Source organism: Triticum urartu, chromosome 6A, assembly GCF_056163025.1.
Source record: "Triticum urartu cultivar PI428250 chromosome 6A, HENAU_Tu73, whole genome shotgun sequence".
Lineage (NCBI taxonomy): Eukaryota > Viridiplantae > Streptophyta > Magnoliopsida > Poales > Poaceae > Triticum > Triticum urartu.
The window spans coordinates 3268530-3339820 of record NC_141878.1 but is presented as its reverse complement, the minus strand read 5'-3'; the positions used below and the strand labels follow the sequence as shown (position 1 = coordinate 3339820).

The following is a 71291-nucleotide window of genomic DNA, read 5'->3' as shown; positions in this document are numbered from 1 at the left end:
AGTATTTTTTTCTATAGTTTAGGAATATGCCTTTTTATGCATTTTTATTAGTGTGTTTATTATCATGCCTTTTCCTTCATTTCATTAATTTACTAATTGCTTTTTCTCTTTTCAATACAGGTTCGTGGAACATGGCCAAGGGGAAGGCCGACGGCGTGGGTTTCCTACGCAAAGTCGTCAGCCTGCCTAGTCGGAGTGGTCGAGCACGTAATCCTCCCCCTCGGCTACTTGACGATGACTCCTCACAGGTAGGTCGACGGAGAGATGCCCCTAGAGGAGGAGGGGGCGGGGGGAGAGCCTCTAGAGGACGAGGTGCTGGGGGGAGAGCCACTACAGGGGGTCGCGGCCAGAAACAGCGCACCCTCACCGACTTAAGGGTGTTGTCTTCGAGGCCCTCCTCTAGTGAGGTACCCTCCTCTAGTGAGGTACACTCTAGGGAGGAGGAGGAGGAGGAGGAGGTGGAGGAGGAGGCAGGCGAGAAGGAGGAGGAGGAGGAGGTTGGGGAGGGGGAGGAGGTTGGGGAGGGGGAGGCAGGCGAGGAGGAGGGTGGTGGCGGGGATGATGGTGGTGACGGGAAGGGGGTTGACACGAAGGGGTGGCTGCGTGGCAACGCAAAGCTACCAAAGCAGGTTCCTGCTACTGAGGAGCAGAAGTGGCTCATTGAGCCCACGGGAAAAGAGTAAGTGGTTCATTATGTTGCTTGTCACATGCTTATTCCGGTTGTTATTTATTTTTCTTGTCACATGCTAATAGTTCATTCTTTTGCAGCAACTGGATATATTCTAAAGGGGTCCGTATTCCCAACGGCCTCATCACCGTCTTGCTGAAGTTATATTGGCCGGGGTTGTACTGTCCTGATCCAGTCAGGCAGCCGGACCGTCGGGTTTTGGCCACGAGCTGGGACCACTGGGAAGCGGCCCGCCACGCGGACCATGAGACCCATGCCAAGGCCGTGATCACTACTTTCTGGGTGAGTTCTCTTCAGAAGCACAAGTCCATTCTAGTTTCATGAATGATTTAACTCATGGCTTCTCCCATTCTTGTTTCATGCATGATTGTAGAAATTCTATCGAGTTCTTCCGGAGCACAGGGCTAGAGCGGACCAGATCGTGCTGCGCCAATGCAAGAAGAAGGCCCGCCAGATGCAGTACGAGGTGCGCTATGTGGCCATCTCCACATACTACCACGACTATCTTGGTGTGAAGATGACCAAGGAAGAAGCGCGGAGGATGGGCATTACCTTGGAGAGGCCCGAGTTCTTGGCGGTAAGTATAAAAGATTTTTCATTATGCTTTCATTACCTTGTGGTACATTATGCTTTATGCTTCCATAACACCAATTTGGACACACCTACATGCCATTATGCTTTTATTATGTAGGTGTGTCCAAATTGGTGTTATGGAAAAGACGAGTCCTGGGCGGCATTGGTGGATCTTTGGTGTGATGAGGCTGGAGCCTGGGAGGCTATGAGAACCCAAAAATAAGGCTAACCGAGGGACGGAGGGAGTACATGCTCAGGGAAACCGAAACCACTATCTCCACAAGGAAGTTAATGTATGACTAACCCCATTAAACATTCTTCTTCTTCTATTTACCATCACTTTCTTATGTATGACTAACCTCTGTTTGGTGGTGCAGGAGGAGAAACTGAAGCGGCCGCTCTCACACATGCAGGCGTGGGAGATCGCCCATACGCGGAAGGACCCCAAGCCTGGCGAGCCCAAGTACTACGGCAAGAAGACCGCAGGTAGGAAGAACGCCTACTCCGAAGCATATGTGGAGTTACATCCTGACACACCTGACCCCATTGCGGCGCCTCTGGACGACATGGCGGTGGTGAGGATGGGGCCCAAGGAGCACGGTCGGGACGCGGTTCTCGATGCTGTGATCACTCCTAGTATCTCCTACACACAGCTTCGTCGGATCGACCCGAGCCTGAGCCAGCGCACGAGCCAGCCAGTGACTAGTACAGTCCCTCTTTCAGGAGCAACAATCTGTAAGTATTTTCCCTCTTATCTTCATTTCTCACTTCATTTTCCGCATTTAGTAGTTTTATGAGTTCCATCATGTCATACCGTAGGCCTACATGGAGTACACACGCCAGGAGACCATGGCGTGGCATCAGAGGCTTTATGAACACCAAGTGCAGAGGGATAGCCAGATGCAGCAGGCTTTTCAGGATATGGCGGCCGACAGGTGTCCTCAGTTCCCTACAGCACAATGCCCTCCAGCACAACCAGTGCTGATGAGCTTTGAGGAGTTTGTGGCACAGAACGCTGGCCCCTCGCCGGTTAGTTCATCCCCAATCTATTCACCCAAAGCATGTCATGCCTTTCAACACAGTCATAGATCCCGTGCATATGTCGTTTCAACATGCAGGGAACAGGTGGATCTACCGTTGGCGGTCGTCTTCACAGCACTCCGGAGACATGGAGCCCGACCACTCCGATCCACGGAGGCGGAGGAGGAGGTGGAGGCGGAGTGCTGTGAAGACCTCCGCGGTGCTCGATGATCCTTGTGTGGTGATGATGCTTGAGATGACTTGTGTGTGGTGATGATCATTTAGATGACTTGTGTGCTTCTCTATATGCTTATGCTTATGTTGGTTGTGATGATGTTCATTTAGAGACTTGTGTGTGATGATGCTTATGCATATATTGTTGTGATGGTGCCGGATGATATCCCGTTGTGTTCTATATGTCTATCCCATCATATATATCTGCTGATATGTGCTGCTATTTGAATTGAATTGATCAGAAAACAAACAGAAAAAAGAAAAAAAAAAGCAAAAGCAAACTATTCCGACGGCTAGGCCGTCGGCATAGGGCCAGCGTGAGCTCCCAGTTGCTGACACGTGGGCACCTATGCCGACGGCCTAGCAGTCGGCTTAGTTTAAAACTGTGCCGACGGCCAGGCCGTCGGCATAGGTGCCCACGTGTCAGCAACTGGGATCTCTGTTTGAAGGACTATGCCGACGGACTGGCCGTCGGCTTAGTTTCAAACTATGCCGACGGCTGGGCCGTCGGCATAGCCCTGGCCCATAAGCAGCGACTGGTCGGCACGTGGCACATCTATGCCGACGGTCTAGCCGTCGGCACAGTTTTCGACTAAGCCGACGGCTTGGCCGTCAGCATAGGGGTGCCACGTGGAGACAAGTCGTTGGGCAGACTTGACGGCGGCCGCCGTTAGGCGATAACGTTGCCGACGGCCGTGGCCGTCGGCATAGATGTACGGACACCGTCGGGATAGGTCTTATGCCGACGGCCTTTCTATGCCGACGACGTTCCTGGCTACGCCGACGGATATTTTGCCGACGGCCCTATGCCGACGGGGGCCGTCGGCATAGGCCTGTCCCGACGGCCATTCAGGGCTATGCCGACGGCCCTGGCCGTCGGCATAGGGTGCGATTCCGGTAGTGTTTGAGGTTGAATGTGAGGCCATGAGAAGAATACGACACCGTTATCTCATTAAGAACATTACTTCTTGTTCAAGCGTCAACCACCGAGGTCAAGAGTTCAAGGCATTGATTTATGAGTTCATGCCCAATGGTAACTTGGATGGTTGGCTTCATCAGTCTCAAGAGCCCACTGCAAACAACACGCTAAGCCTTGCCCAGAGGCTAGATATGGCTGTGAATGTTGTGGATGCAGTAGAATATCTGCACAACCACTGTCAACCATTGGTAATACATTGTGATCTTAAGCCAAGCAACATTCTTCTTGCTGAAGATATGAGCGCACGAGTTGGAGACTTTGGCATATCAAAGATCCTTCAAGAAAATACAGGAGAAGGGGTGCAAACTTCATATAGCTCAACTGGAATTAGAGGTTCCATAGGCTATGTTGCTCCAGGTGACGGAAACTTTTCTAACTTTCTATTTTACTTTTCAGTCGAATATGGCATGTTAACCACAAGACATTGCATAATTGCAGAGTACGGAGAATGTTCTACAGTCTCAACAGCTGGTGACATTTATAGTGTTGGCATATTGCTGCTCGAGATGTTTACAGGAAGGAGCCCAACAGAAGACACATTTAGAGATTCATTGGATCTGCACAGGTTTGTTGAGGATGCTCTTCCAGACAGAACCTTGGAGATAGCTGACCCCACAATGTGGCTGCACAATGGACGACATGATAGCACTACAAGTATTAGGATCCAGCAGTGCTTGGTCTCGGTCTTGAGGCTTGGTATATCCTGCTCAAAGCAACAACCTCGAGAACGAGCATTGATGAGAGATGCAGTGGTGGAGATGCACACAATCAGAGATGCATACCTTCAATTTACAAGGGAGCATGGAGCAGAAAGAGAAGCCTCGACCGAGCATTGACATGATCCTGCATAATAATAAAATTACCCATCGTTTCACTTAGTAATTGTTCTCGATGCTATGTTGCCCTACAATTTTATTTAGAAAATGCACAACCATGGGGTTCTGTAATAATAGCATTAGAGCAGGTTGTAGGGAGTTCAGAAATCAAGCAGTGTAATTGTTCTTCCACTATTTCAGAATTGTACACATGCAGGCTATATTATTACTTCATGCTTCAGACTGTAGAGAGTTTGAGAAGTTCCTTTTTGTCTATTTTCTTATTCTAATTTTTTTCCAAGCAATGATCCGAATTTATTGTTTGTATTACTATAAGGATAGCGATGCCTGAAAATGTAGACACAATATTTGACAAGTTTTAGATGCGCACCTCCTGTTTGTCTGTGAGCATATAGAAGTGTAGACGAGGAGAGGAATGAGAGAATGCACCTTGGGTGCTCTCGAGTGTATTAGTCACGCTAATATAGCCGGGTTACAGAGGGGGCGCCGAGCGTAGTTACGTGAGGCGCGAGGTGCGCGAGGTGGTGCTACAACGTGGGCATGCACGAGTACGGGCAGGAGTGCTAGACTACAGATGTTACAGTCAACACCCCGCCGTACTCTGAGCATCGGGTGACCGGATGCACAGGATGGAACAGAATTCTTGGAACGCCAGCGTCAGGAGGCCCTTCGTAAGGATGTCGGCGAACTGCTGCGTGGTCGAGACATGGAGAACGCGCAGTTGGCCCACAACAACCTTCTCGCGGGACAAAATGGATGTCGAGCTCGATGTGTTTGGTGCGCCGGTGATGCACTGGGTTGTCAGCCATGTAAACAGAGGAGATATTGTCGCAGTAGGTGACCGTGGCTGTGGGCAGAGGCACGCACAGTTCACCGAGAAGCTGGCGCAGCCAGCAGCATTCTGCAACGGCGTTGGCAACGGCGCGGTACTCCGCCTCCGCACTAGAGCGGGAGACGGTCGGTTGGCACTTCGACGACCAGGAGACGAGCGAGTTGTCGAGGAAGACGGCATAGCCAGACGTGGAGCGGCGCGTATCGGGGCACCCGGCCTAGTCGGCGTCAGTGTAGGCCACCAGGTCGAGTGAAGTAGAGCGGTGTAGATGGAGCCCGTGCGTCGACGTGCCGCGCAGGTACTGGAGCGCGCCCACCAGGCTACGGTACTCCGAGGCGTCGCGGACGGGCGCGCCCATGGCGGCGGACATCTTCGAGTGTGTGTCCACTGGAGTTGACACGGGCTTGCAAGCGGTCATGTTGGCATGATCCAATAGCTCGTCAGGATACTTCTGTTGGGAGAGGAAGAAGCTGGCGCGGCTCCACATCAAAAATTCTGTTTTTATCATTTACCTACTCGAGGACGAGCAGGAATTAAGCTTGGGGATCCTTGATACGTCTCCAACGTATCTATAATTTTTTATTGTTCCATGCTATTATATTATTTGTTTTGGATGTTAATGCTCTTTATTTTACACTTATATTATTTTTGGGACTAACCTATTAACCCAAGGCACAGTGCAAATTGCTATTTTTTTTGCCTATTTCAGTGTCTCGTAGAAAAAGAATATCAAATGGAGTCCAAACGGAATGAAACTTTCGGGAGTGTGATTTTTGGAACAAACATGATCCATAGGACTTGGAGTGGACGTCCATGCGCGGCTACCCCCCTGTGCGCGCCCTCCCCTCTCGTGGGCCCCTCATGGCTCAACCAAACTACTTCTTCCTCCTATATATGTTCACATACTCCGAAAACATCCAGGAGCACCACGAAACCCTATTTCCACCGCCGCAACCTTCTGTAACCAAGAGATCCCATATTGGGGTCTTTTTCGGAGCTTCGCCGGAGGGGGCATTGATCACAGAGGTCCTCTACATCAACTCCATGGCCCCTCCATTGATGTGTGACTAGTTTACTTCAGACCTTCAGGTCCATAGTTAGTAGCTAGATGGCTTCTTCTCTCTCTTTGAATCTCAATACAAAGTTCTCCTCGATCTTGTTGGAGATCTATTCGATGTAACTCTTTTTGGGGTGTGTTTATCGATATCCGATGAATTGTGGGTTTATGATCCTGTCTATCTATGAACAATATTTGATTCTTCTCTGAAATCTTTTGGTGCATGGGCCAGTCACGCGCGGCGGCGACGGTGACGACAGCACGGATGGTAGCTGCTTTGACCACTGGTGAGAATGTCTTATCAAAGTCCAGACCAGGGCGTTGCGAGAACCCGCGGACTACCCATCTTGCCTTGTAGCGATCCAGGGATCCATCAGCTTTCAGCTTATGCCTGGAGAACCATTTTCCCGTGACAATGTTGGCACCCCTGGGCCGAGGCACGAGCGTCCATGTCCTGTTCGCCATGAGCGCAGTGTATTCATCCTGCATAGCGGTTAGCCAATGGATATCACGAAGCGCGGCGGACACGGACTTGGGCACGGGTGAGATGGTGGAGACGGCAGAAGCAGTGTTTGTTTCAGCATATTTGGGGTTGGGAAGGAACTTGCCGGCGCGCCCACGGGTGATCATAGCGTGCGTGGGCACGTGGGAGGCGCGAGCAGGCAACAGTGTGCTGGGGTTGCTGTTGGAGCGTTGGCGGGACTGGAGTTCATGGTAGGTGCGGAGTCCGGCGACGCGGTGAACGTAGGAGAGTCAGCAGCTACCAGAGAGCTGGGTGGTGTGTGTGGGTCATGGTGACGATCGGAGTGCTGGGCAGGTGTGTGACCGTGATAGGAGGTGGGGAAGTGGTAGGGCATGGTCGGGATCGCTGCGAGCTAGGCCGGCGTGGGACGACTGGCAGGGGTAGCTGATCAGTTTCATCGTTAGGAGGTGTGGGTTCAGTGGTAGCGTGGGAGAAGGGGAGGTGGGTCTCGTCGAAGACGACATGGCGAGAGACGAGAACGCGGTTGTTTGTGCGATCGAGGCAGCGGTATCCCTTGTGCTCGGAGGAATAGCCGGGGAAGACACAAGCTGCAGAGCGCAGAGCGAGTTTGTGCGGGGTAGTGGCTGTGATGTTGGGGTAGCAGAGACACCGAAACACGCGCAGCGACGCGTTGTCAGGGTGTATGTCGTGGAGAAGGAAGAAGGGGGTGTGGTCGTGGCGAGTGCGGCACGAGCGACGGTTGAGGAGGAATGTGGCCGTGTTAAGAGCTTCGGCCCAGTACGTGAACGGCATGGATGTGTGCGTGAGGAGCGAGCGAACAGTGTCGTTCAGGGTGCGGAGTAGTCGCTCAGGTCGCCCGTTTTGTGGTGATTTGTATGGGCAAGAAAAACGGAGAGAGATGCCCTCGTTGGAGAGGAAGGCGCGAGCAATATAGTTGTCGAACTCTCGTCCGTTGTCGCACTGGAGAGCGAGCAAGTTTAGGTTGAACTGTCGACGAGCGAAGCGGGCAAATCATCGTATAAGAGGAAAAACTTCAGATTTGCGATGAAGGGGATATGTCCACACAAAGTGACTATAATCATCGAGAAGAACAAAATAGTACTGCTTGCCCGATACACTGGGCACGGGCGAGGTCCAAACATCACAGTGCACTAACTGAAAAGGAAAGTACGACACATGTTCTGAAGAAGAAAACGGGAGCCTAACGCTCTTTCCTAACTGACAGTCATGGCACGTGAGCAGACGGGGACGGGGCAAGCGGGCGCGGCGCTGGCACGTTGTTGCTGCTATTGCCGATCTCCAGCGGCGCTTTCCCTTTTCCCTTGTTGCGGCCACCACCGCCACCGCGACGGTTCGGGCCACCGCCGCTGCCTGCGGCACCCCCGCCGGAGTTGGTGCTGGCAGGAATGCGGGCGGCGTGAACGGCGATGTCGCTGGATGGCTCCGCGGACTGGCGGCTCTCCTCGAGGAGGAGGAAAGCGCAGTAGCGAAGGAAGGAGGGGAAGGGTGTCTGCATTGTCAGGATGGGCACGGCATAGCGCGGGCGTGGATGAAGACCGCGAAACATGTTGAGGACCTGCTCGCGGTCACCGACGGGCTCACCAGGGTCGGAGAGACGATCAGCGCAGTCCTTAAGGCGCGTGAAGTAGGAGAGGACCGAGCCAGATCCTTGCTCGATACGGCGGAAGTTGGTGGTGAGGAAGACCGCCTGATGCTCCCTGTTCTCCAAGAAGATGGAGGTGATCGCCGCCCAGAGTTCCGTGGCCGTGGCGCCGCGGAAGTGCACAAGCCCAAAGATCTCTGGGCTGATGCGGTTGTAGAGCCAGGAGACAATGTGGGCATCGTCTTGTAGCCAAAGAGGATCATTGGGCCGCGGCGCCCCATTGATGTGGGCGACGACACCGCTCTTCTGGAAGGTGACCTCGAACAGGGTGCGCCACTGGGAGAAGTTGGGTGGCTGCAAGGAAAGGACGATGGGGACATGCTGGTTGATGTAGATGGCAGCTAGGTGGGAGGACGACTGCGCAGGGTGCAGGTCGGGGGCGCCGGCGCCCGGGATGATGGTGCCGGTGCGCGAGGCCGCTGCGAGAGCTGAGGGGGTGAGGAGGGCGTTACGGCTCGGTGTGGCAGCGGCGGCGGCAGCAAAGGTGCCGTGAAGACCATGGTTGGGAGGGGGTGGGGGTGGTGGAGGAGGCCGCGGCGATGGGGCAACTATGTCGCCGGCAAGACGGAGCAGCGGAAGGCAGTTAGCGACGTTGGTGAGGCCTAGCGTCTGATACCATGTAGACGAGGAGAGGAATGAGAGAATGCACCTTGGGTGCTCTCGAGTGTATGACTCAGCATAATATAGCCGGGTTACAGAGGAGGCGCCGAGCGCAATTACATGAGGCGCGAGGTGCGCGAGGTGGTGCTACAACGTGGGCATGCACACGAGTACGTGCATGAGTGTTAGACTAGAGAAGTTACAGTCAACAAGAAAAGCATGGAGGATGGAGCAAAAGAGGAGCCTCGGCTTGAGTCATTTGAGCTGGAATGGTATGATCGTGCAATACATACAAGCCACTACAGATAGCAAGCCTTTGTGAGCATACCACAAAGTATATATTGTCCATGCCTATGTAAGCACCGATCACACACACACACATGAGAGTGCTCAGAAGATAGTGGTTTTGCGTTGCCAACACTTGCAACTTTTCTGCATTTCTTCTTCTCCTCTTATTCTGTTACAGAAGGGAAACGAGGCCACTAACGGCCCGAGAAAACAGCCACGCCGAGCCACAACGATCACGCCATCCCACGATCCAGCTCGTGCGGGGTGTGGACTAATTCTAAGGAAAAAACTTTCTAACAAACTTATCTACTCAGCTGACTAAGCAGCGTTTACTTTCTGCTAAGACTAAACTGACAAATACAGAAGGTTTAAGTCCACAATCACTCCCTAAGCCTGGTGTGCTTCGTCGAGCTCCACCATCCCGATCTTCATGCTCTGCTCCTGAGCTCGAGTACCTTCGAATCTTCGCCGGTAGCTGTGAACCCCGGCGGCTGCACCACGTAAACCTCCTCTTCTAGCTCGCCGTTGAGGAAGGCGGACTTTACGTCCATGTGGTGCACAGTCCAGCTCGCGCGCGCAGCCAGAGCGAGCAGGAGGCGGACGGACTCCAGCCTGGCCACCGGCGCGAACACCTCGTCGTAGTCGACGCCATGCTTCTATACATATCCCTTCGCCACCAACCTCGCTTGTGCTTCACTACCGCGCCGTGGGCATCTTTCTTGGTCTTGTATACCCATTTGAGGCCGATCGGACGATGACCAGCGGGCAGGTCCACGAGCTCCCAGGTTTGGTTGGCTTCAATGGAGTTCATCTCCTCCATCATCGCATGGTGCCAGCACGTCTCACCTTTTGCTTTCTCAAAGGAGACGGGCTCCTCGCCCAGCGCGAGGTGCAGCTCGTCGACGAGTTCGTCGTCATCGATCTCGCCGTCAGGGTCGTCGAACTCCTCCAGCCCTGGAGGAGGCGCGTTCCATGCCGCCTTCTCAGGCGTGTCCATGTAGCGAGGGTTGGGGAGGAAGATGCCGTCCTTGCCGCGCGTCGTCATCGGGTGCACCGGCGCAAGGTTGCCGGTCGTGTGCGCAGGAGCCGGGGGAGCCGTGGGCGCGGTAGTGGTCGTCGCTGGGGTGTCGTCGTAGCCCCCGGTCGATGCTGTTGTCGTGGATGGCGTGCTTGACAGGGACGCGGACTGAGCGGATGATCGCGGGGCTCCAGGCGATGAGGAGGAGCATGCCGTAGATGACGGACCGCCTGTGAGGATTGACATGGGATCAATTGTAAAGCTCATACATGCCCGGTCCGTGCCACTCTTCTCCCAGTCCCATGCTCGCGTCTCGTCGAAGCCGACATCACGGGAGACATGGACTCGCTTGCCCACCGGGTCGTAGAGCCAGTACGCCTTGCTCCCCGGCTCGTACCCAATCATCACCATGGCTTTGCTCCGGTCCTCAAGCTTGGAGAGGTGTGGGCGCGTGTTCTTGACGTGCGCCACACTACCGAACACGTGCAAGAAGTCGACGGTGGGCTTCCTGCCATGCCAAGCCTCGAATGGCGTCTTGCCCGGTACGCTTCTAGAGTACGCCATATTGAGCACGAAAGCGGCTGTGGACACGGCCTCGCCCCAAAATTGCGGCGGCACTCCCATCGCCTTGAGCATGCACCGGGTCGTCCCGATAACGGTTTGGTTGCGCCTCTCCACCACGCCATTCTGTTGGGGCGAGTATGGCGCGGTGAGGTGCCTCTGGACCCCAAGATCAGCAAGATGTGCGCTGAACTCGCCGGAGTTGAACTCTCCGCCTCGGTCAGAGCGGAAAGTGCGCAGCTTCCGCCTCGTCTCGCGCTTTGCGTGTGCCTGGAAGCGCTGGATCGCCTCCGCTGCCTCGTCCTTGCTTTGGAGCAGGTACAACCACATGAACCTGCTGTGATCATCCACAAGCCACAGAAAGTAACGCTTGCCGCCCGGAGTGGGTGGCGAGATAGGCCCGCAAAGATCACCATGCACAAGCTCAAGCGGCTCGGTGGCGCGGTAGTTAGCCTGCTGAGGGAAAGGCGCTCGCCGCTGCTTGCCCACTAGGCAAGCATCGCAAACCTGCTCGGAGTGGTGGACGAGGGGCACGCCCTTGACCATGTTCTGACGTGCCAGCCGCTCGAGGCCGTCGAAGTGTTGGTCCCCGAAGCACCCGTGCCAGCGCCACGCCTCATCCCCGGAGTGCGCAGCGAGGCAGACGGGGTTGGCGAGCTGTAGACGGGCGATGTAGAGCCTGTTGCGGGTGCGCGGCACTCTGGCCAGGATGCGGTGCTGGCGATCGCGCACTGTCATGATGCCGGCTTCGACGTGCGTGCGGCCGCCGTTCTCGTAGAGCTGCCCGATGGACACGATGTTGCTCTTGAGCCGTGGGATCCAGTACACGTTGGTGAGTGCACGGTGCCCGTCATCAGCCGCGGCGAACAGGACGGTGCCCTGCCCTTGGATTGACACGAGCATGTGGTTCGATGCACCCGTGTCGATGTACCAGGCCGCGTCCTGATCTCCGGGAGCGCGGCGGGGTTCCATGCGGGCGCGCGACTCGTTGAGGAAGAAGACCTCCTCGCCCGCTCCAGCACGCGGCGTGACGGCCGCAGCTGTAAGGGAGGCCTCCTCGATCATCAGTAGACCCGGATCGTCGTCCTCGCCTGCTTGGCCTTGTGCAAGGAGGGCATGTTCCTCCTCGCGTTTCTTCTTGTGGCAGTCCCGGGCCCAGTGGCCTGCGATGCCACAGTAGTGACACTTGTCACGATCCGCGTCGCCGCCGCCGTTCTTCCCACCACCGGCGTCAGTGCCGGCAGGGGACTTGCCTTTTTCGCCGCGTCCACCGTCGTGGCCACGTCCGCGGCCACGCCCTAGTCCGCGCGCCTGTGAACCTGACGAGTTGCTGCCGCTTGCGCCTTTGTTCACCGTACGCTTCTCGTACGCGCGCTAGTCCTCCAGGGTCATCAGAAGGCGACCGGCATCCTCGCCTCCGCCGTCTTGGTCGAGGCGTTCCTGCGCCACCTTGAGCCGTCCGGTGAGCTCCTCCACCGTCAGGGGGTGTCGAGGTCGGCCAACGTCTCGATGGAGAGTGCCACCTGAGCGTATTTGCGGGGCACAACACGAAGGAACTTACGTACCACACGTGCGTCCCCGACGGGACCACCATGGATGGAGAGGTTGTTGATGAGCCTGGTGAGCCTCATCGCAAAGTCGTCGACGTTCTCGCCAGGCTTGAAACAGATATCCTCGAATTCTCGACGGGGGCCCTGGGCCTTGGCCTCGCGCATGGCGGCCGAGCCCATCCGCATGGTCTTGGCGGCGTCCCAGGCCTGCTTCGCCGTCTCCTTCGTGGAGAGGACCGCGAGCATCTCCTCTGGCACCGCCCGGAGGACGGCCTCCAGGGTGGTGCGGTCGTCGTGGTAGTCGGTGATTCCAGTGGTGACGGCGTCCCATAGCCCGCGAGTCTGCAGGATGGCTCTCATCAGGAGAGACCAGCTGCCGTAGTTGCTTCGGGTCAGTGTTGGGAACACCGTTGGGAGGGCCACCTCGCGTCTCTGCACCACCGGCGCGGCGACCTCGCGCCCGCGCACGGTGCGGCTATGCCTAGCCCTGGGAGACCGCGAGAGCGTGCGCCCACACGTCGGCGATGGAGTTCGGGACCCGCCATCGGAGTCCTTTCGCGACCCCTCGCCGGAGCCCTTCCGGGGCTCCTTGCTTCCCGCCGTGACCGCCGGGTCGTACTAACGGCTCTGTTGCCGATTGTAAGCACCGATCACACACACACACACACACACACGAGAGTGCATAGAAGACAGTGGTTTTGTGTTGCGAACACTTGCAACTTTTCTGCATTTCTTCTTCTCCTCTTATTGTGTTACAGAAGGGAAACGAGGCCACTAACGGCCCGAGAAAACAGCCAAGCTGAGCCACAACGATCGCGCCATCCCACGATCCAGCTCGTGCGGGGTGTGGACTACTTCTAAGGAAAAAAAACTTTCTAACAAACTTATCTACTCAGCTGAATAAGCAGCGTTTATTTTCTGCTAAGACTAAACTGACGAATACACAAGGTTTAAGTCCACAGTCTACAGGAAAAAAAACATAGGGGACAGTAGGCAATAGCACCAGTAGAAATTGACCCTTATATTCGAAAGCATAAGCAGTATATCACAAATCTGATTGTCCAAAAATTAAACAGAGATCACAGACTAGAAAGCATAAGGGGGGCAGTAGGCAGCAGCAGTAGTAGAAATATTTCACATAGAGCACAAGCAATTTGCACATGGTCTTATTTTTTCCCTCCCCTCCCGCGCCGCTCCCGCACGGCGACCGGGAGGGCAAACCCCAGCGCCGCCAAGCGAGCTCTCCCTTCTCCTGCCCTCTCCTCGCCGCCGCCGGGCTGTGCCGCCGGGCTGTGCCGCCGGGCAAAGCCCGGTCGGTGTCGGCGGCGGCGGGGCATCTCCTCCCCACGCGCGGTGTCGGCAGGCGCGGGCGTCTGCATCGAGCGGTGGCGGTGCGCTGGCGGCAGGGCGTGACGGCGCGATGGTGGGCGGCGCGGCCTGCTGCTCCCGCTGGCACCTGGCCGAGGCGTGGAGGCTGCGCGGGGCCGCCGGGCTGGCTCGGTCTGGCTTGGCCAGATCTGGCCGCCTGGGCTGCGCGGGCACCGCCGGGACTGCCGCCGGCGGGTGGTCCGGTGCTGGTATGCTGGGGCGGCGGCCCCAGGCTGAGGCGGATTCGATGTCTTCTCCCTGGAGCGGAGTCCCGTCATGGTGGCTGGTTGGGAGTTGCGGCGGATGTGCGGCGGCGTCCCGGCGAAGGCGATGATGTCCCTGGCCGTGGAGACTTTACCCTGGTCAAGGTGATGCAGGTCATGCTGATTCGCCGAATATTTCCCGGCAAACGTCGCCCCCTTCGCCTATGGGAATTTAATCCAGAGGGACCGCGAGCTCTCCAGAACTTCATGGGCGCAACGCCCACGGAGATGTATAAACTGTTCTTCGTATCACAAGAGATGTGTCCGGATTCGACCGAGGACGCATGCCTAAGCCGCAATCGCCTGGATACTCAAGTAAGAAACCTTGTGCCCGGACCTTCTATCCATATAATTGTCATAAACTTGCCCCTAAAAGAGCCGTCCTTTTAAACAGGAGTGGATAGCGAAGGCAAATCTGATCAGGTGTCCGGCTCCCCTTCCTGAAACCAGGCCGGATCCCGTGCTAGTCAGGATGCTGGAGATAATGCCTTTGGAGGGGGAGGACAAGGAAGCTATGGCCTCCTCGAAGGAGGCTGCTCCGAAGGGAGGAACCGACGATTCCTCTCCTAAGGGGAAGAAGAGAGCCGCCTCTGATGACCCGGAAACCATGGCCGCGAAGCGGGGTAGAAAATCCTCGTCAGAGGGTCTGACGCCGGGGAGTTCCTCGGCCGGACTACGCCCTCAAGGGGATCAGCCCTCCAGCGAGACGTAAGTAGAGAAAGATTTTCCTTTTGAGGGACGAGGGAAATCCTTGATTTATGTCCGAGAAGATTAACCAAACTTTTACCTTGTAGCTCGGAGCTCAGCCCTTCTCAGGAGAGCTCGTCTTCGGGGGATCTTCTTCCGGATATGATGGAGAGCGGGACGCCTCCCCCTGCCATGCCGCCTAGCGAGGCGGGCGAACTTGAGGTGTCGTCGCGGAGAGTTTCTCCGGATCCGGTAGGGGCGGAAGATGTCTATGTGGCCCCCCGAGGTTCTCCGCGTCCGGCCTTCGAAAGAGGTCATGGGACAAGTACGGCACCGTCAGGTGCTCGGTCGGAGGAGCTAAAGATTCTGCTGGGGCGAGCTTGTATCTCAGAGGAGCACCGTGCATTGATGGGCATGGTGATTGAAAGGATTTCATCCGTAGAGAGTGGATTGCATGAGGCCGTCAAAAGTTTACTGACGGGTTTCGAGGTACGCTAAATAATGTACACTTTTGGCAGTTGCGCATGAATAAAATGCGCCCTCTGTGGATAGTAGCCCCTGAGACTCTGCGCATCGTCAAGAAATGACGGCCCGCGGAGGATCATAATCCCAGGTCTAAGATGTCGCCTTTGAATGTAGGCGGCAGGGTGTCCGGAATCGAGCCGAACTGACGATTTTGCCGAACTGAAGCGGCAACTGGACGTGGCAGAAGCCGACATCACGCTTGTCAACAAGCGGCTTGAGGAGTCTCAAGGTACGCAATTCCCCGGGCTGCATGAGGTAAGAAAAGTTTGAGGCCTTTGTCTTACAATGTGTGTGTTTGACGCAGATGGTGCGGCCGCCGTGGAGAGTCTTAGGGCAGAACTTGCCCGAGCTAAAGAACAAACCAGAGAAAGTGATGCGGCCGCCAAGAAAGCCCTTGAAGAGCTGAGAGCCGAACAGGCTGCCCATTGACTTAGAGAAGGCCGCTGCCAATGCCAAGGACGCGCACTCTGCGATGAGAGCTGCGAAGGAGGAGCTGCGTCAGGACGAACAGATTGCGGCTGGAAAGCCCTTTATGCTGCGAAGGAAACTTTGCGATCCAAAGTTTACTCCGTTGGACCGAATGTGGAGTGTGGAGGATACCTATCTGGACTTGGCAGCGAGTGCTGCTGATGCGACCGAACACTTTCGAGATCAGAAGGATCGCGAAGTGGAAAAGCTTTTCTGGTCGCAGTTTCACAATGCAGAGCGTCCACTGGCATGGATGATCGTTTGGCTCAATGGGCCGAACTGAATAGGTTGTCCGGACTCGCCATGAAGTACATCATGGGTTATCTATGGCCGGGGAGATCGGAGCCGAAGAGTTATTTCAGCTTGGTGCAGCAATTCCTTGACGCGGTGCCGCGTATAAATGCAATGAAGAGGTCAGCATGCATAGAGGGCGCAAGGATGGCTCTTGCCCGTGTTAAAACATACTATGCGGAGATGGAGACCACTGTTGTTGCGTCCCGAGATTCGGACAAAAGCCGAGTACCCTCCGAGCACTATTTTCAGGAAGTCCTTGAAGGCGCTCGTGCAATAGAGACATAGTGCTCGAAAGATGCTATGTTATGATAGCATATGTAATTATAAAGTAATATTTTGATAAATTGTAGTGGCCTTTTTATACTTGTGCCTTCAAGTATTGGGAACACCTCCTGTGCGGCCGTTTTAATATATATATATAAAATCCGAAAGATGGCAGCCGTTGGCTTCAGCCCCCACGCACATAGTGCGGGGGTGCTCGCAGAAGACGCATTTTCACACTTAACCCAACGTCTTGGTCCTACAAAGGAGGTGATAGCGCAGCGGGCCAGGCAACCGGACTATAATGCTTTAACACTTTCACTTAGCCATAGGAGCTTGACAGTGAGACTATTTAGGTAGCTCCTTGGTGGCGACTGCGCTCATCCGAGTTCGGGGCGCGTATGTGCCTGACCGGGAAGCGGCCCTTCATTAAAACGGAGGAATCCGATAGATTCCGATAAGTCATCGAGTGGCTGACCAGTCTCATGCTACATCATGACAGTCAGTTTTCGGCTTTCTCTACTGAGGTGCTCGCCCGGCCGAACCGGGGCACAATCGCAGTAGTTCTCCCGGTGCTACCTTAGCCGATAGAGCGGAACGTAAGGTAGCCGAACTCAGGAGCCGGGCAAACCCAACATTTGACCAAAGACATGATTCAGAGCTGATGCATATAATGCCAAAACTCGTGACGCTGAACACTCCCTAAGGTATTCGGTCTTTATGAGTGCGGGCGAAACAACACTCTTTATTAAAAAAGCCCCTAGTGTCCAGGTATGTGCAAAAATTCTGACGTGGCCACATGCCAAGACGCCAGCCTCCTCCTTGGTTATATCAGAAAAAACCAGGGGATGTGTAGCAACAAGAGATAGTAAAAAAGTTTTACGCAGGGTCTTAATCTAAAAAGAATCCTTTAGGACGGGTCCCTACTGCACGTCTGTGCCTGTGTCTCCGTTGTGCCGTATCCTGGACGGGCGCCGCACGACGTTCATCTGTAAAAGAGAGGAACTGAGTTGAAAATGGGTCGTGCCGAAAAAGTTTAAAATAAACAAGGTGTAAAGTAAAATATATAAAATTGAGCTTTATTGTCTCTTATTATATATGCATGGAGCCCCTAGTGCGGGGTTATATGGCCACTAAGGCTGCATCGATGATGATTTTGTACCGAACTCGTCTATCCGCGTTCGTGGTCTTTAATGACCTATTTTGAAGTTTTCTGGCCGGTGAGGCCATTTTGCTGTGGGGCTGTCAAAGCGGCCGCACAGTCCTCCGCTTGGGGAGGCGCACTTTAGTGCTTCCCCTTCAAAGAGATGACGCCTCGTGGACCGGGCATCTTAAGCGTAAGAGATGCATAATGCGGTATTGCGTTAAAGCGAGCGAAAGCTTCACGTCCCAGTAGTGCTTGATAGCGACTTGAGAACGGGACGATATGGAAGGTCAGCTTTTCGTGGCGGAAATTATCGGCAGAGCCGAATATGACTTCGAGCCGGAGAAAACCCATACAACGGGTGTCCGGACCAGGTATTACCCCTTGAAAGGAAGTTTTGCTGCGGCGGATTCTTGCTGGGTTTATCCCCATGTGCTGAATTGTATCCTGATATATCAGGTTTAGTCCACTGCCGCCGTCCACAAGGACATTTGAAAACTGGAGTCCGCCAATTATTGGATCGAGTATCAAGGCAGTCCAGCCTGCATTCTTGATATTTCTAGAATAATCTAGCTGATCGAAGATGATCGGTTTTGACAACCAGTGTCCGGACCCTTTGGGGATGGGCCGTGTGGTGCGTACCTTTACGGGCGCCGCACGTTTTGTTATGTGAAGTGAGTTCACTGTTTTTACTTCTTGTGGGAAGTTCTTTTGTTTCTTGGTGCTCTGCTTTTGGGGTTCGTCCTCGTCTTCGCTTGGTGTGTCGAGCCCCTTGTGTTCGGCGTTGAGTCTGCCGGATTGTTTGAAAACCCAACAGTCTCTGTGGGTATGGTTAGCAGGCTTCCCGGGAGTACTGTGTATCTGACATATCCTGTCCAGGATTTTATGTAGGTTGGATGGATCGTCCCTGTTATCCTGGGGCGGTGATTGTGCCTGACTTTGTCGTGAGCCTTTGAATCCGGCATTGACTGTCGTGCTCTTCGGATTTTTGTCCTTAGTTCGGCGACGGTCCTTGTTGCGTCGCGGTTTTCCGTTTCCATCCCTAGTTTCGGATGTACTTGGGTCGATGGGGCTGCACCTTGGCAACCAGTTGTCCTCCCCTGCACAAAAGCGGGTCATGAGGTATGTTAGTGCGGCCATTGTTCTTGGCTTTTCTTGGCCGAGGTGTCTGGCGAGCCATTCGTCTCGGACATTATGCCTGAAAGTTGCCAAGGCTTCGGCGTCCGGACAGTCGACTATCTAATTCTTTTTAGTGAGGAATCTATTCCAGAACTGCCGAGCTGATTCTCCGGGTTGTTGAGTTATGTGACTAAGATCGTCTGCATCCGGAAGGGGGACATAGGTCCCTTGAAAATTTGCTCGGAAAGCATCCTCGAGCTCTTCCCAACTTCCAATTGTGTTTTCAGGAAGGCTTTTGAGCCAATGCCGGGCTGGCCCTTTAAGCTTAAGGGGTAAATATTTTATGGCGTGGAGATCATCTCCTCTAGCCATGTTTATGTGGAGGATATAATCCTCGATCCAGACTCCAGGGTCTGTTGTTCCATCATATGCATCTATGTTTATGGGTTTGAATCCCTCTGGAAATTCATAGTCCAGAACCTCGTCGGTGAAACATAGGGGGTGTGCGGCGCCCCTGTATTTGGGTGTGCCGGATTCTGATGATTGCTTCATAGAATTGCTGACGAGAGCTTGCTTTCTTGGCCCATAAATTCACCTGACTGGGCCCTGATGCGAATCCTTAAGTGGGTCGCATGCCGATTTAAGTGCGGCGCCGCTTGCCGCTTTATGGGGTCGTCTATCCGACCGTGTGGCTTTCTCATTTTTTGAATGCGAGGGCTGTAGGGCCTCTTCGTCGAATTCAGGCAGTAGTTTTCTTTTCGGATAGCTTTTAGTGCAGCGACTGTCGCCGTATTTATCTGTGGTATTGATTACTTTGCTCCATCTAACCCGGAGTGCATCTTCCGCTGTTTTTACCTTCCGCTTCGGCTTTTTCAGGCTGCGTGCCGTTGCAACGAGCCTCTCGTGGAGATTCTTCTGCTCCATGGGTTTATCCGGCATGAGGTCGTCCGGAATGCCGTTTTCGCCAGAGGAGGGATGTTCGGTTTCTCCATCCGTGTTGCCCTGTTCGGACGGTTGCTCTAAGGCCTGCTCGTCGTCTACAGGCTTGTCCTGCTCTATGGCTGGGTTTTTATCGAGGCGGGGCTTGGGTCGGTGTTTACGCCGACGCTTTGATTGCTTTTCGGGGGGTCGATCTCCCATTCCATCCCCTTTTTCCTCGTTGTCGCTTCCTTTAGGGGTATCCACCATGTATACCTCGTGAGGTGAGGTGGCTGCCCAATGCCCTATGGGCGTTGGTTCGTTGGTATCTCCTGCATCATCATCCATGCTGTCGATGTCTCCCGAGTCGAAGTTAAGCACGCCGTTTAAATTGTTGATAGTGGCAACCAAGTGGGTGGTGGGTGGGCTTTGAATTTTTTCGTCGTCCGTATCCCATCCTCGCTGACCGTAATCCGGCCAGGGCTCTCCTGACAAAGAGAGAGACTTAAGAGAATTCAGGATGATGCCAAAAGGCGAGTGCTGAAAGATGTCTGCGGCGGTGAACTCCATTATCGGCGCCCAATCGGATTCGATCGGCAGGGGCACGCGGGGTTCGGAGTTCGGGGAGGAGCCCAAATCCTCTGAGTCACGGGTTATGCAGAGTGCGGGGCTAGCGTTCGGGTCGATCGCCTTTGAGATCACAGCCCCCGAGGTGGCGTCCAACCGCTCGTCCTCGATTGGCACAATAGGCTCCGAGTTAGAGGTCGGAACCGATGCGTGTGCGGCCTCCAGGACACTATCCGGAGGTAGAGCTAGATCATGCCCCTCGAGATGGTGCGGCGCGCTTGGCCGTGGCTCGAACCCGTCGAAGATCAAGTCTCCGCGGATGCCAGCCGTTTAGTTTAAGCTTCCAAACCTGACTTGATGGTCAGGGGCGTAGCTTTCGATCTGCTCCAAGTGGCCAAGAGAATTGGCCCGCAGAGCGAAGCCGCCGAAGACGAAGATCTGCCGGGGAGAAAAGTCTCACCCTGGACCGCATCGTTGTTGATGATCAAAGGAGCCATCGGGCCTAAAGGCGATGACGCAGAGGAACTCTCAATGAAAGCACCAATGTCGGTGTCAAAACCGGCGGATCTCGGGTAGATGGTCCCGAACTGTGCGTCTAGGCCGGATGGTAACAGGAGGCAGGGAACACGATGTTTTACCCAGGTTCGGGCCCTCTCGATGGAGGTAAAACCCTACGTCCTGCTTGATTAATATTGACGATATGGGTAGTACAAGAGTAGATCTACCACGAGATCGAGGAGGCTAAACCCTAGAAGCTAGCCTATGGTATGATTGTTGTATGATGATGTTGTCCTATGGACTAAAACCCTCCGGTTTATATAGACACCGGATAGGGTTAGGGTTACATAGAGTCGGTTACAATGGTAGGAGATCTTGAATATCCGCATCGCCAAGCTTGCCTTCCACGCCAAGGAAAGTCCCATCCGGACACGGGACGTAGTCTTCAATCTTGTATCTTCATAGTCCTAAAGTCCGGCTGAGGGTATAGTCCGACTACCCGAACACCCCCTAATCCAGGACTCCCTCAGCGACGTTAATAGACTAATTCATATAGGTGTGTTCATTAGAAGATGTTCTGCAGGACAACATCTCTGCTTACCCGAATAAGCTACTAGAAACACATTAAGATAAGTATCAACCTGCCATGCAGATCAGGAGAGTATTGCATCTTCACACAGTGGGATAGTTAATATAGGGATACTCTCCTCCCAGCTGACCAACAGCTTGTCTCCCACTTCTACTTCACGGGATCTCCGATCACATAGAGTGGGTTACCACTATGGACAACTCATGCGGTGGGTCTCAAGCCCATCTCCATCGATGCATTATCTATCACGTTACATACAGACCCTTTCTGAAGGGATCTGCCAAGTTTTTCGACGTTTGGATATAATACAACGTAATAACTCTGGAGTTCCTCAATTTTCTGATAGATTTTAGTCTCCTCTTCACATGTCTTGAGGACTTCATATTGTCCTTTGAACTGTTTATCTTGATGATCATAGTTTGATTATCACAGTCCATCAGGATATGGGGTATTGGTTTTTCAACCATAGGTAAGTCCATCAAGAGTTCACGAAGCCAATCTGCTTCAATAGTGGCAGTGTCTAATGTTGTGCGTTCTACTTCCATAGTTGACCTCGTTAAGATGGTCTGCTTGCAAAACTTCCAGGAAACAGCGCCACCACCAAGTGTAAAAACATAACCACTTGTGGCCTTAATCTCATCAACATCAGATATCAAGTTTGAGTCACTATAACCCTCCAGTACCATTGGATACCCGGTGTAGTGAATCCCATAGCTCGCGGTGCCTTTCAAATAGCGCATAACTCTCTCAAGTGCATGCCAATGATCACCTCATAACTCGCGGTGCCTTTCAAATAGCGCATAACACTCTCGCGGTGCCTTTCAAATAGCTCGCGGTGCCTTTCAAATATGAGCAAATTACTATGAGATTTAATCCAAATAAATATAAGATAAATCATGACTATAGTAGCAGAGATTAAACTAATCATGCGAACTAGCATAGCAAATGAATAGATCACATCTACGGCACATCCTAGAAATATGAATTCTACCACGATCTCGAACAGGAAGGATAGAATCACATACGGTGCAGCGGGAGTAGCACCGCCGGCGTTGACGTTGTCTCCCATGTCGTCGAGGATGAGGTTGCCGAGGTCGGGGAAGAAGTCGTCGTTCGCGAAGTCGTCGCTGCCAGCAGTCGCGCGAGTGCGCTCCCCAAAAATCTGATCGCCCCTCTCCCGTACAGGATTACAAGAGGCGGGGTTCCAGAGGCCTGCTGTCCTTCTCTCGGTGCACGCCGAAAGGAGGGATGGAGAAGACTTGCTTGGCGGCGCAATGATTTGGAACGGTGGTGAGAAACCATACAAAACGGCGGCGGCTAGGGTAGACGTCTGCTTGAGTTTATAGTGCGGGCTGGGCAGGTCGTGAGAGTAAAGAATCGGAAACGGTTCAGTAATTAACGTGCATAGCTCTGTCCTCGAGCATGCATAACTCTGTCCTCGGCTCGGCTCAATCCCGCAACCCGCGGCGTGGCATGGTGTACCGAGGCGAGCGAGGAGGAGGAGCGCGCGTGTAGGTCTCCTCTTCTCATGCTCATACAAGTGGTAGAAGAGCTCACCTTATAAAGAGGTGCAACTCTCTCTCAACTTCCAGGGTGGGACTAAACTTTACCCTCACTCACTCCACTCACATATATGCATGAATGGGCCAAGAGAATTTTAGTTGAGCTTTCGGCCAAAGGCCTACTAGCAAAATTCCAACAGTTACATGCAAGACGCCGTCCTGAGCTTCACTTAAGCCGCCTCACCACTCTCTCCTCGCTGCATATTGATATAGTCAAGAATCAAATCGAATTGAATAAAACTACTTGTACAGGTTGTACAAGGATGTACCTCAAGTGGGCACGGCTAGCAGGACGGCGTTCCAGTTAAGTCCATGTTCCGGCGAGATTAGAAGGGCTTGACAACATGAGATTGGAGGTTGAGGATGCTTCAGGTGGCACCAGAGAAGATTTGGTCGGATGGGGAGAGAAAGGAGAACAGGCGGATGGCAGAGAGGCGGTGCGGGGCAGCGGCGGCGGGTGGCCGGAGAGGCCGTGTGCGGAGGCGGTGGCGGCGTACCCGTATGCATCGAAGGCGAGCCCTCGTGCTCGTGTATGCCTGTGTTTTTCTTTTACAATTCTGCTCGCTCGTGTGTATTTCTTCTCCATCGTATGGCCGAGGCTCACCCACGGAACGTTTTCTCTACAGACTTAAAATAGCATTATGGGTTGAATACGTAATTTATGAGTGGTTTTTTTATAAAAATGCCACGACGATGAATCTAATAAAGTCAGTCCGTCCTTTATTATTATTAGGGAAAGATGTATGGATAATTTGTGCTATTTTTTATACGAACTTTGATGAATATTGGCCGGTTTGCATGAAATTTGTCGTGTTAGATCAAAAGCGGGTTAAAACGTATCCGAGCAGTGTTGAATAACGATGCTCCCGCATCCATGTCCGTGGACTGGTCTTCCTTAACTCGTGCATCCATCTCTTGTCTCCGGCAGACATTGATGATGATATGTTGCCCGCGGCACAACAAAGGAGACGAAGAGAGGAGCGGCCGGCAATATCGTACATCATCATCCTGTCTTGCTGTTCACCTCCTTACGTATATCAAGTGCAACATGCCCATCAGGGCCGGCCAGTAGTAATATTTTTATTTTATCCCGGACCGCAATGGTGCCCATCACCATCAAGGACTCCTATGACCGACTCATTGTAAACTAGTATTGGCCATCATACACTGTAAGACTGCACTGACTGACTTCTGGTGATACCAACCTTTTGAAACGATCAAGTCTCGCGCCGACATATCATATGCATATCTCTGCATGGTACGTAACAGCCTTTGTGTTGCTGACAGATGGCAAACTCTGAATCAAGGCGGGCATTTGAGTGCTATGCTGACGACGGACAGAAATATTACTAGACCAGTTAAGCTAAGCTAGCATATATATGAAACACATACGCAAATGCTACTTGCAAACCAAACCAAGAGCGCATGCAACGAGGGACACAACAATATGGGTCGTCATCGCATAGCCATGAGCTTGCTACACTCACTTGTTGCCATCATGTTGATCATTGGTACGAGCGCTGACGATGAGGCCGCGCTGCTTGCTTTCAAAGCACAGCTCGGCCCTCGCAGCTCGCTGCTGGCCTCCTGGAACACCAGCGGCGGCTTCTGCAGCTGGGAAGGCGTGACCTGCAACCGCAGGCCGGCGCAGGTGGTGGCGCTGAGATTGACTGGCGCTGGGCTCGCCGGAGCACTCTCCCCGGCCATCGGGAACCTAACGTTCCTGCGGACGCTCGACCTGAGCTTTAACTCTCTTCACGGGGACACTCCGGCCAGCCTAGGCCGCCTCCGCCGCCTGCAGAGACTTTACTTAGACGACAACTCCTTCTCGGGTACGTTGCCGGCAAACCTAACCTCATGTGTTAGCCTGACTGAAATCAGACTGGACAACAACACACTTGGTGGGCGCATCCCGGCTGATCTCGGTGAGATGTTCACAAACTTGGTACTGATCACGTTGAGAAACAACCACTTCATAGGGCCCATCCCAGCGTCGCTGGCCAATCTGTCCTATCTAGAGATACTCGACCTCTCCGGTAACCAACTCACTAGCTCGATCCCTCCAGGTCTCGGTACCATCGAGAGCATGAAGTATTTCAAACTAGTTGGAAACCTCCTCACTGGTATGCTGCCAACTTCTCTCTACAACTGGTCATCGCTCGAATTCTTGTTTGTAGGAATTAATATGCTAGACGGAAGCATTCCAGATGATATCGGTAACAATTTCCCCAAGTTGGAATTTCTCAACTTAAATTCTAATCACTTCACTGGGGTCCTCCCTTCATCACTTTCCAATATGTCTAATCTCAGACATCTTTGTCTCGCTTTAAATAGATTTAGTGGGTATGTGCCTCCAACATTGGGGAGGCAGGGAGCTCTCCCATTACTAAACTTGGCTGAAAATAAACTTGAAGCAAATGACCACAAAGGGTGGGAATTCATCACTTCTTTGGCAAACTGTAGCCGACTGGAGCAATTGGAACTCGGCACAAATTCTTTTGGAGGACAGCTACCGGGTTCAATTGTGAATCTCTCAATGACTCTCCATGACTTATATATAGCACACAATGGGATCTCTGGGGTTATTCCTACAGACATCGGCAATTTGGTCGGTCTCAGAAGGCTTATGATTGCAAATACTTCCATATCTGGAGTGATTCCAGAAAGCATTGGCAAGCTGGAGAACTTGATCGATCTAAGCCTGTACACCAATAGATTGTCTGGCCTCATACCGCCCATGCTAGGAAACCTTTCACGTTTGATTATCGTTAATGCACGTAACAACAACTTGGAGGGGCCAATTCCAGTAAGCTTGGGAAATTTGAGAAACCTCTTCGTAGTTGATTTGGCAAAGAATTACCATCTTAACGGCTCAATACCAAGAGTGATTTTAAAATTACCCAACCTTTCCTGGTGTTTGGACTTGTCGTACAATTCCTTTTCTGGACCTATTCCTGGTGAAGTTGGTAGCTTGATAAACCTTAATCGACTTACTCTGTCAGGAAACCGATTGTCTGGCAAGATACCCAACAGTATTCAGAATTGCATTGTGTTGGAATGGCTATCATTAGACAGTAATTTGTTTGAGGGAAGCATACCTCGAGCACTGACAAATATTAAGGGGCTCAGTGTACTAAACCTGACCATGAATAAGTTCTCTGGTAATATTCCTCATGCTCTTGCCAATATTAGAAATCTGGATGGGTTGTACCTAGCACACAACAACTTTTCAGGACCGATCCCAATAGTTCTACAGAATTTGACATCATTGTCAGAACTGGATGTATCCTTCAACAATTTGCAAGGTGAGGTGCCAATTGAAGGTGTTTTCAGAAACATCACTTACGCAGCGATTGCCGGGAACATCAATTTGTGTGGTGGTACACCTCTACTTCATTTGGCTCCATGCCCTACGAGCAAGAACAAAATAAAGATGCCAAAGTCTCTTGTAATTTTACTAGCGACAACTGGAGCAATCTTTTTCACACTTTCAGTTATTCTTCTTGTTTGGGCACTCTGCAAGAATCTCAACCCAGGCCACAAGACATTAGCACAAAATTTAGTTGGTGATCATCATCACAAGAGAATCTCATATGTTGCATTATTGAGGGGAACTAATGAATTTTCAGAAGCCAACTTGCTTGGGAGAGGAAGTTATGGTGCAGTGTATAAGTGTGTTTTGGACACTGAAGAAAGAGCATTGGCTATCAAGGTGTTTAACCTTGGTCAATCTAGGTATTCCAAGAGTTTTGAGGTTGAGTGTGAGGCCATGAGGAGAATACGACACCGTTGTCTCATTAAGATCATTACTTCTTGTTCAAGCGTCAACCACCAAGGTCAAGAGTTCAAGGCATTGATTTATGAGTTCATGCCCAATGGTAACTTGGATGGTTGGCTTCATCAGTCTCAAGAGCCCACTGCAAACAACACGCTAAGCCTTGCCCAGAGGCTAGATATGGCTGTGAATGTTGTGGATGCAGTAGAATATCTGCACAACCACTGTCAACCATTGGTAATACATTGTGATCTTAAGCCAAGCAACATTCTTCTTGCTGAAGATATGAGCGCACGAGTTGGAGACTTTGGCATATCAAAGATCCTTCAAGAAAATACAAGAGAAGGGGTGCAAACTTCATATAGCTCAACTGGAATTAGAGGTTCCATAGGCTATGTTGCTCCAGGTGACGGAAACTTTTCTAACTTTCTATTTTACTTTTCAGTAGAATATGGCATGTTAACCACAAGACATTGCATAATTGCAGAGTACGAAGAATGTTCTACAGTCTCAACAGCCGGTGACATTTATAGTCTTGGCATATTGCTGCTCGAGATGTTTACAGGAAGGAGCCCAACAGAAGACACATTTAGAGATTCATTGGATCTGCACAGGTTTGTTGAGGATGCTCTTCCAGACAGAACCTTGGAGATAGCTGACCCCACAATGTGGCTGCACAATGGACGACATGATAGCACTACAAGTATTAGGATCCAGCAGTGCTTGGTCTCGGTCTTGAGACTTGGTATATCCTGCTCAAAGCAACAACCTCGAGAACGAGCATTGACGAGAGATGCAGTGGTGGAGATGCACACAATCAGAGATGCATACCTTCAGTTTACAAGGGAGCATGGAGCAGAAAGAGAAGCCTCGACCGAGCATCGACATGATCCTGCATAATAATAAAATTACCCATCGTTTCACTTAGTAATTGTTCTCGATGCTATGTTGCCCTACAATTTTATTTAAAAAATGCACAACCATGGGGTTCTGTAATAATAGCATTAGAGAAGGTTGTAGGGAGTTCAGAAATCAAGCAGTGTAATTGTTCTTCCACTATTTCAGAATTGTACACATGCAGGCTATATTATTACTTCATGCTTCAGACTGTAGAGAGTTTGAGAAGTTCCTTTTTGTCTATTTTCTTATTCTAATTTTTTTCCAAGCAATGATCCGAATTTATTGTTTGTATTACTATAAGGATAGCGATGCCTGAAAATGTAGACACAATATTTGACAAGTTTTAGATGCGCACCTCCTGTTTGTCTGTGAGCATATAGAAGTGTAGACGAGGAGAGGAATGAGAGAATGCACCTTGGGTGCTCTCGAGTGTATTACTCACGCTAATATAGCCGGGTTACAGAGGGGGCGCCGAGCGCAGTTACATGAGGCGCGAGGTCCGCGAGGTGGTGCTACAACGTGGGCATGCACGAGTACGTGCAGGAGTGCTAGACTAGAGACATTACAGTCAACACCCCGCCGTACTCTGAGCATCGGGTGGCCGGAGAGGCCGCGTGCGGAGGCGGTGGCGGCGTACCTGTACGCATCGAAGGCGAGCCCTCGTGCTCGTGTGTGCCTGTGTTTTTCTTTTACAATTCTGCTCGCTCGTGTGTATTTCTTCTCCATCGTATGGCCGAGGCTCACCCACGGAACGTTTTCTCTACAGACTTAAAATAGCATTATGGGTTGAATACGTAATTTATGAGTGGTTTTTTTATAAAAATGCCACGACGATGAATCTAATAAAGTCAGTCCGTCCTTTATTATTATTAGGGAAAGATGTATGGATAATTTGTGCTATTTTTTATACGAACTATGATGAATATTGGCCGGTTTGCATGAAATTTGTCGTGTTAGATCAAAAGCGGGTTAAAACGTATCCGAGCAGTGTTGAATAACGATGCTCCCGCATCCATGTCCGTGGACTGGTCTTCCTTAACTCGTGCATCCATCTCTTGTCTCCGGCAGACATTGATGATGATATGTTGCCCGCGGCACAACAAAGGAGACGAAGAGAGGAGCGGCCGGCAATATCGTACATCATCATCCTGTCTTGCTGTTCACCTCCTTACGTATATCAAGTGCAACATGCCCATCAGGGCCGGCCAGTAGTAATATTTTTATTTTATCCCGGACCGCAATGGTGCCCATCACCATCAAGGACTCCTATGACCGACTCATTGTAAACTAGTATTGGCCATCATACACTGTAAGACTGCACTGACTGACTTCTGGTGATACCAACCTTTTGAAACGATCAAGTCTCGCGCCGACATATCATATGCATATCTCTGCATGGTACGTAACAGCCTTTGTGTTGCTGACAGATGGCAAACTCTGAATCAAGGCGGGCATTTGAGTGCTATGCTGACGACGGACAGAAATATTACTAGACCAGTTAAGCTAAGCTAGCATATATATGAAACACATACGCAAATGCTACTTGCAAACCAAACCAAGAGCGCATGCAACGAGGGACACAACAATATGGGTCGTCATCGCATAGCCATGAGCTTGCTACACTCACTTGTTGCCATCATGTTGATCATTGGTACGAGCGCTGACGATGAGGCCGCGCTGCTTGCTTTCAAAGCACAGCTCAGCCCTCGCAGCTCGCTGCTGGCCTCCTGGAACACCAGCGGCGGCTTCTGCAGCTGGGAAGGCGTGACCTGCAACCGCAGGCCGGCGCGGGTGGTGGCGCTGAGATTGACTGGCGCTGGGCTCGCCAGAGCACTCTCCCCGGCCATCGGGAACCTAACGTTCCTGCGGACGCTCGACCTGAGCTTTAACTCTCTTCACGGGGACATTCCGGCCAGCCTAGGCCGCCTCCGCCGCCTGCAGAGACTTTACTTAGACGACAACTCCTTCTCGGGTACGTTGCCGGCAAACCTAACCTCATGTGTTAGCCTGACTGAAATCAGACTGGACAACAACACACTTGGTGGGCGCATCCCGGCTGAGCTCGGTGAGAAGCTCACAAACTTGGTACTGATCACGTTGAGAAACAACCACTTCATAGGGCCCATCCCAGCGTCGCTGGCCAATCTGTCCTATCTAGAGATACTCGACCTCTCCCGTAACCAACTCACTAGCTCCATCCCTCCAGGTCTCGGTACCATCGAGAGCATGCAGTATTTCAATCTAGTTGGAAACCTCCTCACTGGTATGCTTCCAACTTCTCTCTACAACTGGTCATCGCTGGAATTCTTGTTTGTAGGAATTAATATGCTAGACGGAAGCATTCCAGATGATATCGGTAACAATTTCCCCAAGTTGGAATTTCTCAACTTAAATTCTAATCACTTCACTGGGGTCCTCCCTTCATCACTTTCCAATATGTCTAATCTCAGACATCTTAGTCTCGCTTTAAATAGATTTAGTGGGTATGTGCCTCCAACATTGGGGAGGCACGGAGCTCTCCAATTACTAAACTTGGCTGAAAATAAACTTGAAGCAAATGACCACAAAGGGTGGGAATTCATCACTTCTTTGGCAAACTGTAGCCGACTGGAGCAATTGGTACTCGGCACAAATTCTTTTGGAGGACGGCTACCGGGTTCAATTGTGAATCTCTCAATGACTCTCCATGACTTATATATAGCACACAATGGGGTCTCTGGGGTTATTCCTACAGACATCGGCAATTTGGTCGGTCTCAAAAGGCTTATGATTGCAAATACTTCCATATCTGGAGTGATTCCAGAAAGCATTGGCAAGCTGGAGAACTTGATCGATCTAAGCCTGTACACCAATAGATTGTCTGGCCTCATACCGCCCATGCTAGGAAACCTTTCACGTTTGATTATCGTTAATGCACGTAACAACAACTTGGAGGGGCCAATTCCAGTAAGCTTGGGAAATTTGAGAAACCTCTTTGTAGTTGATTTGTCAAAGAATTACCATCTTAACGGCTCAATACCAAGAGTGATTTTAAAATTACCCAACCTTTCCTGGTGTTTGGACTTGTCGTACAATTCCTTTTCTGGACCAATTCCTGGTGAAGTTGGTAGCTTGATAAACCTTAATCGACTTACTCTGTCAGGAAACCGATTGTCTGGCAAGATACCCAACAGTATTCAGTTTTGCATTGTGTTGGAATGGCTATCATTAGACAGTAATTTGTTTGAGGGAAGCATACCTCGAGCACTGACAAATATTAAGGGGCTCAGTGTACTAAACCTGACCATGAATAAGTTCTCTGGTAATATTCCTCATGCTCTTGCCAATATTAGAAATCTGGATGGGTTGTACCTAGCACACAACAACTTTTCAGGACCGATCCCAATAGTTCTACAGAATTTGACATCATTGTCAGAACTGGATGTATCCTTCAACAATTTGCAAGGTGAGGTGCCAATTGAAGGTGTTTTCAGAAACATCACTTACGCAGCGATTGCCGGGAACATCAATTTGTGTGGTGGTACACCTCTACTTCATTTGGCTCCATGCCCCACGAGCAAGAACAAAATAAAGATGCCAAAGTCTCTTGTAATTTTACTAGCGACAACTGGAGCAATCTTTTTCACACTTTCAGTTATTCTTCTTGTTTGGGCACTCTGCAAGAATCTCAACCCAGGCCACAAGACATTAGCACAAAATTTAGTTGGTGATCATCATCACAAGAGAATCTCATATGTTGCATTATTGAGGGGAACTAATGAATTTTCAGAAGCCAACTTGCTTGGGAGAGGAAGTTATGGTGCAGTGTATAAGTGTGTTTTGGACACTGAAGAAAGAGCATTGGCTATCAAGGTGTTTATCCTTGGTCAATCTAGGTATTCCAAGAGTTTTGAGGTTGAATGTGAGGCCATGAGAAGAATACGACACCGTTATCTCATTAAGATCATTACTTCTTGTTCAAGCGTCAACCACCAAGGTCAAGAGTTCAAGGCATTGATTTATGAGTTCATGCCCAATGGTAACTTGGATGGTTGGCTTCATCAGTCTCAAGAGCCCACTGCAAACAACACGCTAAGCCTTGCCCAGAGGCTAGATATGGCTGTGAATGTTGTGGATGCAGTAGAATATCTGCACAACCACTGTCAACCATTGGTAATACATTGTGATCTTAAGCCAAGCAACATTCTTCTTGCTGAAGATATGAGCGCACGAGTTGGAGACTTTGGCATATCAAAGATCCTTCAAGAAAATACAAGAGAAGGGGTGCAAACTTCATATAGCTCAACTGGAATTAGAGGTTCCATAGGCTATGTTGCTCCAGGTGACGGAAACTTTTCTAACTTTCTATTTTACTTTTCAGTAGAATATGGCATGTTAACCACAAGACATTGCATAATTGCAGAGTACGGAGAATGTTCTACAGTCTCAACAGCCGGTGACATTTATAGTCTTGGCATATTGCTGCTCGAGATGTTTACAGGAAGGAGCCCAACAGAAGACACATTTAGAGATTCATTGGATCTGCACAGGTTTGTTGAGGATGCTCTTCCAGACAGAACCTTGGAGATAGCTGACCCCACAATGTGGCTGCACAATGGACGACATGATAGCACTACAAGTATTAGGATCCAGCAGTGCTTGGTCTCGGTCTTGAGGCTTGGTATATCCTGCTCAAAGCAACAACCTCGAGAACGAGCATTGACGAGAGATGCAGTGGTGGAGATGCACACAATCAGAGATGCATACCTTCAGTTTACAAGGGAGCATGGAGCAGAAAGAGAAGCCTCGACCGAGCATCGACATGATCCTGCATAATAATAAAATTACCCATCGTTTCACTTAGTAATTGTTCTCGATGCTATGTTGCCCTACAATTTCATTTAAAAAATGCACAACCATGGGGTTCTGTAATAATAGCATTAGAGAAGGTTGTAGGGAGTTCAGAAATCAAGCAGTGTAATTGTTCTTCCACTATTTCAGAATTGTACACATGCAGGCTATATTATTACTTCATGCTTCAGACTGTAGAGAGTTTGAGAAGTTCCTTTTTGTCTATTTTCTTATTCTAATTTTTTTCCAAGCAATGATCCGAATTTATTGTTTGTATTACTATAAGGATAGCGATGCCTGAAAATGTAGACACAATATTTGACAAGTTTTAGATGCGCACCTCCTGTTTGTCTGTGAGCATATAGAAGTGTAGACGAGGAGAGGAATGAGAGAATGCACCTTGGGTGCTCTCGAGTGTATTACTCACGCTAATATAGCCGGGTTACAGAGGGGGCGCCGAGCGCAGTTACATGAGGCGCGAGGTCCGCGAGGTGGTGCTACAACGTGGGCATGCACGAGTACGTGCAGGAGTGCTAGACTAGAGACATTACAGTCAACACCCCGCCGTACTCTGAGCATCGGATGGCCGGAGAGGCCGCGTGCGGAGGCGGTGGCGGCGTACCTGTACGCATCGAAGGCGAGCCCTCGTGCTCGTGTGTGCCTGTGTTTTTTTTCTTTTACAATTCTGCTCGCTCGTGTGTATTTCTTCTCCATCGTATGGCCGAGGCTCACCCACGGAACGTTTTCTCTACAGACTTAAAATAGCATTATGGGTTGAATACGTAATTTATGAGTGGTTTTTTTATAAAAATGCCACAACGATGAATCTAATAAAGTCAGTCCGTCCTTTATTATTATTAGGGAAAGATGTATGGATAATTTGTGCTATTTTTTATACGAACTTTGATGAATATTGGCCGGTTTGCATGAAATTTGTCGTGTTAGATCAAAAGCGGGTTAAAACGTATCCGAGCAGTGTTGAATAACGATGCTCCCGCATCCATGTCCGTGGACTGGTCTTCCTTAACTCGTGCATCCATCTCTTGTCTCCGGCAGACATTGATGATGATATGTTGCCCGCGGCACAACAAAGGAGACGAAGAGAGGAGCGGCCGGCAATATCGTACATCATCATCCTGTCTTGCTGTTCACCTCCTTACGTATATCAAGTGCAACATGCCCATCAGGGCCGGCCAGTAGTAATATTTTTATTTTATCCCGGACCGCAATGGTGCCCATCACCATCAAGGACTCCTATGACCGACTCATTGTAAACTAGTATTGGCCATCATACACTGTAAGACTGCACTGACTGACTTCTGGTGATACCAACCTTTTGAAACGATCAAGTCTCGCGCCGACATATCATATGCATATCTCTGCATGGTACGTAACAGCCTTTGTGTTGCTGACAGATGGCAAACTCTGAATCAAGGCGGGCATTTGAGTGCTATGCTGACGACGGACAGAAATATTACTAGACCAGTTAAGCTAAGCTAGCATATATATGAAACACATACGCAAATGCTACTTGCAAACCAAACCAAGAGCGCATGCAACGAGGGACACAACAATATGGGTCGTCATCGCATAGCCATGAGCTTGCTACACTCACTTGTTGCCATCATGTTGATCATTGGTACGAGCGCTGACGATGAGGCCGCGCTGCTTGCTTTCAAAGCACAGCTCAGCCCTCGCAGCTCGCTGCTGGCCTCCTGGAACACCAGCGGCGGCTTCTGCAGCTGGGAAGGCGTGACCTGCAACCGCAGGCCGGCGCGGGTGGTGGCGCTGAGATTGACTGGCGCTGGGCTCGCCGGAGCACTCTCCCCGGCCATCGGGAACCTAACGTTCCTGCGGACGCTCGACCTGAGCTTTAACTCTCTTCACGGGGACATTCCGGCCAGCCTAGGCCGCCTCCGCCGCCTGCAGAGACTTTACTTAGACGACAACTCCTTCTCGGGTACGTTGCCGGCAAACCTAACCTCATGTGTTAGCCTGACTGAAATCAGACTGGACAACAACACACTTGGTGGGCGCATCCCGGCTGAGCTCGGTGAGAAGCTCACAAACTTGGTACTGATCACGTTGAGAAACAACCACTTCATAGGGCCCATCCCAGCGTCGCTGGCCAATCTGTCCTATCTAGAGATACTCGACCTCTCCCGTAACCAACTCACTAGCTCCATCCCTCCAGGTCTCGGTACCATCGAGAGCATGCAGTATTTCAATCTAGTTGGAAACCTCCTCACTGGTATGCTTCCAACTTCTCTCTACAACTGGTCATCGCTGGAATTCTTGTTTGTAGGAATTAATATGCTAGACGGAAGCATTCCAGATGATATCGGTAACAATTTCCCCAAGTTGGAATTTCTCAACTTAAATTCTAATCACTTCACTGGGGTCCTCCCTTCATCACTTTCCAATATGTCTAATCTCAGACATCTTAGTCTCGCTTTAAATAGATTTAGTGGGTATGTGCCTCCAACATTGGGGAGGCACGGAGCTCTCCAATTACTAAACTTGGCTGAAAATAAACTTGAAGCAAATGACCACAAAGGGTGGGAATTCATCACTTCTTTGGCAAACTGTAGCCGACTGGAGCAATTGGTACTCGGCACAAATTCTTTTGGAGGACGGCTATCGGGTTCAATTGTGAATCTCTCAATGACTCTCCATGACTTATATATAGCACACAATGGGGTCTCTGGGGTTATTCCTACAGACATCGGCAATTTGGTCGGTCTCAAAAGGCTTATGATTGCAAATACTTCCATATCTGGAGTGATTCCAGAAAGCATTGGCAAGCTGGAGAACTTGATCGATCTAAGCCTGTACACCAATAGATTGTCTGGCCTCATACCGCCCATGCTAGGAAACCTTTCACGTTTGATTATCGTTAATGCACGTAACAACAACTTGGAGGGGCCAATTCCAGTAAGCTTGGGAAATTTGAGAAACCTCTTCGTAGTTGATTTGGCAAAGAATTACCATCTTAACGGCTCAATACCAAGAGTGATTTTAAAATTACCCAACCTTTCCTGGTATTTGGACTTGTCGTACAATTCCTTTTCTGGACCAATTCCTGGTGAAGTTGGTAGCTTGATAAACCTTAATCGACTTACTCTGTCAGGAAACCGATTGTCTGGCAAGATACCCAACAGTATTCAGAATTGCATTGTGTTGGAATGGCTATCATTAGACAGTAATTTGTTTGAGGGAAGCATACCTCGAGCACTGACAAATATTAAGGGGCTCAGTGTACTAAACCTGACCATGAATAAGTTCTCTGGTAATATTCCTCATGCTCTTGCCAATATTAGAAATCTGGATGGGTTGTACCTAGCACACAACAACTTTTCAGGACCGATCCCAATAGTTCTACAGAATTTGACATCATTGTCAGAACTGGATGTATCCTTCAACAATTTGCAAGGTGAGGTGCCAATTGAAGGTGTTTTCAGAAACATCACTTACGCAGCGATTGCCGGGAACATCAATTTGTGTGGTGGTACACCTCTACTTCATTTGGCTCCATGCCCTACGAGCAAGAACAAAATAAAGATGCCAAAGTCTCTTGTAATTTTACTAGCGACAACTGGAGCAATCTTTTTCACACTTTCAGTTATTCTTCTTGTTTGGGCACTCTGCAAGAATCTCAACCCAGGCCACAAGACATTAGCACAAAATTTAGTTGGTGATCATCATCACAAGAGAATCTCATATGTTGCATTATTGAGGGGAACTAATGAATTTTCAGAAGCCAACTTGCTTGGGAGAGGAAGTTATGGTGCAGTGTATAAGTGTGTTTTGGACACTGAAGAAAGAGCATTGGCTATCAAGGTGTTTAACCTTGGTCAATCTAGGTATTCCAAGAGTTTTGAGGTTGAATGTGAGGCCATGAGAAGAATACGACACCGTTGTCTCATTAAGATCATTACTTCTTGTTCAAGCGTCAACCACCAAGGTCAAGAGTTCAAGGCATTGATTTATGAGTTCATGCCCAATGGTAACTTGGATGGTTGGCTTCATCAGTCTCAAGAGCCCACTGCAAACAACACGCTAAGCCTTGCCCAGAGGCTAGATATGGCTGTGAATGTTGTGGATGCAGTAGAATATCTGCACAACCACTGTCAACCATTGGTAATACATTGTGATCTTAAGCCAAGCAACATTCTTCTTGCTGAAGATATGAGCGCACGAGTTGGAGACTTTGGCATATCAAAGATCCTTCAAGAAAATACAAGAGAAGGGGTGCAAACTTCATATAGCTCAACTGGAATTAGAGGTTCCATAGGCTATGTTGCTCCAGGTGACGGAAACTTTTCTAACTTTCTATTTTACTTTTCAGTAGAATATGGCATGTTAACCACAAGACATTGCGTAATTGCAGAGTACGGAGAATGTTCTACAGTCTCAACAGCCGGTGACATTTATAGTCTTGGCATATTGCTGCTCGAGATGTTTACAGGAAGGAGCCCAACAGAAGACACATTTAGAGATTCATTGGATCTGCACAGGTTTGTTGAGGATGCTCTTCCAGACAGAACCTTGGAGATAGCTGACCCCACAATGTGGCTGCACAATGGACGACATGATAGCACTACAAGTATTAGGATCCAGCAGTGCTTGGTCTCGGTCTTGAGGCTTGGTATATCCTGCTCAAAGCAACAACCTCGAGAACGAGCATTGACGAGAGATGCAGTGGTGGAGATGCACACAATCAGAGATGCATACCTTCAGTTTACAAGGGAGCATGGAGCAGAAAGAGAAGCCTCGACCGAGCATCGACATGATCCTGCATAATAATAAAATTACCCATCGTTTCACTTAGTAATTGTTCTCGATGCTATGTTGCCCTACAATTTTATTTAAAAAATGCACAACCATGGGGTTCTGTAATAATAGCATTAGAGAAGGTTGTAGGGAGTTCAGAAATCAAGCAGTGTAATTGTTCTTCCACTATTTCAGAATTGTACACATGCAGGCTATATTATTACTTCATGCTTCAGACTGTAGAGAGTTTGAGAAGTTCCTTTTTGTCTATTTTCTTATTCTAATTTTTTTCCAAGCAATGATCCGAATTTATTGTTTGTATTACTATAAGGATAGCGATGCCTGAAAATGTAGACACAATATTTGACAAGTTTTAGATGCGCACCTCCTGTTTGTCTGTGAGCATATAGAAGTGTAGACGAGGAGAGGAATGAGAGAATGCACCTTGGGTGCTCTCGAGTGTATTACTCACGCTAATATAGCCGGGTTACAGAGGGGGCGCCGAGCGCAGTTACATGAGGCGCGAGGTCCGCGAGGTGGTGCTACAACGTGGGCATGCACGAGTACGTGCAGGAGTGCTAGACTAGAGACATTACAGTCAACACCCCGCCGTACTCTGAGCATCGGGTGGCCGGATGCACAGGATGGAACGGAATTCTTGGAATGCCGGCGTCAGGAGGCCCTTCGTCAGGATGTCGGCGAACTGCTGCGTGGTCGAGACATGGAGAACGCGCAGTTGGCCCACAACAACCTTCTCGCGGACAAAATGGATGTCGAGCTCGATGTGTTTGGTGCGCCGGTGATGCACTGGGTTGTCAGCCATGTAAACAGAGGAGATATTGTCGCAGTAGGTCACCGTGGCTGTGGGCAGAGGCACGCACAGTTCACCGAGAAGCTGGCGCAGCCAGCAGCATTCTGCAACGGCATTGGCGACGGCACAGTACTCCGCCTCCGCACTGGAGCGGGAGACGGTCGGTTGGCACTTCGATGACCAGGAGACGAGCGAGTTGCCGAGGAAGACGGCGTAGCCAGACGTGGAGCGGCGCGTATTGGGGCACCCGGCCCAGTCGGCGTCGGTGTAGGCCACCAGGTCGAGTGAAGTAGAGCAGTGCAGATGGAGCCCGTGCGTCGACGTGCCGCGCAGGTAGCGCAGGATCCGTTTGACGAGGGGGTGGTGCTACTCGCACGGGTCGTGCATGAAGAGGCAAGGTTGCTGGACCGCATAGGCGAGGTCAGGGTGCGTGAGAGTGATGTACTGGAGCGCGCCCACCAGGCTACGGTACTCCGAGGCGTCGCGGACGGGCGCGCCCACGGCGGCGGACATCTTCGAATGCGTGTCCACTGGCGTTGACACGGGCTTGCAAGCGGTCACGTTGGCACGATCCAATAGCTCGTCAGGATACTTCTGTTGGGAGAGTTAGAAGCTGGCGCGGCTCCACATCAAAAATTCTGTTTTTATCATTTACCTACTCGAGGACGAGCAGGAATTAAGCTTGGGGATCCTTGATACGTCTCCAACGTATCTATAATTTTTTATTGTTCCATGCTATTATATTATTTGTTTTGGATGTTAATGCGCTTTATTTTACACTTATATTATTTTTGGGACTAACCTATTAACCCAAGGCACAGTGCAAATTGCTGTTTTTTTTGCCTATTTCAGTGTCTCGTAGAAAAAGAATATCAAACGGAGTCCAAACGGAATGAAACTTTCGGGAGCGTGATTTTTGGAACAAACATGATCCATAGGACTTGGAGTGGACGTCAAGAAACGAACGATGCGTCCACGAGGCAGGGGGCGCGGCTACCCCCCTGTGCGCGCCCTCCCCTCTCGTGGGCCCCTCATGGCTCAACCAAACTACTTCTTCCTCCTATATATGTTCACATACTCCGAAAACATCCAGGAGCACCACGAAACCCTATTTCCACCGCCGCAACCTTCTATAACCAAGAGATCCCATATTGGGGTCTTTTTCGGAGCTTCGCCGGAGGGGGCATTGATCACAGAGGTCCTCTACATCAACTCCATGGCCCCTCCATTGATGTGTGACTAGTTTACTTCAGACCTTCAGGTCCATAGTTAGTAGCTAGATGGCTTCTTCTCTCTCTTTAAATCTCAATACAAAGTTCTCCTCGATCTTGTTCGAGATCTATTCGATGTAACTCTTTTTGGGGTGTGTTTGTCGATATCCGATGAATTGTGGGTTTATGATCTTGTCTATCTATGAACAATATTTGATTCTTCTCTGAAATCTTTTGGTGCACGGGCCAGTCGCGCGCGGCGGCGACGGTGAGGACAGCACGGATGGTAGCTGCTTTGACCACTGGCGAGAATGTCTTATCAAAGTCCACACCAGGGCGTTGCGAGAACCCGCGGACTACCCATCTTGCCTTGTAGCGATCCAGGGATCCATCAGCTTTGAGCTTATGCCTGGAGAACCATTTTCCCGTGACAATGTTGGCACCCCTGGGCCGAGGCACGAGCGTCCATGTCCTGTTCGCCATGAGCGCAGTGTATTCATCCTGCATAGCGGTTAGCCAATGGATATCACAAAGCGCGGCGGACACGGACTTGGGCACGGGTGAGATGGTGGAGACGGCAGAAGCAGTGTTTGTTTCAGCATATTTGGGGTTGGGAAGGAACTTGCCGGCGCGCCCACGGGTGATCATAGCGTGCGTGGGCACGTGGGAGGCGCGAGCAGGCAACGGTGTGCTGGGGTTGCTGTTGGAGCATTGGCGGGACTGGAGTTCACGGTAGGTGCGGAGTCCGGCGACGCGGTGAACGTAGGAGAGTCAGCAGCTACCAGAGAGCTGGGTGTTGTGTGTGGGTCATGGTGACGATCGGAGAGCTGGGCAGGTGTGCGACCGTGATAGGAGGTGGGGAAGTGGTAGGGCATGGTCGGGATCGCTGCGAGCCAGGCCGGCGTGGGACGACTGGCAGGGGTAGCTGATCAGTTTCATCGTTAGGAGGTGTGGATTCAGTGGTAGCATGGGAGATGGGGAAGTGGGTCTCGTCGAAGACGACATGGCATGAGACGAGAACGCTGTTGTTTGTGCGATCGAGGCAGCGGTATCCCTTGTGCTCGGAGGAATAGCCGGGGAAGACACAAGCTGCAGAGCGCAGAGCGAGTTTGTGCGGGGTAGTGGCTGTGATGTTGGGGTAGCAGAGACACCGAAACACGCGCACCGACGCGTTGTCAGGGTGTATGTCGTGGAGAAGGAAGAAGGGGGTGTGGTCGTGGCGAGTGCGACACGAGCGAAGGTTGAGGAGGAATGTGGCCGTGTTAAGAGCTTCGACCCAGTACGTGAACGGCATGGATGTGTGTGTGAGGAGCGAGCGAACAGTGTCGTTCAGGGTGCGGAGTACTCGGTCAGCTCGCCCGTTTTGTGGTGATTTGTATGGGCAAGAAAAACGAAGAGAGATGCCCTCGTTGGAGAGGAAGGCGCGAGCAATATAGTTGTCGAACTCTCATCCGTTGTCGCACTGGAGAGCGAGCAAGTTCAGGTTGAACTGTCGACGAGCGAAGCGGGCAAATCATCGTATAAGAGGAAAAACTTCAGATTTGCGATGAAGGGGATATGTCCACAAAAAGTGACTATAATCATTGAGAAGAACAAGATAGTACTGCTTGCCTGATACACTGGGCACGGGCGAGGTCCAAACGTCGCAGTGCACTAACTGAAAAGGAAAGTACGACACATGTTCTGAAGAAGAAAACGGGAGCCTAACGCTCTTTCCTAACTGACAGTCATGGAAGATGTGTGACGGCGAGCCGGGGAGATGGACGGAGCAGGCACACAGCATGCGGTGGAGGACGTCATGGCCTGGGTGGCCCAGTCGTTGATGCCACCGGTCCAGCGAGGCGACACTTGCGGCGTGGGTGAGGTGGCGATCGGGCTGCGTGACTGGGTAGATTTCATCGTTAGATTTACACCGGAGGATCACCCGCTTCGTCCTTCGATCCTTGACAAAGAAACCCACATCGTCAAATTCAACATTAACGGGATTGTCACGAGCTAGTTTCTTGACAGAGACAAGATTTTTGATGAGGTTGGGAGAGACTAGAACATGGCGCAGGGTAAGAGGATCAGCAGACGTGGGGATGTGGGCAGTGCCAGAGTGTGTAACCGCGAACGATGATCCATCGCCAACCACTATGCGAGAAGAATGACAAGGGCTGGAGGAGGTGAGCAAACCTGACGACGAGGCCATGTGTGAGGATGCTCCGGTGTCCAGGTACCAGTCCCCGCTAGGCAACGGCGGATGCGGCTGCTGGACGTGCATGTTGTTGAGGGCGTGCACCAGCGAGGACTGGTCCCAGCCAGCCTGAGCTGAGGACGAGGACACCCCCGCCGTAGGCGCGCCGTAGAGAGGGTAAGGTGGGACGACGCCGGGGGTCCACTGCGCAGGAAGCGCGCCGTATGAGGCCGATGGCGGAGCAGAGTAGTGCGAGGCCACACCAGCGAACGGTGCGTGTCCACCAGGGAGAGGGCCGAGCACACCCGCGCTAGGGGCGTGCGGACACCACGGCACCGGCTAGGCGTGCACCATGCCCGTCCAGGGCGCGTGAGCCGACGGGGACGGGGCAAGCGGGCGCGGCGCTGGCACGTTGTTGCTGCAGTTGCCGATCTCCCGCGGCGCTTTGCCTTTTCCCTTGTTGCGGCCACCACCGCCACCGCGACGGTTCGGGCCACCGCCGCTTCCTGCGGCACCCCCGCCGGAGTTGGTGCTGGCAGGAGCGCGGGCGGCGTGAACGGCGATGTCGCTGGACGGCTCCGCGGACTGGCGACTCTCCTCGAGGAGGAGGAAAGCGCAGTAGCGGAGGAAGGAGGGGAAGGGTGTCTGCATCGTCAGGATGGGCACGGCGTAGCGCGGGCGTGGATGAAGACCGCAAAACATGTTGAGGACCTGCTCGCGGTCACCGACGGGCTCACTAGGGTCGAAGAGACGATCAGCGCAGTCCTTAAGGCGCGTGAAGTAGGAGAGGACCGAGCCAGATCCTTGCTCGATACGGCGGAAGTCGGTGGCGAGGAAGACCGCCTGATGCTCCCTGTTCTCCAAGAAGATGGAGGTGATCGCCGCCCAGAGTTCCGTGGCCGTGGTGCCGCGGAAGTGCACAAGCCCAAAGATCTCTGGGCTGATGCGGTTGTAGAGCCAGGAGACAATGTGGGCATCGTCCTGTAGCCAAAGAGGATCATTGGGCCGCGGCGCCCCATTGATGTGGGCGACGACACCGCTCTTCTGGAAGGTGACCTCGAACAGGGTGCGCCACTGGGAGAAGTTGGGTGGCTGCAAGGAAAGGACGATGGGGACATGCTGGTTGATGTAGATGGCAGCTAGGTGGGAGGGCGGCTGCGCAAGGTGCAGGTCGGGGGCGCCGGCGCCCGGGATGATGGTGCCGGTGCGCGAGGCCGCTGCGAGAGCTGAGGGGGTGAGGAGGGCGTTACGGCTCGGTGTGGCAGCGGCGGCGGCAGCAAAGGCGCCGTGAAGACCATGGTTGGGAGGGGGTGGGGGTGGTGGAGGAGGGGGCGGTGATGGGGCAACTATGTCGCCGGCAAGACGGAGCAGCGGAAGGCAGTTAGCGACGTTGGTGAGGCCTAGCGTCTGATACCATGTAGACAAGGAGAGGAATGAGAGAATGCACCTTGGGTGCTCTCGAGTGTATGACTCAGCCTAATATAGCCGGGTTACAGAGGAGGCGCCGAGCGCAGTTACATGAGGCGCGAGGTGCGCGAGGTGGTGCTACAACGTGGGCATGCACACGAGTACGTGCATGAGTGCTAGAATAGAGAAGTTACAGTCAACAAGAAAAGCATGGAGGATGGAGCGAAAGAGGAGCCTCGGCTTGAGTCATTTGAGCTGGAATGGTATGATCGTGCAATATATACAAGCCACTACAGATAGCAAGCCTTTGTGAGCATACCACAAAGTATATATTGTCCATGTCTATGTAAGCACCGATCACACACACACACACACGAGAGTGCTCAGAAGATAGTGGTTTTGCGTTGCGAATACTTGCAACTTTTCTGCATTTCTTCTTCTCCTCTTATTCTATTACAGAAGGGAAATGAGGCCACTAACGGTCCGAGAAAACAGCCATGCCGAGCCACAACGATCACGCCATCCCACGATCCAGCTCGTGCGGGGTGTGGACTAATTCTAAGGAAAAAACTTTCTAACAAACTTATCTACTCAGCTGACTAAGCAGCGTTTACTTTCTGCTAAGACTAAACTGACAAATACACAAGGTTTAAGTCCACAATCACTCCCTAAGCCTTGTGTGCTTCGTCGAGCTCCACCATCCCGATCTTCATGCGCTGCTCCTGAGTTTGAGTACCTTCGAATCTTCGCCGGTAGCTGTGAACCCCGGCGGCTGCACCACGTAAACCTCCTCTTCTAGCTCGCCGTTGAGGAAGGCGGACTTTACGTCCATGTGGTGCGCAGTCCAGCTCGCGCGCGCAGCCAGAGCGAGCAGGAGGCGGACGGACTCGAGCCTGGCCACCGGCGCGAACACCTCGTCGTAGTCGACGCCGTGCTTCTATACATATCCCTTCGCCACCAACCTCGCTTGTGCTTCACTACCGCACCGTGGGCATCTTTCTTGGTCTTGTATACCCATTTGAGGCCGATCGGACGGTGACCAGCGGGCAGGTCCACGAGCTCCCAGGTTTGGTTGGGTTCAATGGAGTTCATCTCTCCATCATCGCGTGGTGCCAGCACGTCTCACCTTTTGCTTTCTCAAAGGAGCCGGGCACCTCGCCCAGCGCGAGGTGCAGCTCGTCGATGAGTTCGTCGTCATCGATCTCGCCGTCAGCGTCGTCGAACTCCTCCAGCCCTGGAGGAGGCGCGTTCCGTGCCGCCTTCTCAGCCGTGTCCATGTAGCGAGGGTTGGGGAGGAAGATGCCGTCCTTGCCGCGCGTCGTCATCGGGTGCACCGGCGCAAGGTTGCCGGTCGTGCGCGCAGGAGCCGGGGGAGCCGTGGGCGCGGTAGTGGTCATCGCTGGGGTGTCGTCGTCGCCCCCGGTCGATGCTGTTGTCGTGGATGGCATGCTTGACAGGGACGCGGACTGAGCGGATGATCGCGGGGCGCCAGGCGATGAGGAGGAGCATGCCGTAGATGACGGACCGCCTGTGAGGATTGACATGGGCTCGATTGTAAAGCTCATACCTGCCCGGTCCGTGCCACTCTTCTCCCAGTCCCATGCTCGCGTCTCGTCGAAGCCGACATCACGGGAGACATGGACTCGGTTGCCCACCGGGTCGTAGAGCCGGTACGCCTTGCTCCCCGGCTCGTACCCGATCATAACCATGGCTTTGCTCCGGCCCTCAAGCTTGGAGAGGTGTGGGCGTGTGTTCTTGACATGCGCCACACTGCCGAACACGCGCAAGAAGTTGACGGAGGGCTTCCTGCCATGCCAGACCTCGAATGGCGTCTTGCCCGGTACGCTTCTGGAGTACGCCATATTGAGCACGAAAGCGGCTGTGGACACGGCCTCGCCCCAAAATTGCGGCGGCACTCCCATCGCCTTGAGCATGCACCGGGTCGTCCCGATGACGGTTTGGTTGCGCCTCTCCACCACGCCATTCTGTTGGGGCGAGTATGGCGCGGTGAGGTGCCTCTGGACCCCAAGATCAGCAAGATGTGCGCTGAACTCGCCGGAGTTGAACTCTCCGCCTCGGTCAGAGCGGAAAGTGCGCAGCTTCTCGCGCTCTGCGTGTGCCTGGAAGCGCTGGATCGCCTCGGCTGCCTCGTCCTTGCTCTGGAGCAGGTACAACCACATGAACCTGCTGTGATCATCCACAAGCAACAGGAAGTAACGCTTGCTGCCCAGAGTGGGCGGCGAGATAGGCCCGCAAAGATCACCATGCACAAGCTCAAGCGGCTCGGTGGTGCGGTAGTTAGCCTGTTGAGGGAAAGGCGCTCGCCGCTGCTTGCCCACTAGGCAAGTGTCGCAAACCTGCTTGCAGTGGTGGACGAGGCATGCCCTTGACCATGGTCTGACGTGCCAGCCGCTCGAGGCCGTCGAAGTGTTGGTCCCCGAAGCGCCCGTGCCAGCCGCTCGAGGCCGTCGAAGTGTTGGTCCCCGAAGCGCCCGTGCCAGCGCCACGCCTCATCCCCGGAGTGCGCAGCGAGGCAGACGGGGTTGGCGAGCTGTAACGGGCGATGTAGAGCCTGTTGCGGGTGCGCGGCACTCTGGCCAGGATGCGGTGCTAGCGGTCGCGCACCGCCATGATGCCGGCTTCGACGTGCGTGGGGCCGCCGTTCTCGTAGAGCTGCCCGATGGACACGATGTTGCTCTTGAGCCGTGGGATCCAGTACACGTTGGTGAGTGCACGATGCCCGTCGTCAGCCGCGGCGAACAGGACGGTGCCCCGCCCTTGGATTGACACGAGCAAGCCGTCCCCAAACCTGACCGAGCCATGAATGCCCTTGTCCAGCTCGGCGAACTCCGCCTCGTCACCGGTCATGTGGTTCGATGCACCCGTGTCGAGGTACCAGGCCGCGTCCTGATCTCCGGGAGCGCGGCAGAGTTCCATGCGGGCGCACGACTCGTTGAGGAAGAAGACCTCCTCACACGCTCCAGCACGCGGCGTGACGGCCGCAGCTGTCAGGGAGGCCTCCTCGATCATCAGTAGACCCGGATCGTCGTCCTCGCCTGCTTGGCCATGTGCAAGGAGGGAATGTTCCTCCTCGCGTTTCTTCTTGCGGCAGTCCCGGGCCCAGTGGCCTGCGATGCCACAGTAGTAACACTTGTCACGATCCGCGTCGCCGCCGCCGTTCTTCCCACCACGGGCGTGAGTGCCGGCAGGGGACTTGCCTTTTTCGCCTCGTGCACCGCCGTGGCCACGTCCGCGGCCACGCCCTAGTCCGCGCGCCTGTGAACCTGACGAGTTGCTGCCGCTTGCGCCGTTGTTCGTCGTACGCTTCTCGTACGCGCGCTAGTCCTCCAGGGTCATCAGAAGGCGACCGGCATCATCGCCTCCGCCGTCTTGGTCGAGGCGTTCCTCCGCCACCTTGAGCCGTCCGGTGAGCTCCTCCACCGTCAGGGTGTCGAGGTCGACCAACGTCTCGATGGAGAGTGCCACCTGAGCATATTTGCGGGGCACAACACGAAGGAACTTACGTACCACACGTGCGTCCCCGACGGGAGCACCATGGATGGAGAGGTTGTTGACGAGCCTGGTGAGGCTCATCGCAAAGTCGTCGATGTTCTCGCCGGGCTTGAAACGGATATCCTCAAATTCTCGACGGAGGCCCTGGGCCTTGGCCTCGCGCAAGGCGGCCGAGCCCATCCGCATGGTCTTGACGGCGTCCCAGGCCTGCTTCGCCGTCTCCTTCGTGGAGAGGACCGCGAGCATCTCCTCTGGCACCGCCCGGAGGACGGCCTCCATTGTGGTGTGGTCATTGTGGTAGTCGGTGATTCCAGTGGTGACGGCGTCCCATAGCCCGCGAGTTTGCAGGATGGCTCTCATCAGGAGAGACCAGCTGCCGTAGTTGCTCCGGGTCAGTGTTGGGAACACCGTTGGGAGGGCCACCTCGCGTCTCTGCACCACCGGCGCGGCGACCTCGCGCCCGCGCACGGTGCGGCTATGCCTAGCCCTGGGAGACCGCGAGAGCGTGCGCCCACATGTCGGCGATGGAGTTCGGGACCCGCCATCGGAGTCCTTTCGCGACCACTCGCCGGAGCCCTTCCGGGGCTCCTTGCTTCCCGCCATGACCGCCGGGTCGTACTAACGGCTCTGTTTCCAATTGTAAGCACCGATCACACACACACACACATACACACACACACACACGAGAGTGCTCAGAAGACAGTGGTTTTGCGTTGCGAACACTTGCAACTTTTCTGCATTTCTTCTTCTCCTCTTATTGTGTTACAGAAGGGAAACGAGGCCACTAACGGCCCGAGAAAACAGCCAAGCCGAGCCACAACGATCGCGCCATCCCACGATCCAGCTCGTGCGGGGTGTGGACTACTTCTAAGGAAAAAAACTTTCTAACAAACTTATCTACTCAGCTGACTAAGCAGCGTTTATTTTCTGCTAAGACTAAACTGACGAATACACAAGGTTTAAGTCCACAGTCTATAGGAAAAAAACATAGGGGACAGTAGGCAATAGCACAAGTAGAAATTGACCCTTATATTCGAAAGCATAAGCAGTATATCACAAATATGATTGTCCAAAAATTAAACAGAAATCACAAACTAGAAAGCATAAGGGGGGCAGTAGGCAGCAGCAGCAATAGAAATATTTCACATAGAGCACAAGCAATTTGCACATGGTCTTATTTTTTCCCTCCCCTCCCGAGCCGCTCCCGCACGGCGACCGGGAGGGCAAACCCCAGCGCCGCCAAGCGAGCTCTCCCTTCTCCTGCCCTCTCCTCGCCGCCGCCGGGCTGTGCCGCCGGCAAAGCCCGGTCGGCGTCGGCGGCGGCGGGGCATCTCCTCCCCATGCGCGGTGTCGGCAGGCGCGGGCGTCTGCATTGAGTGGTGGCGGCGCGCTCGCGGCGAGGCGTGATGGCGCGATGGCGGGCGGCGCGGGGGCGAGTGGCGCGGCCTGCTGCTCCCGCTGGCACCTGGCCGAGGCGTGGAGGCTGCGCGGGCCGCCGGGCTGGCTCGGTCTGGCTCGGCCAGATCTGGCCGCCTGGGCTACGCGGGCACCGCCGGGGCTGCCACCGGCGGGTGGTCCGGTGCTGGTATGCTGGGGCGGCGGCCCCAGGCTGAGGCGGATTCGCTGTCTTCTCCCCGGAGTGGAGTCCCGTCATGGTGGCTGGTTGGGAGTTGCGGCGGCGTCCCGACGAAGGCGATGATGTCCCTGGCCGTGAGGGCGGCGGGGATGCGGCGGGTGGAGGCAGGCGCTGGTCGCCCTCGACCAGGGGCTGCGGTGGACGCGCCTACTAGGCGGCGTGGTGGTCTGCGGATGTGGCGCGGCGGCATTCGGTTCCCCTCTCCACGGTGATGGCCCAAGGTGGCAGCTTTGCCCCCCACTTCAAGTTTGCTGAGCTCCGGAGATGATGGGCGTGGCCAAGGAGAAATCCGGCGCGGCTACGGCTGTGGGCAACGGCGATGCTCGTGGGCACCGTCTCCTCCCTGGAGGCGTTGTCATGGCCATGTCCATCCGCTCTACTGACACCGGAGGAAACTCTAGGCTCGGTTCACCGGGCCAGGCAGCGGTGGCGTATCGGTGCCGTCCCCTTCTTGGAGGCGCTGCCTAGGTGCTTGGGGTGTCGTCCGGGCACGCGGCTGGTGGTTTTCCTCGCTCGCCTCGGCGGTGTGGCTTGGGTTGCAGGGCTGTCATGTGCGGGATGTTGCTGTGGACATGAGAATTCAGGGCGCTGTGTACTCCATCATCGATGCCTCATCGGCCATGTCTTCTTCGAGTCAGACTAGCTCCCGCTGTCTACTGGCCGATCTTCTAGGCACCATCGGTGGAGAGTGCGTTGATCTAGTTTGGTTAGGTGATTTGTCGTGCTATGACGTGTTTGATACCGGGGGTTGCGGCCTGTGCTCTGTGTCCGTACTTTTCGCCATTGTTTGGCTTAAGTTTGGGCAAGGGTGTTAGTTGCCGATGTTGTCACGGTGATTGTGGGTGTTAACCTCTCGGGGTGGCACATTGCCGAAAGGCGTTGTATCAACCGTCTTGGCTCTTCTTCTATGAATATATGATACGCATGCTTGTGCGTATTTGAGAAAAAAAACAGGAATCACATAGAGCAGGGCGAAGATGAAGACGACAAGCAGTTGACAACGAGAGTCCGGACGCGCACGGCCGGCAACCTGGACCTTACAATCAAGGGCGGCCGGCCATTACTTTTATTTTATCCCAAACTGCAACGGTGCCGGCCTCCCTTCGTTGCAACATGCCCGTTGGGGACCTGTAATGTAAAGTGAATATAAGCCATCAGACACTACAAGATTGAACTGACTGACTTATGGTCATACAAACTTTTGAAACGATCAAATCTTGCCGATATACATCATATTATATCGAGAAAAGTATACTTTTCGTCCCTTAATTCTTGGCGGAGTCTAGATTTGGTCATTCAACTTCAAAACCGGACAACTTGCACCCTTAACTTCTGAAACCGGACAAGATTCATCCCTGATCACAGTTTTGACCGGTTTTGGTGTTGTCCCACCCAGATTTTAACCGTTCCGACTCAAATTTGCCTACCTTTTCCAAGTCCACGTAATATTTTCAAATTTGGTTAGTTTTTTCAAATACGTGAACCTTTTTTAAATTTGTGTACTTTTTATTAAATCTGCGTACTTTTTCCAAGTTCATGTACTTTTTCAAATATGCGTATTTTTTTAAAGTTCATTTAGTTTTTTAAGTTCATTTAATTTTTTTAAATTTATGTACCTTTTCATATTCGGGTACATTTTTTTGAAAGAGTTCATGTTGAAAATTATATGCGAACTTGAAAAAAGTACGCAGATGTGGACTTCTCTTATGCAAAAATATGTGGATTTCAAAAATTATTTCAACTTGAAACATGTACGTGAATTTCAAACAAAGTTCATGGATTATAAAAGGAACACGGATTTGAAAAAAATGCAGACTTTGAAAAGCATGTGGATTTGAAATGAGTTTGCGAATTTCAAAACCAGTTCATGGCTTTGAAAAATACTTGGATTTGATCAAATTACACAAAGTTGGGAAAATACGGGGATTTGGAAAAAGTATGTAAATGTTAAAAGATCACAGATTTGAAAAAAGTACACGAATTTCAGAATAGTTCAGGGATTTGAAAATAGTATGTTTATTTTTGAAAAAAATTACGTGACCTTGAAAAAACTACATGGAGTTGAAAATTGTATTTGGATTTCAAAAAGTTCACGGATATAAAAAAAATTACACGAATATGAGTGAGCACGGGTCAATAACCGGGGTGAGTCAACAGCAAAACCATTCAAAACCGAGTTCAAGGATGAACCTTGTCCGATTTCGGTAGTTGGGGATGCAAGTTGTCCGGTTTTGAAGTTAAGAGACCAAATTTAGACTTCGCCGAGTGTCGAGGGACGAAAAGTATACTTTTCTCAGGATGGTAACAGCCTTTAATTTGCCTGCAGATGGAAAACCCTACATCAAGGTGGAGATGTTGAGCGTCGTGCTGACGACTGACGGAAATATTATTACCACACCACTTTCAACACCCCCACAACTGATAGAAATATATAAGGAACACGCAGATTCTACTTCCAATAGTATATAATATCCAATATTAATGTGCATATGGAAACAAGGGGAAAGATACGTGCGAACCTGTCATGTGCTGCCAAAGTGCCAAGATGTTCTAGACTGAATGTATATATATGAAGAGACAGACTGAAACAACGACGGACACGGACATTTGGGGGTCCAGAACCACAGAACTACAGATATGAAAATCTAACTTCATCCAGTGCATTCCTCTAAATGCACGACCAGAACCACAGAACCACTATCTAAAGATGAGGCGTTTGAACCTTTCAAGATGCTAAAGGCTGAAACAAAGACAGAACATAACCTGACGGTTCCTGCTCTACACACAGATCGCAGCGAGGAGTTTATGTCGAACGAGATCAACGACTACTGCGAGAAGATTGGCAGTGTTAGAGTTGTGTCGAATATTGTGTACAAGGTAGGTTACAGTTGGAATTGCAGTTGTATTGTGTTTAGATAGGATATGGAGTCGTGTCCAAGTAGGACGCTTATATCCTAGGCTTCTCTTATATAGCGGGGGTAGACACACGATGTAACCTATGCTAACATAATAGCACCGGAACGCAGGGGGAGCTGGCGGCATGTGCCGGTGTCCAGGGCAACCGGATGCGGTATTGTAGTGGTGTCACGGGGAGGAGCGCCCATAGTCATGCCCCGGGGATGTAGCCATATCGGTGAACTTCGTTAACAAATCTCGGTGTCGTGCTTGTGTGATTGCTTGGTTCTTGGATGATCAACGGAGTGCCTCTTATTTATTCTAACAAGTGGTATCATGAGCTTGGTCGGTGGAGGTCGGTTGTTGATCTAGAGGATGTCAGTTTGATCGATGGAGCGGCTGCGAGGGTTGCCAGGTGATTGCGGTGGGATCGAAGTTGTTCGTGGAGGTCAACGGAAAGATCAAAAGCAGTCTAAACGGTGAAAAGTAGCGGCAGGTTTGGATCAAAGCAGTGGTCGAGAGCAATCAGAGTTTTCGGCGAGTTCATACAGCAGCAAATTCGATCCGGGCAGGCAGCGGTAGGTTGGTTCGGTGCGGAAGCGCAGCAGCGAGGCACGCGTGGCGGTCCAAGAAGCTGTGTCAGGTGTAGCACGTACATAACGCGGTCCGCTCGGATGCTCGGAGTGCAGGAGGTTGGATCCAAGTGCGCGTGGCGGCTGAGGACCTGGCAACGACACGATCGATTGGGTGCAATACAGCGCATGTCTCTGGACTAGGTGCAGCGCGGAGGCCACGTGGCGCCAGGAGCAAGCAGGCCGTGCTGGGTCATGGCTCAGATAGATTGGGCCGTGAGGGAGCATGTGATAGCTGGTGGTCAAGGCGTGTTGTTCACAGGAGACTGCGGAGCGTACGGATATGCTGCTGAAGTGCCGAGACATGAGATTTGTTTGAAGACAAAAAGAGGATCGTGTCCTCACCTGACAAATAGGCAGGCAAATCAACTGGCGAACTAGAAAATCACAAGGGATAGTCCATTGGAAGGCAAGGGCAGAAAGGCAAAGCTAGCATCTTAGGGTTGAGCCAAGGGAGCAGATCACGTGAAGACCAGCTAGTTGGAATTGCTAGTAGTATGCGGAGGTTCTGTTCATCTACTTGGGGAATCGTGTGCACAGCTTAGATAATTTTTTTAAAGATTGTTGGCGCGACAGGGATGCTTGAAGGCGTTGCAGGAAGTCATGTCAGCTAAGATGGAATTATCATGTGATGGATGGAAATTCGCAGAAGACGATTTGGGAGCCTCGAGCGTGTCGTACAGTCGAATGAGTTCGGCTGGGTCGGACTAGGCAGTCTGACGGATCGACGCAAGTCGGTTGGTACAGAAGACGGTGGTGTGATCGGCGACGATGATGTATGAGCGTGATGCTAATGATGACCGATTTCTGGGCGTGCAAACACGTGGCGCAGACCCCGAGGGCTTGTGTGGCTTCGACAAGACTATGGCGCGGGATTGATTCAAGGTGGTGTATACACGGAGCTTGAAGTCGATGAGGCGCGGGGGTGGACTGATCATCTACCATGGAGTCATGTTGAATGTGGAGCTGGATTGAGGGGCTACGGTATAAGGATCCAGAGAATCGAAAGCCTATTCAGCGGGAAAAAAGCGAGTGACGCGTAGTTCGGACTGGAGCCCAGTGGTCTGATGAAAGCGTGAAACTCGTCATCGGTCGGTGATAATCGGTGGTACTCTGCAGTGGGTTGAGTGGTACGTGTTCGCGACCCTTGAGACTCGACCAGGACAGCGGAGGCTCGACGTGGTAATAGCGGCGTGGCGTCCCATACACACGGGACATGGAGACGGGTCAGGGCTCTGGTGGTCATACATATGGTGAGACAACTGCGAATTTCACTCGGGATGACTACAAGCAACGGTGAAATTCTTTCAAGTTTCAGACAGGCGGTCAAGAAAGGAGCGGTGATGTTGAGTTCAGGTAACTCTTATGTGTGACACTCAATATGTGAGTTGTTCATTTTCATGCAGGTCAGTGATCAGTGTGTGATGGTGTTGGACTGATACTCTGGAAGTTGGGAGCACAAACTAGAGTAACGAGGAACTTAAGTTTGCTCGAGTGTTGACTGTGGTCAAGAAAAGAAGGGACTACAAGTTGCAGGTGGAGTCACATGGAGTCTTTGGAGTAGCAGCGGTGCTCATGGGATAACCTCAAGTCCAATGTACATGGAAGTTTGACGCATTGACGAATTCAAGCTAGTGGAGATTATTCGCCAAGGTTGAGTTTGTTAGAGTTGTGTCGAATATTGTGTACAAGGTAGGTTATAGTTGGACTTGTAGTTGTATTGTGTTTAGATAGGATATGGAGTCGTGTCCAAGTAGGACACTTATATCCTAGGCCTCTCTTATATAGCGGGGGTAGACACATGATGTAACCTATGCCAACATAATAACACCAGAACGCAGGGGAAGCCGGCGGCATGTGCCGGTGTCCAGGGCGACCGGGGCGGTATTGTAGCGGTGTCACGGGGAGGAGGTCCCGTAGTCATGCCCCGAGGATGTAGCCATATCGGTGAACCTCGTTAACAAATCTTGGTGTCGTGTTTGTGTGATTGCTTGGTTTTCGGATGATCAACGGAGTGCCTCGGATTTATTCTAACAGGCAGCCGCAGAAGAACTGAGTTTTTGAAAGGCGCAATCAAACTGTCACTAACATGGTGAGAAATATACTCTAGTGCAAGAACATGCCAGAATCTTTTTGAGGAGAAGCTGTCTCGATGGCGGTCTATCATCTCAACCAGACTTCAATAAAGGTAGTGATTGGCCAGACTCCAATGAAGCAATATAAGGACATAAGCCGATTGTGTCTCTCCTATGGACGTTTGGGCATATGGCACATGTGAAGATGGAGGAGCCACACCCCTAGACTGCTTTCAGCAATTCCTCGGGTTTCTTTAGGATGCATGAAGCAACCCGTTGTTGGATGGTTAGGAGGACAATCTCTCGAAGATGGTCATAGGGGAAGGGTATGTGTGCTTGCGTTTATAGGAGTTAGTGTATGTGCATATATATGGCAAGCTGACCTATAAACTGCATGTCAATAACTGCCAGTGTCTACTTAATTATGTGTACAGTGTTTTCCCAGCAATCGTGACGACAAGCAATCTTTCCCAGCGATCAGTGTCTATTTAATCTCTGACCACTCTAGCCACATGGCCCCAATCAAACATTGCTCTCACCCAGTCAGAAGAGAGGCCAGGGCGGACGAACGCAAACCCGCTCACACCCAAGACACTGTGATATGGGCCCAGACAAAAACCAGGACCACCATCAAAGGAGGGCACATGCAGGGTGAGTAAATCAGGGGAATTCAACCACTCGCCCTGATGCATCTCCTTTACGGATTACTTTGACCGCTATACCAAAACCAAACTAAGCAGCCAGCAGCCGAGCACCAACTTGTCCTTCAAGTGATCCATCAGCTGCAGTGCAAGTGCGCTCTCCTTGTCTCGATCCGTTGACACTGACAGCATGACAAACTAGCCTGCGTCACCGCACAAACACGTGAACCTTTTCCACGCTTCTTCGGGGCCGTTTGGTTTTTAGCCCCATATTGCCACACCTCACCTTAGGCAAACTTGACCAGGTTGGATGCATGTTTGGTTCTAGCTACACCTAAGTCAAGATCTTTATATAAGAGGTCAACCCAACATGTCATAGACATAACAAGTGTGGCAAGATTCCCTTAGACAAACCAAAGTGCGGCTAACAATTTGAACAACTCAAGTTACACAAGGGTGACACGTCTACTTCTGCCCCCCCCCCTCCCCACCTACCCTCTCAATAGATTAACGGATCAACCAATCCATTCTGCACTTGCTCTCGTAGAGCCATACGGACTCACCGCACACGTACCGAGTAGGGAATGTTAGAGTTGTGTCGAATATCATTGTACAAGTTAGGTTACAGTTGGACTTGGAGTCGTACAGTGTGTAGACATGATATAGAGTCATGTCCAAATAGGACACTTGTATCCTAGGCCTCTCATATATATCAGGGGTAGGCTTACGATGTAACCTATGCCAACATAATAGCACGGGCACGCGGGGGGTGCGGTATTGTGACGGTCTCATGAGGAGGAGCGCCTGTAGTCAGGCCCTGGGGACGTAGCCATGATGGTGAACCTCGTTAACAAATCTCGGTGTCGTGCTTATGTGATTGCTTGGTCCTCGGTAGATTGACGATGGCCTCGGATGTATTCTAACAAGTGGTATCATGAGCTAGGTGTGAGGCGTTGATCTAGAGGAGGAAGATTCGATGTCATGATCATCGTTAGCATGAAGTCGCAGCGGACGGGAGTGATCTGGAGACATCGTCGGATCCGCGGATCACATGGCAGCAGCGTACAGCTTGATGCTAAAGCCGGTTCGGTGAGATCAGAGGGCAGAGTGGCGGCGTATCGCGTAAACAGAAGCAGGCGGATTACTCGGGGAGCACACAGCTGACCAGGCTGTGTTGGGCTCAGCTGAGCGGTGGGGGCGTAGGCCAGGCTTGGCGTCCCCGTACACCTAGGGGGAGTTACGCGGAGGCGCGTTGTGTCTCGGATGGTGGTACGTGCTGCAGGAGCGGAACGAGATTTGTTAACGGAAAAAAGCAATCTCGACAAGATCAGACAGAGACATGCTGGAGCAGGAGTCTTCGGTGCGGCGGGAGGCCAGGTATAGGATTGCGTGAGTCACCGCGAAGACGTTGGCGTGTCCCGCCTTGCGCCGCTGCATGCTCGGATGGTGGTACAGCTAGGAAGCGAAGACGTTACTGGAGCCGGCCGATAATGAGTCGACGGCTGCCGCAAAAGAACGCCGCGGACGCACGCGCGAAAGTGCGCCGCCCCGTGGACGGGGAGCGCTTCGACGTCGAGGGGAGCCTCCTGGAGCCAGACGGAGTCGTCGGCGACGAAAATGAGCGCACCGAGATGGATCTCGCGGCCCTCAGCCAATCCACCACTGGAAACCATGATGATGGGAATCGGAAAAATCACAACCTCACCGGAAAGTTGCTAAGACACCTGCCCCATGGTGGGCGCCAAATGTCGTGGTTCTAAGTCTGACAGTAGAATAGGGAGTACGTGGGAGGAGGCAAGATCCTAGATTCGATGAGGTTGTGCACGCAAGATTTACGAGTTCAGGCCCTTCTCGGAGGAAGTAACAACCCTACGTCTCGGTGCCCGAAGGTGGTCGACTGGATTATGCGTGAAGTTACAGGGGGTGCGAACCCTTGTTCCAGTGGAGGGGTGGCTTATATAGAGTGCGCCAGGACCCCAGCCAGCCCACATTACAAGGGGTTCAATGTACATAAAGGAGATACGTTACTGGTAACGTTTATAATAAAGGCATATAAATAATCATTAAGACTACGGAGTGAACGCCTGACCGTTGGCACCCTGTGTGACTGTAGATCTTCTGTACTCTGAGTGATTTATGTTATGGTCGAATGATTATATTCTAGTCGAATGGAATTGGGTTATCCGAGTGGAACTGTTGGTCGAGTGGGTTACACTCTGAGGTGATTTCAGTCGGTGAATGATGTTATTCTTCGAACGCCTTTGACTGTGGGACAGTGTTTTTGGGAAGGTTGTCTAGGTCAGGCCTATTACCCTACCCTAGGTGCATGTCATCGTCACTGTGGGCATGTGGCCTAATCTTTCATCAATCTGAGCATGGACAGAAAAGGAAAGGTTCAGTCTAGTAACGTGTTTTGTAGTGGATGAGGTGCAGTTGTTCAATGATCAACTTGTATGGGCTCTGTGATAAACACGCTGAAGAAGGAAGGCTAGCAAGGAACTTTTTTGGGTGTTTCTTTCGTACTTGGATGGTGATGGAAGCATGTACAGACACAAGGCTATGAAGGTGCACAGATAGGCAAGTGAGGTGCGGACCCTGAGCCGCACGAAGATAAGCTGCGGAAGCACGTCGGTCCTGACATGCGCATAAGGCTCGGAGGAGTCTGGAGTGCATCGTGATAGGATCATGCAAACAGAGGGCGTCAAGCAGTGCATGGAGTTGCGGATGGACAAGATGCAGGGTGGAGCATGGTTGCAATCGGATAGTTTCGGCTGGGTCGGACTGGATAGTCTGATGGATCGACATGGATGTTGGTCAAAAGCAGAAGACGGTGGTGATTTCAGCGACGACGACATAGGAGCGTGATGCCGATGGTGGCCGACTTCTGGGACGTGGAAACACGTGGTGCAGGTCCGAGGGCTTGTGCGGCTTCGACAGACTATGGCGTGGGGTTGATTCAAGACGATGCACATGAGAGCTTGGAGTCGACACGGTGCGGGAGGGTGGCACGTACAACCACCATGGAGTCATGTTGAAGGTGGAGCTGGAGTTTGATGGACGACTTCACTCTAAGCTGATGGAGGGGCTACGACGTAAATGCATGGAGAGTCGAAGCCTAGTTCTGCGGGATAGTGAGAGACACGTGGATCGGATTGGGTTCCAATGGTCTGATGGAGACGTGATACTCGGCATCGGTCGGTGATGATCGGTGGTTCCCTGCACTAGGGGTTGAGTGGTGTGGGTACGCGACCCTTGAGACTCGATCAGGATAGCAGAGGCTCGGCGCGGTGATAGCGGCGAGGCGTGCGGTAAGCACGAGACACAGCGACAGGCCAAGGCACTGATGGTCAGATATCTTGTCAGACAAAGTGTGCAGGGGTGCTGAAGTAGTGTTGACGAGTACTAGATTCAAGTAGGTGACTGGGTCTATCGGTGCCGGAAGATGGACAGGAGTTGACCATGGAGAATCTGAGAAAGTGGCGGAAAGTCTAAAATTGCCAAAAGCTGATAGAGTACATGGCTGTATATTCTGTGGTACTCTATTCATATGGCAAAGTGCGGATGACAAGTACAGAAGGAGGCGGAGTGCTATAGCTGTGGGACATGTCAGAGACTATCTGGGAAAAATGTGAGACAACTGTGAATTTGACTCAGGGTGACACAGGGATACGGTGAAATTCCTTCAAGTTTCAGACAGACGGTCAAGAAAGCATGGTGACGTTGAGTTCTGGTAACTCTTATATGTGGCGTCCAATATGTGGGTTGTTTATTTTCACGCAGACAGTGGTCGGTGTGTAATTGCTTTGAACGGATACTCTGAAAGTTTAGAGCACAAAGTAGAGTAAAGAGAAACTTAATTTTGCTCCAATGTTTACTGTGAAGAAGACGAGAAGGGACTACAGTTGCAGGTGGAGTCACGTGGAGTCTGGGAGTAGCAGCGATTCTCATAGCGTATCTCATGTCCAATGTACATGGAGGTTCGACGCACGGAAGAGTTCATGATCGTGGATAATATTCGCCAAGGTGGAGTTTGTTAGAGTCGTGTCGAATATTATTGTACAAGTTAGGTTACAGTTGGACTTGGAGTCATACGGTGTGTAGACAAGATATTGAGTCGTGTCTAAATAGGACGCTTGTATCATAGGCCTCTCATATATATCGAGGATAGACAAACGATGTAACCAATGCCAACATAAAAGCAATGGCATGCAGGGGAGCTGGCGGCGCGTGCCGGTGCCCGGTTGGCCGGGATGCGGTATTGTGATGATGTCATGGCGAGGAGCGCCCGTAGTCAGACCTCGGGGACATAGCCATGATGATGAACCTCGTTAACAAATCTCGGTATCGTGCTTGTGTGATTGCTTGGTCCTTGATACATCGACAATGACCTCGGATGTATTCTAACAGGGAAGAAATGGGCTCATGCGCCTCGCGCTCGCCTCACCGGCTCCGGCAGCTGCGGCGGGGTCCGGGCGGGCAGTGGCCTCCAAGACGGCGATGGCGATTCATCTGGATGGCTCCATCGTGTAGTACGCGGCGCCAATCACGGATGCTCCACCACCCTGGATTTGTTCATGCGTCAAGCTTCCATGTACATTAGACTTGAGCTTATTCCATGAGTACCGCTGCTACTCCAAAGACTCCATATGACTCCACCTGCAACTTGTAGTCCCTTCTTTTCTTGCCATGGTCAACACTCGAGAAAAATTAAGTTCTTTGTTACTCTAGTTTAAGCACGTCTGTAACACGCTTATTGGTGTCTGCAACTTTTTCGACGTCATCTCTCAAAAGTCGATTAGTCTGAAGCAGCTCCGAAGGCTACAGGAAGAGATCGTTGTGATACTAAATGAGCTTGAGATGTACTTCTCGCCCGTTTGTTAGGATGAATGGGATCGTCAAAGGATTCGTTCGTAACATGTCCCGCCCGGATGGAAGCATCGTCCAGGGCTATCTGACACAAGAGTGCATCTCTTTCTGTGAGAATTTTCTATGTGGCGCAGACCAGCCACCTGATGTTAGTGTTGGTTTGCCCGTTAACAAGCACGATGGGAGGCTCGAAGGAGACGGTCACTCCAACGGTCGCAGGTAACTACACATTGCATACTCAGATCGACGCAACGACTCTGACATAGCAAACTTGGTAGTGCTACAACACCTAGACGAGGTAGATCCTTTCGTGGCACTGCACAAAGAAATTATCGCAAAGAAGTATTGTCACTGGGGGGTATGAAGGACAGACGCCGAAGTTACTAGAGAGGACAACTCCACTTCCCTGCATTGGTTCAAAGATCATATTATTGCTAATCCCCCGGAGGAGGGCCCTAAGGACGGATTGCTCATATACACCTTAGCACATGGCCCCTCGCCCAACGCCCTAACCTATCAGGCATACCATATCAACGGATACACGTTCTACACGGAGGCCAAAGATATGGATAGTGATGATCAGAACTCAAGGGTGATGATGGAATGCATGACCGGCAGCGACAATGGCGCAACTAAAAGATTTTACGGAAGGGTTGAGGAGATCTGGGAGCTTGACTACTCTGGACTGCACAAGACGACAATGTTCCGTGTCAGATGGGCTAAGAATGTCGAAAGAGAAAACCGGAATTTCACTACCATGACTATACCCGACGCCAAGAGCGCTACCGTGAACGCTATAGCAAAAAATGAGCCATGGGTACATGCTAAGCACATGACACAATGATTCTTCATAACCGACCCGCGCAATCCCAGCTGTGTTGTCGTGAGGAGAGGCAAAAAGAACATCATTGGAATGGATGGAGTCACCAACGAGGAAGACTATGATCAGTACGGCAACCCAATGAGGGAAGATGATGATGATGAGGAAGTATACGTCAAAAAAAGAATCAATACCGAGGAACCGTATGCTATCGGTCACAATGAAGGGCTCAATTATTCTTCAACGAAAAAGAAGGGAAAGAAGCTAACTCAAAAATGAAAACGTCAACGCTGAGGAACCATATGTTATCGGTCAAATGATGTAATATATATGTTCCTATTTTGTATACACACTTAGCCATTATTATGCATGGGTCCAATGATGTAATATATATGTTCCTATTTTGTATACATATTTAACCGTCAAATGATGCAATATATACCGCCTTCAATTCCCTTAGTTAACTGCTCTTGGAAAAAAGTGAGAGGAAATAAAGGAAAAGAAAATAGAAGGAAACAAACGGGAAAACTGTTATATAGGTACTGGTTATAGCAGCAGCGCAGTTTTCAGAAAAGAGCTACAGCTAGTCAAGGTAGCAGTAGCGGTTTCTACAGGAAACCGCTATAGCTACCTCGAGTAGCTATCGCGCGTTTTGCCTAAACGCGCTACTACTATGCCCACTTAACCTAGAAAATCCACACTCTCTTCATTCCGCCTCATTTCCCCCAAATCCCCACACTCTCTCTTCCCCCATCGCGCTACTGAAGCCCTCGCTGCGCCTCTACGCTTGCCCCCGACCCCGATGCCGACCAAACACGGCGCCGGCTCCGGCCCCCGACCCCGACCCCAACGCTCGCCCACGGCCCCGGCCCCAACCCCAGCGCTCGCCCACGGCCCCGGCCCCGGCCCCGACCCTGACCCCGGCTCTGGCCCTGATGCTCGACCCCGACCCCGACCCCTCCCAACCTCGGCCGTCGTTGGACCTGCACCCTCTGTAAGGCCCCACGTCTCTTCCTCTCTCTGGTAGCTAGGTTTTTTGGTTAATTTAGTTAGGTTTTAGTTAGGGTAGATGGTTAATTAGGTTATATATTTAGTTATGAATTTAGCTAGGTTTTTTCTTCAAATTCTATATTTTTCTTCCTTTTATATGCAAATTTGAAGTGGACATGTGATATGTGGACATGTGAAGTTTTGGACATGTCATATTTGGAAATTTGGACATGTCATTTGGACATGATGATTATGTGCAGGGTAAATGATCCGAGTGGCCTATGTTATTCCGGAATGTAGATTCATTTCTGTTCCGGTGAATTTCAGGCGCTTGATATGTCCATTTTTTAGCAAAGGTCATGCCGAAATTTTCCGTGAATTTTGGCATGATTTGTGCAAGAGAATAGGCATATCGAGTGCTAGGAAACGACATTCCGGCAAACATAGATTTCTTTTTTATGTCATTTCTCTTTTTTTTTCATAGTTTTAGAATTAAAAGAGAAAACTTAATCATAGGAAACATGTCGAACAACGAAGAATCTGGGCCTTCTGACCAAGATGCAGACGAGATAGATTATGAGGGTGAACAAGAGTACCTCAACTATTTGACTGCTAAGAAAATGCAAAGTCAAGGTTTGCAGGTCGGCCTCGATGATGGTACTGACGCCGACATCGACACCGACGCCGCCGGCACCGATGGCGGCGCTGACACCGGCGGGGAAGGTACCGGCGCCGATGCCGCTACCGAAAAGAAGAAGCAGAAGAAGCAGAGGATACGAAAACCTAACAAGCTAGGAATTGGACGACTGGTGATCACAAAGATGGCACCTAGCAAGTTTGAGCCATTAGAGTCGGAAGGACCTCGCAAGTAGTATGGGAACCAAGTAGGATGCATCCTACGGGAATGCGCGAGCATCAACGACGATGACTGAAGGAGTAAAGAACATTTGACGCAGTTTCTCCTGACGAAGTTGCACAAGAGATTCAAGTTCCCCGGCCGAGATGATAACATAGAAGAACCGTGGGATGATCCGAAGATGAAAAAGATTAACAATCACGCCATGGGCATGTTCAGCAATGATTTGGCTTCCTGGAAAGGGAAGGTGAAACGAGCTATTGAGGCTGAGGAACCCCTGTCCCTGGAGTAAAATCCGACACTTACGGAAGAGGAGTTCGAAAAGTTCAAGGACACTTGCGCTACCGAGGCAGCCAAGTCTAAGGCTGCGAAATTCAAGAGCCTTCAGCAAAGGAATACGGGGAAGCATCGCCTCGGAAGTCGTGGCTATCTCGGTAAAAGGCCCATATGGGATAAGGAGGACGTGGAACGTGAAGCCACGGTTATCCCATACCCCTTCGCGAAGTTCACCAACCCATTGGAGCGTGACTTCATCAGGGCCCTCTACAAGTGGGACAAGGAAAAGAAGGTTTTTTTTTGCACGGACCAGATCACGAGGAAATTGATTAGACTACTAGTAATTATTCTTTTACCACCTTACATTTAGCTCCAGATCTAGTCGACTACACATTCCTAAACGGTTCACGCTCCTTCTGCAGAAGAAGCAACACCAGCTTGCAGCCGAAAGCCCTACTTCTCCGATGAGGTCCAAGTGGGACACCCCTCTCAATCGGGCCTTGAACAAACTTAAGGGAGTCCCTTTGGGCCAGCAACCGCAATATGGTCATCACTACAAAAAAAATACACTTCCGTGATGATAAGTGTTTGTCACAGTAGGTCGCGTTTTTTGTCATGCATGTACATCCATGACAAATTTATGACAGAATCCAGATAGTCATACCTGTGCTGTCGTAGAAGTGTTCCATGACATTACCAAAATTATCATCATGGAAGTGTCCACTTCCATGACGATAAATCGCGCATCACAGAAGTGCTTTCGTCAAGGGTGACTGACATGTGGCATCCACTGTAACCGAATGCCGTTAAGCTATCGGGTCAGGTTTTGGATCCGATAACACGTTAACAGACCCGACCAATGGGGATTTTTGACGTGTAAAATCATCGTTGGCTGGAGGAGACACGTGTCAAGTCCGCGTTGGCACAGGTGTCACTCATCCAATGGGCGAGACGCGCCTATGATATGTTGACACGTGGACTGGCCCATAAAGTTTAAATGGGCCGGCCAAACTGAAGGCCCACAAGATTTTGCGGACCATAATGGGCCGGCCCAGCTAAAGGCCCACGAGATTTTGCCGACCATAATGGGCTGGCCTAGCTAAAGGCCCACAAGATTTTGCGGGCCATAATGGGCCGGCCCAGGTAAAGGCCCACAAGATTTTTGTGTACCATAATGGGCCGGCCCAGGTAAAGGCCCACAAGATTCTTGCGGATCATAATGGGCCGGCCCAGCTAAAGGCCCACGAGATTTTGCCGACATTAATGGCCGGCCTAGCTATAGGCCCACAAGATTTTGAGGACCCTAGTAGGCCGGCCCATTAATTGGCTATAGCGTCGAATCTTTACCCCCCACGTAGTGCACGAAATATGTTTGGCAATTGGTTGTGGGGAATAGATAAAAAAAATTCTGCTCACATCCTTGTGGGAGCAGCCGCCTTATGTTGGGCGCTGTGGCTCACCAGGAATGATATAGTTTTTAACCATAAATGCGTTCCATCTCCTCTGCAGGTTATTCATATATATTCGTGATGGCTCCGTACGTGGTCTATCCTGCAGAGGCCGGAGGACAGAGACCTTTTTACGATGGCGTCTACTCGGCTGGAGCATTCGGCCAGAGAGGTTTTCTACCCCCATGGATGGCGGTGTGACATTCGGTTAGGATCAGCCACATCGTAGGCTGGCTTTGCTTTCTTTTTTAATGTAATGGCTGTGTCAACCTATTATGTTTTCTTTTAAGTAGGACTGGACGTGTTGGCTGTGTGCATCTAGTTATGCAGAGGCCAGGGTTTCTATAAAACGATTGTATCACCTCGATATTTCAATTCAATGAAATGCTCTTTATCGAAAAAAGCAATCTGTGCACATGCTTGTCTTTTTTTCTCCTGATAATGGGCACATGCACGTCTTAACGGGTGAGACGTGTCTCAATTGAAACTCTTTTTTTATGCATGCTTGACGGTTTCGGCTGGAGCTAGTAATACCCTTGGTTAGCCCTTAACGATGAGTTCACTTTAAAAAGCACTTATGATTAGATAAGGCAGGATATGTATATCTCTACTTCTAACTAGTAGAACGCCCGTGCGTTGCCACGGGCTTTTTCCCTTTGTGATTGCACCTACAAATGTGGAAGCCCGCCATAGTATTCCATCTGAGTGATAAATATATAATTTCACATGTATAGAGAAAATTGAAATCCACTCCACTTACAATGTAATTTGACGATGTATACAAAGAAAGCACTAATAATCACTCCCGTCGTAACGTTTTGTGATCTACACTCTCTTTTATTTCTTTGCCGAGGGAGAATCTACTATAAACTAAGATCTACTTGTTGCTTGACAAATTCCTATAAAACATCGGGAATATTGTCTTTTGCTTCGCACGCATGGTACTTCTACAAGTATAGTAAAATTTTCATTCTTAACTCATAACCATGATGCACGAGCAATATATATAATTAGCACGAAAATTTCATGTGGAAGATGTATGAATGTCCAACATAGAATACTCATCATGCATTGTATACAAAACCTGGTTATATATTTTGTGACCATATATACAATGAGTGTCTCACATTATCTGGATGCCCCTCTATGACTCTACCATGGTTCCCTCCATGGTGTGTAAACTGAGCATAAACTTTAACCACCCAACATTTCCACACATGACTAAGGAAATTAAATGAAATAAAAGTTAAGACTTTTTAGTGATGTTTCTTCAAAAAAAAAAGATAGCAAATAGTAGGGGAACCCCCTACTGTGTAATTTTCACTAAAATGAAGGAGGGAAAAGGGGATGAATGTACAAAGTTGCATAATTACATAGGGGTAGAGGATACCCCTAAAAGAAAAAGGAAAATTATATTATAAGGATCAAGAGCTCAAGACATAGAGGAAATCCAAGCACTCAGAATGGACTTTGGTTTAACTCTATGTGACCAGAGCCATCCAGACAAAGATGCTTGCTTCCCTTAAAAAAAATCCAAGCATTCACCTATTTTCAAATATCCCACAACACAAAAGAGATGATCTCCAAGAAATAAGGGCCAGCAAAATTGTCTTTAGCTATCTGAAAAAGAGGCATACTATCTAAACTTGCCCCTAGGAAATATCATACGTCACCTACACTGCTGAGCAAACCTGCAATTAAAAAAAAATGTTCCCCGGCTTACCATCATCTCTCTAAGTGTACGACTTCCAGGAAAAAGATATGCATCCTACAGAATGTATAAGTTGTATGTTTTCTATTAGATGCGACGAGACCAGCACAGCTAAAAAATATGCAACAACTTATTATTTTGCTATAACAAAGATAATGTTTTTTGTGACAGCAAGAAACATAAATAAGAACACCTACAATGTGTATATATATTAGAAAATCAAACTAAGACAAAGACATGATTAGCCGCCCTCTTCCTTAAACTTCTCCTATTTCATTCTACTTGAACTGAAAGCTTGTATGCACCCATACAGCTGAATACAGTGGCAAGAGCATGATTGCAAACTGTTGTTTGAACATGACCTGGGCCTAAAAGGAACTCATCCTTCTTAAGTGCTTCCTAAAGATACCTAAGAGCAGTACTCATATTGCTCGCATCCTGGTACATCATCGCCACATTTATAAGAGGTGCTGCAACATCTAGATGATCAGGACCGAATGCTAAACTCAGCACCAGAAATGTACGGGACATGTGTCGCAGCGCAAGTTCGGTTTGATTGAACCCATGATAGAACTACTGCTACAAAAAAGTAGACAACTCATAAATGTAACATCCAAAGTTAGATTTTCAAAAAGCTATTGCTTTTTAACCAAGAAATTGGGCCTTCCACTCTTGCTTTTCAATTTTTGGTTTCAAATTGAAAAATAAGTTCATTTAATGGCAACATGAATCGACGGCCATTACGAAGAACAAGCACAAATAAACTTAATCAAAGTACATGCCTCTATCTGGACGGTATAGACCAAGGCATCGCTCATTTATGTTGCGCTCTCTGTGTTGCTGCACAATTGCTCTTGCTGGGTCGCCCGTATGGTACAAAACCATAGCAAAGGTACTTGAGGCAAAACAATACACATAAAGAGAAGGATTTCAATAGAAGTTTGTTCGCAAAAAGAAATTGTTAATACGTTCACAGTAACAAAGCAGATAAGTTGTTTCAATCAGGAATGTCGTTTCATAGGAAATCTTCTTATCTACTCATCTTCATAGTAACTCGCATGTTTGCAGACAGACATGTGATATTGCAATATATTCTTAATAATGTCTCTCGTACTGGTTTATCTAAGAAACATTTCAAACAATACATTTATAGTAAGCATGGTCAACATAAATCTGAAAATTGTGTTCAAGAGGGTTTAGGATCTCAACATATGAAATTTCCTGGTAAAAGAAAATACAAATAATAAATCATGTATGAGTAAGTTTGTACATTACAGATAATAGTTGGCATCGTCCTTGTGCATGGGACCATTGATCTGCAATACGCATTGATCAGGAGTAAATAACAGAAGTTCGGAGGATTCTCATGCTAAGATAGATGTATTATACCTGTTGAAGTAGGGAAAAAGCTTCAAGAAAATAGTGCATAGGCGGATAGGCCTCATTTAGGGTTCCTTGAAATGCATGAACAAGAATTTGCAAAATTCATACATTGAAATATTAAATAGGTATACAAGTCAGTTAGAACAAGACGGTATACGAAATTTATATACCTCAGCCATCCGGATTTTCCCGGCTTCCATAAGCTTCTTTGCATCAGTACAGGTAGGAACTGAGTGCTTAACATCTGGTACCAACCTATTAATGAAGAATATTTGGTATGTCAAACAAATAAGATGGCACCATAATTTTGAGAGGCACTATATACTACGTGGAGCATGATTCTAAAAACAAGCCAACATTTTGTAAAAGAGAAAGTGATGAGAAGAGCAACGGAAACTCATAACAACATAAATTTTTCTCTTTATCAAGACCAAACCAAGCATCACCCGACAAATATAATTATAATGTAAGTCTGAACGTAGCAAACCTTTTGGCAAAGGTTGTGGAGAACTGTATCTCTTTTAGCCCCAACCCTCGCATCATCTGACGCTTCAAACAAAAAAAAACGAAGTCCGTTAGCCATAGTGTTTGATAAAAAAACTGAAAACATAAAGAAATAGTAACTGCCTATACTTGGTATTTATGTTTCGCGAGTATCAGACCAAACTCCGTCAGATGTTAGCCGGGAATATGCAGATTGACCCTTTCTTGAAGAAGCTGACTGACTTGATTTCTAAATGTATACCAACAAAAGATTAAAATACTCCCTCTGTTCCTAAATGTATGACATTTTGGTAGTTTAATTTGAACTACCAAAACTTCATATATTTAGGAACAGATGGAGTAGTAAACTAAGCTCCAGATAAAGTTCCACAGTGCATAGCAACGTCAGAGGATTGCTTGTGATTGGATAGCATACTGCAGGCTGCCAGTACTGCTTTTAGGAACAGATGGGTTTTGCCAGCAGGCAGCCCGCAGTCCAAAACTTTGCCAAAGAAACAATCAAGAAATGAACAACAGCAAGTGCAATATTATGGTCTGGGCTTTGCCTCATTATGTCCTGGAGTAGGACGAGCGCATGATGGTTAATGAAATAATATTTTAACACCATAACTGAGTTGAACATAGCAACAAATTAAAAACCTGCGATTTTCAGATTCCTATGACAGAAAGAATTACACATGACTAATCATCTTATGACATAATTATGTGATGTAAGCTAACCCACAATGTGGATATCACAACAGTACGATGAGATGAAACTGACAAACCAGAGTGAAGGAGAAGGCATTTGCATCACGCACCTTCTCTGGTACAGAGTGTTGTACTACGTGAAGTAGAAGTTGACGTCGAGGTCAGCTCTCCCAAGGGACCAGCAGCTCTAACGCCTCCTCCTCCTTGCTGCTAGCGCCACCAGGGAGGGCGCAGGGCGCCATGCGCGCGCCGCCATTGCTGTGGGAACCCGCTGCCAGCCAACCTCCGGCGAACGCCACCACGTCGGTGAGCCCCTTTTCGGTTCCCTCCTTCCTCCTCCCATATCTCCTCCGATTCCTCGTCGCACCATTGATGCAGGACGCCGCCGCCGCCGGTTCTTCGACACGCAGAACGGCAGGAGCACCTCCAGCTGACCCCTGTGCAACTCTTCATTGGACTTGCACTGCTCACGTCGATCGAAGGGGAAAGGGATGGCGTGCAACTGCGGCCATGGGAGGGGAGATAAGCGGCGGCTAGGGTTACTGGGAGGGAGACTGATCTATGAGTCAAAAAATTTCGGCTACGGAGAAGAGGAGCGGGAAGGGGTGAACGTCGAGCGGGGACGAGCGATGAGAGGTTATCGAGTGGCCGCCTGCCATCTATGAGTCTCTCACGCTAGCCCGGACCGCAAGGAAAGATTTTAGACTGTTTTGTGATTTGCAAAGTGTGGGTCTAAGAAAGGAAAGTTAAGATTTTTGGCATGATTGTTTTGTGTTTTGGGAAGTGTAGGCTACATCCACGCTTGATTATTTGAATGAAAATCAGTAAGACAGAGATCTTTACCCCAAGATGGAAAGAATCATACATAATGGGGAAATACAAGTGCCAAGATGGAAAAAACAGAGTAAGGGTTGTGGAAATTGATTTGGTTTTTAGTGGGAGGGTGATGGGACATGAGACAAAAAAACCAGCGAAAAAAAACCAGATGAAAGTGATGGGACTATTCAACCAACTCGTCCATTAGGAGTAGAGATGTCTCACTTGGTAGGATAGACTCCACGGTTTCTTTTCGTCTGGTTTATTTTCGTCAGGTTTATTTTTGTCTGATTTATTTTCGTCTCACCTCCCATCATCAACGCCTCATGTTGGTGTTTTCAAACTTTCCTAACCTTTTCAAACTTTCCCAACCAGACACACTACAAACGGGCAGGAACCGATAGCACATTACCAAACAATAAAATCCAGTTTCATGAAAATCAATTCCAAATCATAAATTTCCTAACGCAACGATCCTTGCCTTTTCAGTACGCTGTGCGCCGCCGCCCCTCACTCGCCGTGTCCGGACGCTCGCTCCCGCCGCCATCGACTGGCACCCTTCACATGTCGCCCTCCTGGCGCTCCCCACTCCGTTACCCTGGTCAGGGATAGGAACAAGATTGTGTTGTAGATGGGTTGAGGGAGGAGACTGAGGGTTGAGTGGACTTCGGTGCCTGTCGCTGCGCCGCCACCGGATGTCGAGGGCTTGGGCAATGCGCGCTTCTTGCCGGAGGGCATTGCCTCCGCGGCCGCGACTGCGGCTGTTTCACGGGAAGTTTCATCGAGGCATAGGCCATGCGGGACAAGCCACATGATTGTACTGAAGATTGGTGTGAGTCTTTTTGGGCCCAATGCATTTCAAAGTAAATTATGATAGCTCGTATCAAGTATATATGCAGCTAGCTCATCTCAGCAACCCATCGTCCACACCCACTGCCATGGCAGCTAAAGGAAAGGAAGGACACTCCACCCCGAGCAACCAATTGCTGGAATTTTGTCTATTTTGGGCGTAGCCCAAATAACAGTTTCAGAAATTCCTAATAAATTCTAAAGGCCCACGCAGCCCATTTGTGCAAGGCAAGAGGTGGAACAAAAGTTTAGTCCCACATTGCTAGTTTAAAGGGAGTTGGACTTCTTTATAAGGGAGGCTCTTTCTCCACATGTATGAGGATGAGAACAAGAGGAACATCCACGCGCGCTCCTCCTCTGCAGCCCGCCTCGTCAAGACGTGACGCGACGCGGGTTGCGGGAATGAGCCGAGCCGATGTATAAGTCTTTGCCACGCACGACGGGTATACGTAAGGTCACGCGGGAGCTGAAACATTTTCTATAGTGGACACTGAATTCGAACAGCGCGCCTCTTCGGCCACTGCCTGTTCGCTTCGTCTCCCTCCGTTGCTTCACCTCCCGTCGCAGCCTGTTCGCGTCCCTCTCCTATGCCTATAAAAGGGAGGTCGCTCCTCCCAGAGAGACACATCAGAACAACGCAACCCTCTCACCTCCAAGTTCCTGACGACTGAGCTACTGCTACGATCTTCCTCATCCCGGTTTGCGACGTACCGCAGGTAGGGACAGTAGGCCTCCGAAACCGCACCTCTTTTGAGTCCTGTACGGGAGAAGGGTGATAAGGTTTTCGGGGAGCACTTTGCGCGACTACTGACTGACTCCTTCGTCATGGACGCCCTGGACTCCGACGACTACTTCCCCGACGATGACTTCTTCCCCGACGTTGACAACCTCCTCGATGACATGGCTGGCGAGGACACTGACCCCAAGTGCAGTGCTACTGCTGCTGCTGTCCCGTATGTGTTCTTCTTTCTATTAGATGTCCTGCCACAATTTCTTGTACTAGTACTTGCCCCAGATATGTTAGGTTCTACTTCATATATGCAACTAGTTCTACTGTCTGCTGTAGATATGCTAGGCTACGGTTCATATATGCAGAAGCTATTTACCTTCTCTCTGTCAGAACGCATGACTTGTTTTATCTCTACTATATTAGTCATGCTTTATCTAGTATTTCTGTTAATAAAATCATTTGGTAAATTGCTCATATTTCCAACAATCCAAAAACCTTATAATAGGCAATTTACACCAAGTGGTTTAGCTACTTCCATGAGACCTCCTATGTTTGAGGGTATCCACTATAAGAGGTAGCGTGCGAGAGCAGTCTTATGGTTTCAGACCATGAATTGCTATGACGCCACTCTTGGCAAACCTGAAGGAGAGTTTGATGCTCAACAGGCACAAGCTTTTCAGAAAATGGATACTCTGTTTAAGGCTGCTCTCTTGAGTGTTCTTGGTGAGAACATAGTTGATGCTTATGCGTCAATTGATAATGGAAAAGATATGTGGGATGCACTCGAGGCCAAGTTTGGGGTCTCGGATGCTGGCACTGAGCTGTACATCATGGAGCAATTCTATGATTACAGGATGACTGAAGAGCGCTCCGTGGTTGAGCAAGCTCATGAGATACAGTCATTTGCTAGAGAACTTGAGCACTTCAGTTGTATGCTACCGGACAAGTTTGTTGCCGGAGGTATCATCACTAAGCTTCCTCCTTCATGGAGGAACTTTGCTACCTTACTGAAACATAAGAGACAGGAGTTTTCCGTCCCGGATCTCATTGGCAATCTTGATGTGGAAGAAAAGGCGAGAGCAAAGGACACACGTGCTCGAGGTATTGAGGGAGAATCTAGTGCCCATCTGGTATAGAAGAAGAACTTCCAGCCCCACAAGTTCAAGAACAAGGGCAAGTTTGATGGGAAGAACAAGGTTGTGCAACACACGAACTTCAAGAAGAAGAATGATAAGAAGAAAGGTGTTTGTCATGTGTGTGGAGATCCTGATCATTGGGCTCCTAGTTGCCCTAATCGCTATGACAAGCTTCATCCTACGAAAGGCGGCAAGACCGCTAATGTTGTCATTGGAGACACTGACATGAAGGATGTTGGGTATGGTATATTTCCCACTATTCTTTCAGTATACCATTCTCCTGATTGGTTGATTG

The 71291-nt window shown here is 50.6% G+C and overlaps 4 protein-coding genes and 2 pseudogenes across 4 annotated transcripts; 4 read left to right on the top strand and 2 right to left on the bottom strand.

The window, feature by feature from the left end:
* The window catches only part of LOC147962952 (uncharacterized), a 15178-nt pseudogene extending 10848 nt beyond the window's left edge, over positions 1-4330 (top strand).
* Positions 4331-24059: 19729 nt separating this feature from the next.
* LOC147962951 (uncharacterized) lies at positions 24060-27321 on the top strand. Its single transcript, XM_087529414.1, has 3 exons — positions 24060-24074; positions 24112-26827; positions 26909-27321. Exons 1-3 carry the CDS (start codon positions 24072-24074, stop codon positions 27319-27321), a joined length of 3132 nt encoding a protein of 1043 aa, XP_087385540.1. The 5' UTR covers positions 24060-24071.
* A 1553-nt stretch (positions 27322-28874) lies between these two features.
* LOC147962950 (uncharacterized) lies at positions 28875-32136 on the top strand. The gene is made up of 3 exons (XM_087529413.1): positions 28875-28889; positions 28927-31642; positions 31724-32136. The coding sequence occupies exons 1-3, from the start codon at positions 28887-28889 to the stop codon at positions 32134-32136; spliced, it is 3132 nt and encodes a 1043-aa protein (XP_087385539.1). The 5' UTR covers positions 28875-28886.
* A 1556-nt stretch (positions 32137-33692) lies between these two features.
* Positions 33693-36954, top strand: LOC147962949 (uncharacterized). Its single transcript, XM_087529412.1, has 3 exons — positions 33693-33707; positions 33745-36460; positions 36542-36954. Exons 1-3 carry the CDS (start codon positions 33705-33707, stop codon positions 36952-36954), a joined length of 3132 nt encoding a protein of 1043 aa, XP_087385538.1. The 5' UTR covers positions 33693-33704.
* A 568-nt stretch (positions 36955-37522) lies between these two features.
* On the bottom strand, positions 37523-43621 carry LOC147962948 (uncharacterized; annotated as a pseudogene).
* Positions 43622-45139: 1518 nt separating this feature from the next.
* On the bottom strand, positions 45140-45559 carry LOC147962947 (uncharacterized). The gene has a single exon (XM_087529411.1). It carries the CDS (start codon positions 45557-45559, stop codon positions 45140-45142), a length of 420 nt encoding a protein of 139 aa, XP_087385537.1.
* Positions 45560-71291: the final 25732 nt, after the last annotated feature.

Excerpts from the sequence above, each read along its gene's own strand:
- LOC147962951 (XM_087529414.1), top strand. Across the intron at positions 26,828-26,908 it reads CATAGGCTATGTTGCTCCAG|AGTACGAAGAATGTTCTACA; the intron begins GTGACGGAAACT and ends GCATAATTGCAG.
- LOC147962950 (XM_087529413.1), top strand. Across the intron at positions 31,643-31,723 it reads CATAGGCTATGTTGCTCCAG|AGTACGGAGAATGTTCTACA; the intron begins GTGACGGAAACT and ends GCATAATTGCAG.
- LOC147962949 (XM_087529412.1), top strand. Across the intron at positions 36,461-36,541 it reads CATAGGCTATGTTGCTCCAG|AGTACGGAGAATGTTCTACA; the intron begins GTGACGGAAACT and ends GCGTAATTGCAG.
- LOC147962947 (XM_087529411.1), bottom strand. The coding sequence starts at position 45,559 with ATGATCGAGGAGGCCTCCCTGACAGCTGCGGCCGTCACGCCGCGTGCT.